Source organism: Bos javanicus, chromosome 8 (genome assembly GCF_032452875.1).
Source record: "Bos javanicus breed banteng chromosome 8, ARS-OSU_banteng_1.0, whole genome shotgun sequence".
NCBI classification, from domain to species: Eukaryota; Metazoa; Chordata; class Mammalia; order Artiodactyla; family Bovidae; genus Bos; species Bos javanicus.
The window spans coordinates 71,618,336-71,690,424 of record NC_083875.1 but is presented as its reverse complement, the minus strand read 5'-3'; the positions used below and the strand labels follow the sequence as shown (position 1 = coordinate 71,690,424).

Here is a 72,089-nt window from a genome sequence, read left to right as displayed (position 1 = left end):
GATGTCTCCCACAGTGATCTTAGAGTGCCATCATGGAGTTCCTACCATGACTGAATGAAGCTGTGTTGGAACCTCCAGCATCCTTTTTCTGTGCTGTTTTATCCAGTTCATAAATACCTGGAATTTTGATGCTCCACTCCAATTCTCTTTCCACCATTCACCAAAGTTTACACTCAAAAAAGTCCTGGTATTAATTATAGAGCCATTCATGGTGAGCAACAACAGACATTTATTACTTACAGTCTTGAAGGCTTTTTTATATCTTCTTTATACTCTGGTAAGTATACTAGTCAATATTCTCCAAGAGAATCACAACCAATGGGACAGAGATGGCTCAGAGATACTGATGATAGATAGATAAATAGATAGAGATATATTTTAAGGCATTTACTCATATCAATGCTGTGGGAGTTGGCAAGTCTAAAATCTATATGGTGAAACAGCAGCCTAGAGACCCAGAGAAGAGCTGATGTTGTAGCCCAAGTCCAAAAGCAGTCTGGGAGCAGAATTCCCTCTGGTTCAGGAGCCCTCAACCCTTTTTCAGGCTTTCAGCTGACTAGCTGAGGTCCACTAACATGGAGGGCAATCTACTTACTCAAAGTCTACTTATTTAAATATGAATCTCATCTAAAAAAAATACCTTCATGGTGACACTTAGACTGGTGTTTGACCAAATATCTGGGTACTGTGGCCTTAGTGAAGTTGACATATTAAATGAACCATTACAGTGAAAAAACTAGGGGTTATTCTGATCCCTCCAACCCTGCCTCCTCTGCTAGGTGGCTCAGCTCCCTGAGGAGTTCCCAGCCTGCTTGGAGTGGATGTTCGATCTCACTTGAAGAAGTATTTGAGAACAAGCATTCAGTCAACCTAACGTGGACTCAGATCTTCTGTCTTAGCAAGATCTGTAGAACAACCTAGCAAAACATTTGACGTGAAACTCACGCCATTTTGTTTTAGTTTGGTTCAGAGATTTCTGAATCAGACCTCAAAACTTCATTCAGCTTCTAATTCACTGTGGTGTGACATAGCTTATGTGGAAGAGAAGGATGACTTTCATTTAATATTAACCAAGCAACTTTCCACCACTTCCTGTTTTCCATTGTTTCACTTTAATAAACAATGGATTTAACAAGCTGTTTTAAATTGGTTGGTCTCGGAAACATTAAGTATTTTGCCTCACATGTGACTTGAAGATTTTACCCAATATCTGTTTAGAAACACACACACACACACCCCAAACACACAAGACCCAAACAAACTATACGTTGTTTCCAAGAAATGGTCATAAGGTATTTGATGTTTCCAGAAAGTAAAATACTAAGCAAAAAAATTGTTTTCGCTCAAATTATTCAGGCTGAACGAAACAAACAAACAGAAAAGATTGAAGTCAGAAGCACTAACCCACAGCTGGTAACTCACCTTCTTGCTGGGGAAGGATTAGCAATGAAAAACAACTCTTAGACCTTCTTGGTGAAAACAGTACCCATTTCTACCAAATTTACACTAAAACTGAGGGTACAGAGAAGAATGAAAACTTACCACACAGGCCCAGTGCCTACCACACTGCTCCCTGCTCACATCCACGCACCTTGCTCCTCTCCGACGTGGCAAAACTATCCAACCCTACAGAGACCAAAGTGAAGTGAAGTGAAGTGGCTCAGTCGTGTCCAACTCTTTGCGACCCTATGGACTGTAGCCTACCACTCTCCTCCATCCATGGGATTTTCCAGGCAAGAGTCCTGGAGTGGGTTGCCATTTCCTTCTCCAAAGGATCTTCCCAACCCAGGGATCAAACCCAGGTCTCCCACATTGTAGGCAGATGCTTTTACCATCTGAGCCGCCGGTGCATCAAGTCTCTGATTGCTGTTTTCCAAAAGCATGCTGGAAGGGATGGTAACAACAGCAAACTCTCGAAGGCCGAGTCCCTAATCTTCATGAATACAGAGCTGGGTGCCTTCACAAAGAACCCAAAGGACCGTGGTGTCCTTGACCACATGATGAAGAAATTGGACCTCAACTCTGATGGGCAGCTAGATTTCCAAGAATTTCTTAATCTTATTGGTGGCCTGGTGATAGCTTGCCATGAATCCTTTCTTAAATCTGTCTCTTGCCAGAAGTAAATTGGAGGAGCCTTTGGGCCTGGCCTCCAGACCCACTCCCTTTCTCTCCAGCCTCTCAGTTATCACCTGCTCTTCACAACCCCCACATACCCTGAGCCTGGCACACCCACCCACCCCCAGGCAGGCCACTCCTGTTAGTAATAAAACAATATAACAATAAAACAATATTGTTTTTTAAACACACACACACAGAAAATCTTACTACACCAAAATCTAAAAGACTTAGAGAGAAACAGTGTCATATCAGGCTCTATTAGTCATTTCCACTGAAGAGAGGTGGACCCAGTCAAGACTTCTCATGGCAGGCAAAACCAGGCTTCACTCTTTGAAACAAATAGAAAAAGATGTCTTACAGAAGTAAGTGGGCTGAAAGAAGGAAGGCAACAGTTCACTGACTTCCAGGAATGAGCTTAAAGCCCTGTATGTTGAAGAGAGACAAGAGAAACCCTACAAGCAGGGCATGATGGGAAATGCCATGCTTCCCATCCTCTATCAGTTCTGTGTGCGAACCTAAAATACAGTGATCCAGAAAGTTCTAAAACAAAACAACAAGCAAAGATTTTTCTAGGTAAGAAGCAATACATTTTAAGCTAAAGATAGCTATATTTATGGTAGACAAACTAGGATTTATAGTCTTAAGCATTGAACATTCCAAAGAGGATAATAATAGAGTGCTAAAGGGTAGTATTCACAATGAATATGCAAATTAATTGCTAGATGTTTGGTATTAAGCTGAACAGTGAAATATTTTAACTTTTTGCCTTTACAATAATAATAAGACCTACTAGGTGCATAAATGTCCATTTCCTTTAAAAAAAAAATTCTACCCTGATGCTGAGAAAACCTCAGTGTTTCTGCTCATTTAGTAGCAGGACACAATTCATTTTGGCAAATAGATGGGGGAAAAAATGGAAATAGTGACAGACTCTATTTTCTTCAACTCCAAAATCACTGCAAACGGTGACTGAAAACGTTTCACTGCAGCCATGAAATTAAAAGATACTTGCTCCTTGGAAGAAAAGTTATGACAAACCTAGATAGCCTGTGAAAAAATAGAGACATCAGTTTGCCAACAAAGGTCCATAGAGTCAATGCCATGGTTTTTCCAGTAGTCATATATGGACCACCAAGAAGGCTGAGCACTGAAGAAGTGATGCTTTCAATTTGTGGTGCTGGAGAAGACTCTTCAGAGTCCTTTGGACTGCAAGGAGATCAAACCAGTCAATCCTAAAGGAAGTTAACCCTGAATATTCATTGGAAGGACTGATGCTTAAGTTAAAGCTCCAATATTTGGCCACCTGATGCAGAGTTGACTCATTAGAAAAGACCCTGATGCTGGGAAAGGTTGAAGGCAGGAGAAGAAAGGGGAAATAGAGAATGAGATGGTTGAATCATATTGTCAATTCAGTGGACATGAGTCTGAGCAAATTCCAAGAGACTGTGAAGGACAGGGAAGCCTGGCATGCTGCAGTGCATGGGGTTGCAAAGAGTCGGACACAACTTAGTGACTGAAAAACAACACATACACAAATTGATAAATATGACACATCCCATTAATAGAATGAAAGGGGAAATCATATGATCTTCTCAATAAATGCAAACAAAGAATTTGAGAACATTTAACATCTGTCCATGATAAAAAGAAAAAAAACCTCTCAACATAGTAGGCATAGAATTATACCTCAGTATAATAAAGGCCATATATGATAAGCCCACAACTAACATCACATTCAATGTTAAAAGGATGAAATCTTTACCTCTAAGATTAGTAAACAAGACAAGGGTGCCCACTCTCACCACTCCGATTCAACATAATACTGGAAATCCTAGCCAGAGTAATGCAGTAAGAAAAAGAAATAAAAGACATCAAAATTTGAAAGGAAGAAGTAAAATTATCTCTATTTGAAGATGACATAATTTCACATATTGAAAATCATAAAGATTTCATTAGAAGATTTCCTTACTAAATAATAAAGCTTTTGAAATTTGGGAAAGATCATTTCATGGCACTAGTGGTAAAGAACCCACCTGCCAATGCAGGAGACAAAAGAGGATCCCTGGGTCAGAAAGATCCCCCTGAGGAGGGCATGGCAACCCACTCCAGTGCTCTTGCCTGGAGAATCTCCTGGACAGAGGAGCCTGGCAGGCTAAAATCCATGGAGTCACACAGAGCCGGACATGACTGAAGCAACTTAGCAAGCATACACAGTGTTTAAAATGCACTAGACCATAGAAAACAATGGAAAGTTACTTGATGATTCGTTTTATCAAGTTATACTTATCCCCTCTGATATCTGACCACTGAAAATCACACCTTCAAAACAATCTTTTTGACAAAATAAACAAACAAAACTCTGTAATAGAGTAGTAATAAATGAATTCACCAATTACCAGAAAAATACTTTTTTAGTAAAGCAAGTTTTTTTCCAAAAGCTCATGAATGACAATATCTGGAAATCTAGTAATAGAATTTAGACTATGAATGGAAAAAAACTGAGGGCAGAATTCCACTGGTTTTAACTTTAGTAGCTAAAAAAGTCCTACTGTTAGTGGAAAAGAGAATGCAATGAGTTAAATGACATCGTATGAAAAAGAGTGACCTTGATAAATATCTCAGAGGGGGTATAAGGAAGAAAAATACATATTAATAATGAAATCTCTAACTAGGTTAGGGTTGGAAGTCAAGCCTTTCATGCTCACATTTGCCCAAATTCATCAGTCACTACTTCCTGGTCACCACGTCCGCTGTTCCATCCATACTCAAACCAGGCTAAATTTGAAATGCCACGAGAGTGCCATGTCCTTTTCTATGGTACTCTGGATCTTCGTTTTCAGAAAGCTTCCTTTATTTGTCAAGTTGTCACTCGTTCTGGGAAACCTTCCCAACCCATTCTCCAAGAATAGCTCAGGACTTGCCTGGTGGTCCATTGGTTAAGAATCCACCAGCCAATGCAGCTGATATAAGAGACACAGTTTCGATCCCTGGGTCAGGAAGATCCCCTGGACATGGTAACCCATTCCAGGATTCTTGCCTGGAAAATTCCATGGACAGAGCAGTTTGGTGGGCTGCAGTCCATGGAGTCGCAAACAGTCAGACACAACTGAGTGACTGAGCAGGCATGCATGCACATGCAATGGAATATTATTCAGCCAAAGGTTTTCATATACACAAGCATACTCTCTCTCTCCCGCGTGCATAGGCTCTTTCTCTCTCGCTCTCTCTCTCTCTACCCACCCCCATCCCTACCACGCACACAAGCTGGCATGTTCCTCCACTCTCTTTTCTTCTTTGGGGATGGATTCTCCCGCTATCTTCTAAATAAAATAGAGCTGTAACACTGATTTGTCTAAGAGCTATGACACGGTTTGTTCAAGACCCAGGAGCTGTGATGCACCGAGGGCTTTAATGTCCATCACTCCAAATCATTGTTGTGATGAGACAAGAACCGAGAACCATACACTCACCTGACATCTCTGGTGCCCTGACTCGGATTTAACCTGGCTGAAACAACCTCTGCACAGCCCCTGCAAGGAGGAAGCCAAGCACAGCAGGAGCCCAACTCGGCGCGGAACGCAAAGAAAACCCAGTGCAAGGGAACTGACAAGAGGCTTATCGTGCTGGAGACTAGGACAGCGAAAAACGAACTCAGCAGAAAGCTCACGCAGCTCTGACCTCCAGTTAAGGTCAACAAGCTACAACATACGGTCCCAGTTCAACAAAGATACAAAACTACAGCCTACCATGGAAAATACCACTCACCCTTAGATGGACACCGCTATGAGGACTCTGAGGCCTGAGACTAGCAAGAGGGGGAGGCCCAATACCCCTCGCCATCCCAGTTCAGCAGGAAGTAGCCAGAAAGACCTCGATGCCCCTATTCCCAAAGAATCGGGCCTCCCATCTCTTGAGGAGGGAATGTTAGGTAGTTAGAATAGGGAAGAGGAGTCCAAAATGGAAGTGGCTAAAAGACAAGGATGGAGAAGGCAATGGCACCCCACTCCAGTACTCTTGCCTGGAAAATCCCATGGACGGAGGAGTCTGGTAGGCTGCAGTCCATGGGGTCACTAAGAGTTGGGCACGACTGAGCGACTTCACTTTTACTTATACACAAGCAACAAATAACTAGAAGGTGCAGTGGAAAAATAACCTATATGAAAAATATCACCAAAGACGCTTTGATGATGAAAAATATCAGCAAAGATGCACCTAGAAGTGAATTTAACAAGAAATGTGCTACTGAGGGATGCAAAAGAGTACTTGACTAAATAAAATGGCAACATGAATTCCTGAATAAAATGACATCACAAAGATAACAATTCTCTTATAAACTAAATAAATAACAATACAACTTTTTCAACAATACATGTTGATTCTAAAGTTGACATGGAAAAATAGATAAACAAGAAGAACTATTACAATTATGAAAAAGGTTAATGAAAAAATAACTTTATCATACATTAAAATGCATCATAAAGTTACAATTGCATGAGCTTATAATTAAATGGTGATGTGCTAGTTCATGAACATATCCAATGTAACAGACTGGAAAGTCAAGAATTATACTAACAGACTGGTTGCAAATAAGAAAAGGAGTACGTCAAGGCTGTATATTGTCACCCTGCTTATTTAACTTCTATGCAGAGTACATCATGAGAAACACTGGGCTGGAAGAAGCACAAGCTGGAATCAAGATTGCCAGGAGAAATATCAATAACCTCAGATATGCAGATGACACCACCCTTATGGCAGAAAGTTAAGAGGAACTCAAAAGCCTCTTGATGCGAGTGAAAGAGGACAGTGAAAAAGTTGGCTTAAAGCTCAACGTTCAGAAAACGAAGATTATGGCATCTGGTCCCATCACTTCATGGGAAATAGATGGGGAAACAGTGGAAACAGTGTCAGACTTTATTTTGGGGGGCTCCAAAATCACTGCAGATGGTGACTGCAGCCATGAAATTAAAAGACGTTTACTCCTTGGAAGGAAATTTATGACCAACCTAGATAGCATGTTGAAAAGCAGAGATATTACTTTGCCAACAAAGGTCTGTGTAGTCAAGGCTATGGTTTTTCCAGTGGTCATATATGGATGTGAGAGTTGGACTGTGAAGAAAACTGACCGCCAAAGAATTGATGCTTTTGAACTGTGGTGTTGGAGAAGACTCTTGAAAGTCCCTTGGACTGCAAGGAGATCCAACCAGTCCATCCTAAAGGAGATCAGTCCTGGGTGTTCATTGGAGGGACTGATGCGGAAGCTGAAACTCCAATATTTTGGCCACCTCATGAGAAGAGTTGACTCATTGGAAAAGACCCTGATGCTGGGAGGGATTGGGGGCAGGAGGAGAAGGGGACAAGAGAGGATGAGATGGGTGGATGGCATCACGGACTCGATGGACATGAGTTTGCGTGAACTCTGGGAGTTGGTGATGGACAGGGAGGTCTGACATGCTGCAATTCATGGGGTCGCAAAGAGTCAGACATGACTGAGAGACTGAACTGATTGAACTGAAGAATGAAAATATAATAAAGTATATGAAGCATTTCACTTAAGTGGTTAAAAGTTATGTTTTTTTAAAAAAATAAATGATTTGGGAACTACCTTCTTGAGGACAAAATTAAATTCGCTCCATATTTCATAGCATACATCATCAAAATAAGTCTTCTATCAGAGATTAAAATCTTTGAAGATTAAACCATAAGTAATACTAGAAAAAAATCTATGGGAAGAGTACTATAATCTCAGAATGGAGACAATTTTTCTAAATAGGGCATAAAACTGAGAAGTCATAAATAAGATTGGTAAAACCTTAGGTCCTGGGACTTCCATGGCAATTCAGTGGTTAAGATGCTTGTACTTCCAATGCAGAGGGCGCAGGCTCGAACCTCGGTCAGGGAACTAAGATCCCACATGTTGTGTGGCCAAAATAAATAAATAAATAACCTTTTTAAAAAATAAAAAGATGTTTCATTAACACAAGTCACAACAAAAAACAACTCACCTATACTCATGACCATAGTGGAATAATTGGGACTGCATTTGACTCTAACATAAAACAACTATAAAGCTTGATGACATATATGAAGTAATTCTTTTAAGGACTTGGAAACAGGTAGGATGAGTCTGCCATTTCTAGAAGAAGGGAAACTCTGGAGCTGAGCAGAACTTAGCAGTTCTGCTGAGATAAGGAAGCAGAAATCAGAGTTCAGAGAAGCTGAAATGATGAATCCTTCAGGGAAAGGCACAAGAGAGAGAAGAAGATAAGCAGAGCTGGCGGGGTGGCCTTCCAAAAATCTGCATTGAGTTACCTCCATGATGAAGGCTAGGCTAAATTTGCACAAGACAATTCCACTCAAGGCTTCCTAGACAGAAAATGCTCAAAATTGCGAATGGAACCAAGGTTCTGGAAGTTGAGCTGTCCTGAGTTAAAAGCTGTACCAGGAAGTTCTGACCTGCCAGAACAGAAAGTCCTCATTAATATCCAAATGTCAGGCTGAATTACCAAAAAAAAAACCTTTCCTTAGGAGTAAGGATAACGCTTTCATGTAAGACCTACTCTAGACCTTCCTAGAACCAACAATGCCTAAAACCAAGCCTTGACAAGATCTTTACGGAAGAGAGTTTGGTAGTTGAGATCTATCATCTTATAGGTGACTGCCAAGACTTAATTAATTGGCTCTTGGAAAATATCCACCCAAATAAAACATAAACCAAAATCATTCAGAAAATAGAAAGTAGCTTATTATCAATGAAATGAAAATCAAATAGGCATCAAAATTCTCCTTGCAGCAAAAAATGCTAAAATATAATGGAGAAACAGTTCCATGATCTAAGAGAAAGTTACTTTGAATGTAGTTCTCTATCTGACCAAAACTATAATTAAATGAGAAGGAGAAATAAAGATGTTCTTAACATGTAAGAACTCGGAAAATTTATCAGAGATCCCCCCCCCCGGCAATTTAAAGAAATTTTCCGTCAAAACAAACAAAATAAATGTGCCTTAGAAAGGGAAAATACAGGATATATAGTGCTTACTAGAGAACCCCATGGACTGTAGCCTGCCAGGCTCCTCTGTCCATGGAATTCACCAGGCAAGAATACTTGAGTGGGTAGTTATTCCCTTCTCCAGGGGCTCTTCCTGACCCAAGAATTGAACCTCAGTCTCCTGCATTGTATGCAGATTCTTTACCATCTGAGCCACCAGGGAAGTCCCACTAGGGAACCAAATAAAGCCTAAACGTTTGTGTGTGTGCTCAGTCATGTCCAACTCTTTGCAAGTCCATGGACTACAGCCCGCCAGACTCCTCTGTCCATGAAATTTTCCAGGCAAGAATACTGGAATAGGTTGCCATTTCCTTCTCCAGGGGAACTTCCCAACCCAGGAATCAAACCCCATGTCTCCTGCAATGAGGCGAATTCTATTCCATTGAGCTACTTGGGAAACCCAAAAAAGCCCACACACTGCAGTACAGTGTTAATCGCTCAGTTGTGTCCAACTCTTTGCGACTCAACAGATTGTCGCGCACCAGGCTCCCCTGTCCAGGGAATTCTCCAGGCAAGAATATTGGAGTGGGCAGCCATTCCCTTCTCCAGGGGATCTTCCAGGAGACTCAGAGATGAACCCCAGTCTCCTGCATTGAAGGAGTTTTTTTTAACCACCTGAGCCACCAAAGAACCCCCAATAAAGCCTATAGTTAAAGCTAAATAAGTATTGACCATAACTATGAAATATTAATATGAATCTGGATCTAAAATCATAGACAACAGCAATTGGTAACAGTGGAAAAAGCAAAAGTAGTTGCATGCCAATATTCCTGAGGAAATATAACACTTGTCATTACTAGAAAAAACATGACTCCAAATATGTTTTAAAATATTAGTGGTACCAACAGAAAACTAAAATTTATCTAAATAATTACTTATGTTTAAAGAGAACTCAATATGAAATTATAAATTATTGAGAAAAAATTATAAAATTTTTACAGCATTACCAAGTAGCTTTGAGGGAAATATGTACACTTAAAGCATTGCATAGTAAGAAATTTTTCACATAAAATCAAACTCCTTCAAGTAACTAAACTCCTACCCCAAAAAGCTTTGAAACTTAGAACAAAATAAGTAAGCAAATAATAAATTAAGTAAAAAGAATAAATTAATAAAGATAAAATAGAAATTAATAATCTAGAACAAGAAACTAAAAAAAATTTTTTAAATGATGCTTTGAGAACAATATAATGAACAAATCTTTACTAAGTCCGATTAATGAAAAAATGGAAAGAAGCTACAAACAAATATTAAAGCCAACAAACGGTCTTAATTACAGGTATAGAGAATATTTTACAAATTCAAAGTAAATACCATGAAGAAATTTATGCCAAATAATGAAAATTTTGATGAAAGATTTTTTTCTATGAAAAACATAATTTGTGAATATATACACACACACAAAAAGAGTAGAAAGTTCAAATAAAGGAAAAAAATGAAAATAAATTTAAAGTAGAGGGAAGGATTCACTTTGAAAGACATAATAGTAACCTAGCAAATAAAATCTAAATGACAATTTAATTTCACCTAATATTCTCTAACTGTTGCTATTCGGCATCGGTGAGTGTCTAGATGAAATTGTCATTCTTATGGACTATTCAAAGAAATGGTACAAAAGAAGATGCTTTTTCAACCTCTATAAAATTTTGTGTTTTTACTCTATGCCTACTAAGGGGTTGGCTATGTATTTTGCACATTTTTTCTATAGGACAATTTTAGGGACTTGCCTTGTGGTCCAGTGATCAAGACACTGAGCTTCCAATGCAGGGGATGTGGCTTCCTTTCTTGGTCAAGGAATTAAGATACCACATACTGCATGGCCAAAAAAAAAAACAGTTTTTAAAATACTGTCTATCTGTGTCTATTTAACTGAAAGTTTCTATAAAATGTTCTTAAAGGAAACAATAAATTATGGAGCAATATGTATAATGTAAGTCCATTTAAATTTTAAAACCATGATAACATTGCACCTAGGAGAATATTCATCAAGCTGTTAAGAATAACCATATTTGGAGGTCAAAGTGTGTGGAAACTATATAAAGAGACAGGTGAGAAACAAAATGGGACTTTTCAGTTTTATTTTCTGATCTTGCATACTGCAAATTTTCACAATGTGAAAATAATTATCTTACATAAAGTAACTTCACGTTTTAAAAAGAGTTGTTAAAACCTGGCTGTGATGGAGAGGTACTTGCTTTAAGTGAGTCTTAACTTGATACAGTTTTTAATTTCCATTTTCTAACAACATACAGGAAAAAGAAAGGGGAGGAAGAGGATGGGGTGGGCAGGAGGAGGAGGACAAGAAAGGAAATCCAGTGGACAAAATTTTTCACCAGAGTGATACAGAACAAAAGAGAAAACATCCAGTTCAAGACAGAAACCCAGAAATCATCTTTTGGTAATTGGTAAGTAAGCAATCATTATCTTTTGGTACTGGTAAGTAACTAATAACAGCAGTGAGAAAGATGACATCATTACAGATTCCACAGATATTAAAAGGAATAGGGAATATTGTAGACAACTTTACAGTAATAAATTAGACAATTTTAATGAAAGAGATAAACTCCTCTGAAGACACAAACAATGACTGCCTGAGGACTGGACAAGAAGAGAGGGGTATGACAGTGAGAAAGGGGAAAAATTATCACAAAGGGTCATGAGGAAACTTTCGTGGTTATGGATATCTTCTTTATCCTGATTGTGATCACAGTTTCATGGTACAGTTTTATAAATGTGAATGTTATATATGTCAATTATACCTCAATATATACATATAAAATTTTTTAAATTCCAAAATACAATCCTCACCCCTTTCTTATGTTAATATACTGGACATTGTTAATTGCCCAACCCATCCATACTCTGTCCCATCATTCCCAAAAGGACTTCGCTTTTGTGGCTCAATAGAAAATAACTCCATTCCAATTTCCTGGGATTGGCCTTGTCGGTTTATTTTTGCCTCTCTCCCCTTCCCCACCCCACCCCATAGCAGTGATATTTTCAGGAATCACATTTAACTTGTTAAATGCAAAGTATTCTTCTGGTCAGGATTTGGCACAGGATGAGCATATGACTCAGTACAGTTCAATATTAAGTCAGAAGAGTGTGCTGAAGGCTACTGTAAAATAAATTTTCTCATTCTCAATGGTAAGCAAGTTGAAAGAGACAAACTCTCACTTCTGGACACCAGGACATATTGATATGAAGCCAGAAGCAACCATAATTTATAATAGAAATCATCATCATTATCTAAAGATAAAACCAACCCAATCCAGGGTCATGAAAGCAGTGCCATTAGAATAAGGTGAAGCTGAAGCCTTGGTACTGTATCTTTTTAAAATTCCAGTTAGAAGATTTGATACATATTCTGGTTGTTAAAGTAAATTTGAATCAGATTCTCTGCTGCTTGCAGCTAAAGATGTCCTACCTTACACCCTTGATCCCTCAACAGCACTGAACAGGTAAATACTTCCTTCTTTATGAAATATCCTCTTTCCTTGCTTTTGATAACTGCACGCTCTTATCTCTTTGAACTCTCCTTTTACGTCTCCTTTGTAACCTCCTTTCCTTCTATCCAGCCATTTAATATGTGACTTCCAGAAACCTCTTTTGGGGAGAAGGGAGAAGGCTTCTTTGATTCTAACCCTACACTTTTATCTAAATAATCTCAAACACTTCCAGAGTTTCTAAACCCTAACAACCACTAACTGTGTAATTACAGCTCAGATCCCCCTCTTGACCCCCAGATCCATATATCCAGCCACCTCTCAAAATCTCCCATTAGACAACTTAGCAACTTAATTCAGTCCAAAACCAAGACATGCCTTTGCATTCACACACACAAAAAATCTCTTCCACTAGTGTCTTGCTGCTACTGCTGCTAAGTCACTTCAGTCGTGTCCGACTCTGTACGACCCCATAGACGGCAGCCCACCAGGCTCCTCCGTCCCTGGGATTCTCCAGGAAAGAACACTGGAGTGGGCTGCCATTTCCTTCTCCAATGCATAAAAGTGAAAAGTGAAAATGAAGTCACTCAGTCGTGCCTGACCCTCACCAATGCCATGGACTGCAGCCTTCCAGGCTCCTCTGTTCATGGGATTTTCCAGGCAAGAGTACTGGAGTGGGTTGTCTCACATGTTAGTAAATGTCACCCCATCCATCCAGGTCAACACAGAAACCCAGAAATTATCTTTGAATCTACCCTCTCTCTGTCCATACTGTATCCCACTCCAAAATACCAATCACCTGATCCCATTGATATAATTCCCTGAATGTCTCTTGGATCCATACATTCTTTCTCCAAGCCCACTATCACTGTAGTCTAAGCATCATTCATTATCATTCACCTCTTATTAGTGTGCCTACACTACCTTAGTTCTCAACCAATCCCTCCTTCACACTGTAGCATGAAATAAACATTTTTATTAGAGTATAATCACTTTAGAATGTTGTGTTAGTTTCTGCTGTACAACAAAGTGAATCTATTACATGTATACATGTATCATATCCCCCTACCTTGGATCTCTCTCCCACCCCAGTTCCCCATCCTACCCCTCTGGGTCATCACAAAGCACCAAGCTTAGTCCCCTGTGCTACAGAGTATGTTCCCACTAACTATCTATTTTACACCTGGAGTGTATATATGTTAATCCTGTTTTCCCAGTTCATCCCACTCCCCACCCCACCCCCATGTACACACATCCATTCTCTATGTTTGAGTCTCTATTCCTGCCCTGCAAATAGGTTAATTTGTACCACTTTTCTAGATTTCACATATATGCATCCTATGAAAGACACATTTTTAAATACAAACCTTACCAACTACACTTGCTGGCTTAAACCCCTTTAATGATCTCTCATTCCCCTGTAGGAAAGAGTTGAGAAATCTTAACATGGATTATAAAATCGTGCCTGGTCTAGCTAGATTCAAACCCTTTTGTCTCATCTAATATCACTCTTTCTCTTCCTAAATTTCACCTGCTGCACACTTTCAGTCCCCCAGATCCACCATACTGCATCTCAGGATGGCCATGCCACGCATGCTGGTCCTTCTCACTGGAAACCTCCCCCTCAGCCCCTGTTGCCACTGCATACATTTCCAGGGCTGAATAATTAGAGGTTACCATACACCTAGACTATGGTAGGTGATGGTAAGAGGTCTATGATCAGTGATCCCTAGAATTGTACAACCCAACTGCCCTGCCCCTACGGCTGCCGAACTACATCATGGTTATTGTTATTTCAGCTTAAATACCTCCTCCTCTAGGAAACTTTCTCTGACCACCTCATCTGATTATTGTCTTGAATTTTTGTATTGTAACACTCAGCACATTGATGACTGTTTGTGTTACCCTGTAACTGCCACTTAGACAAACTATTAATGAAAGATTGAATGTAAGAATGCAGTTGGACTTTGCCTCCATAACATGTCAAGTGCCTAAGTAATATTTAACAACACATATTTTCTCCCTATCCTTATTGATGTCCTTGGTTTAGAAATAGTGTGAAAGAAAAAAAAAAGGATAATCCTTGCTATTTCCACGATTTGGCTTTTACATGCATCCTTTCATATTGCTATGAAGCCTGGAAAATATATACATACACATTTCTGTCCCCTTGGTACTCACTCCCCCAAAAAGAGGCATGATTCTTGTGAATTCCTGTGCAGAAGAATGTCCTCTTCTATGATTAAAAAGATGACAGATCAGCTTCAGTTAGAAAGTAGTGACTCTCCCATAACAACAAACTTCCCTAAGATCTCAGAGAATTACAAATCTAGCAGATACTCTTTGAGAAAACACTAGCTATCAAGTCACTAAGTTTCTTCATCTTCATAGCCTGTAACATGGATTTGTCAATTACAGATTTCCAAAGAAGACTTTTGCCAACAATATTTCCCTAGGATCTGTCTTCCACCCTCTTTATAGGTAGGTCTGCTGTTAAAATTGCTACCTTGGCTTGGCCTTAGATTTTTTTTTCCCCTCAGCTCCCCGTGAAGCCTACACACATGGCAAATTGTGGGATTCTGAATTTTACTTTGTTGTTTGCATCTGCATTCTGAAATTTCTTGAGAGATCAATGATGCATTTTAAAAGTTGACATAATTTTTTATTCAACATATATTGTTGTTTTAAGTTAGAGAACAATTCACTTTTTTCAATCCTCCATCCTTCTAGACACGGAAGTCTCCACTGAATTTCTCATTTCAAGTCCAATAGACTCTTTGTCATCTTTCTTTTATTTGTCCCTTTAAATCAATACTCTAGCCTTCTCCATTAAACCTTCTGCACTGGGAGGATTATCTGTATAGGATTTCTTTGCTCTCTGGCTCTTAGTTGGGCTAGGCCCATAAGAAGCCCCGACTGGAGAGAGGATGTTTTCACTAGTATGTTCACTTTGTGAAAATTTATCAAGCTGTACTTTTTATGATTTTTGCATTTTTCTTAATGCAAGTTATACTTCAATAAAAAGTAAAAATAAGAAATATAAAATAAATAAGTGAACAAATGAATGGGCCCCTGAGTTATCTGATAACTCTTTAAATCTGAAGTTCAGAACCAACTAATCTCTTAGGCATTACAGGATGGTACCCATCATTTATAAGGCCTTTAAGGGCTTAAAGATGATGAAGAACTGGGGAAAATTTTGCTGGTTCCAAAGGAAAAAAATACAGTAAGAAAACTGTGAAAATTTGAAATAGATACTTAAGGAAATGTCTACAAAATGTAGCATCATGTCATTATGTCAACTGCTGTTCAACACATCATATATAATTGTATCAAAATGTAGTTTCCTTGAAATATACGAGGATCATAACACATTCCCTATTCAAGAATTCCATTAGAATAAAAGCCTAGAGTTTAGAAAGGCCATTGGTTATCTTCATAAGGGCCATACCTTTAAATCATGTAATGTACAAGAATGAACATGCAAAAGAAGGCACACACACACACATTCACAGAGCTGGAGAAGTTCCTACCAATTAAGAACCGAGATTATAAAAACCAAGCCCCTGGCAAGAGAGCAGCAGTCAATTCAATCACTTAATAGTGAGGTCAGTTAGGGGTTCCCCCTCCCCACCTTCCACAAGCCCGCCATACCCAAGGACTCAGCAAGGTTTCAGTTCTCAACCATGTAGCAAATCCTTTTTGGCAATAGGCACACAGGCTGCAGTGAGGCAAAGCTTTCTTCCCCCTCCCTGTGCACAACCGTTCACAGCACCTACTTTACAGCTGATGGTTTTGCATTCATTGCTTCTGAATGCAGCTCTGGGCTTTCAGTGGTTCTTTCCAATTCATGGCATAAGGCAACATTTTAAGGAGGGAGTGGGGGAAGGGCTTTGAACGGGGCTGAATGAAAATCTCACTGTTTCTAAGGTCTTAAAATTTTTCATTTTTTCGAAAAGAGACACATAAGGAAAGTTACAGATTCTCAGTCTTGTTACCATGGATGTATCCTGCTCCCTCGAGTCCTGCTCAAGGTCAGCCCCAACTGAGATAAGATGCTTGTTATGTGTGGGCAACACCTGAAGTCCTAAGAGAAATGACTCCTTATCCTCGCACCTTTCCCCTTGATCAGAAAGACAGCTGGACTCATGGAATTAGGCAAAACTATCCATCAGTGTATCTACTTCTTTGGAGAAAAAAATAGAGAAGCTATGACTTTAAAAGCTCCAAACACTGACCCACCCTTCATACCAACGAAGGTCTGTTTAATATCATGTTAGGAAATACTTTTTCTCACTTCTAATGGTTGACTTTAACAGTGTGGTTCTTTTCTCATTCTTTTCCATATTCCAAAGTCTGGTGTGAGTGATTTAAATGACAAGTGAAGGGCAAGCCCCACCAACCCCACACACACACACACACACACACACACAGAGGAAACTGCACTTCCTTTGTTAACTTTGCAAGAAAAACAGTAAAGACGATCAATCACACCTATGTAAAGAAAATATTAAAAGTACAAATATGAGGAGCACTGAAAATATAATTAAAATTTGCTATACGAAAAGAGTAATATTCCTCTGCTCCATGCTTTCTTGAGTTAAATTTCCCTGTCTTCGCACAGCGACTCCCTGATGTTTTTTGCCCTTAAGGACTTCACGGCTTCCTCCAAGGCTGTAACTTTTTTTTTCTCTCTCTCTCTCTTCCTCCCCCTTCCTATTATTGTCACTGGAGAGTGCAGGATGACATGTTCAAGAAAATGCTTGCCTTGAGGCCAGAGTGTGTTTCCTTTTGCACTTGGATTTCCATTTATTCCACTAAATTTCCTTACAATTAATTTTTTAAAGGGCTGAGAGAGTCCATTTCTCAAACAGCTGACAAAAAACGTGATCCATGAAAGCAAAGAGAATGGCACTGGTGACCGTTTTTGCTACCATTATAAAACCCTTACAGTATGAATTCTGACACTGCATTCTGCACTTTATTACTACGATATAGTAATCAGAGTATGTTGAGACTCCCATGATACCCATTCAGAACAAGGAACCGGTTTATCTTAATTGCACTTTAGCCTAAAGCATATTAAATGCAACTTGATTATAAAATGCATTTGAATTGCCCTAATAAATTTCTTGGCAAGCTTTCCCAACCTCAAGTAAAGAAATCTATAACCTCCTAGGCTGGCCCCTCTGCTGACTTGCAGGGTAACTTTGTATAAAGGCTTCTCCCTCTCCACATCCCCCTTTCTCAGCCAATAAATTCAGAATAATAGATTTGTCTAGCACCCAGGAATGGCTGCAAGACACTTCTTTATACTTGGACAGCATTTTGCAAATGCCAAGCTGGCTTTAGGCTACATATGTCAGAATGATGCTTCAGCCTGAGTTTTTTGTTTTTTGGGTTTTTTTTAATTTCTATTTCACAAACTCATTGGCATCACCCATCAGTCTTACTCATTATAGCTCACAGCTGAACCTTGTGGATTTGCTGCCTTGGATTCAGGTCCACCCCTCCGTGTCTTGCCCCACACTGCACTGTCTGCATTTTCACTGCATATATTTTCACCAACCCAGGTACAGAAAGCTTAAGGTCTATGGATGAATGGAGTTGTATTGTTGTTGTTTAGGCACTCAGTCATGTCCAATTCTTTGTGACCCCCATGAACTGTAGCCTGCCATGCTCCTCTGTCCATGGGATTTCCTAAGCAAGAATACTGGAGTGGGTTGCCATTTCCTTCTCCAAGGGATCTTCCCCACCCAGGGGCAGAAGTCGCATCTCCTGCATGGCAGGCAGGTTCTTTACCACTGAGCCACCTGGGAAGCCCGACGGATGGAGTGGTCTACTGCAAGTAGCAAGCCTTGGTCTCTAACAGGAAGGGTTTGCATGGAGCACTGGATGGAAGACTTTCTCAGTCATGGGCAGAATGACAGGCTGGCCCCACCCCTCGACTATTCCTTCCTCTACTTGGAGTACAAATGGATTTGTCACAGAGGTGTCTGAGAGATTGACCAAGAAGCAAGGGAAAACATTTAGGCTCAGATTTGCCTCCACACTGACCTCCCAACACTCCCCTGGAAGATTTCCAAGCCATAGGATAGATGCAAAAAAGTGTCACAAATTGAGTAGAAAGTTATTTAGCTTTGACCTCTGTCTGCAGACCACTGGAAGAAAGAATGCTAAGAAGAAAAAAATGGGTCAAAGAAGTTTCATTTTCTTCACTTGCAAGGTGCAATGTTCACTATCACCTTGAAATAGAATTGCTTTTTTAAACCAAGGAGCTCAAAATAACACCTGTGTTATCTGATATAGCCCTTCATCTGCCCTGAACGGTTAGGTAGGGATGTGAGCCTCCCCTTTAGCACTGGGGCAGACTAGTTAATAAATAAAGTAGTTAATAAACCCTAACAAGTTAATAAACAGAATAGTTAGTAAATAGATCCTCCGCTTAGCACTAGGGCAGAGTAGTTAATAGTTAATAAACCTACAACCCCTTGATAGTTCTCTGCTAGGTAATAATAGGATGGTAAACAGAATGGTTTTATCACAGAATTCCTAAAATATGTAGAACCATGCCAGTCATCTGCAAGCTCACTGGCTAAGTCACAGGTGTGTGACCTAGACCACAAATATAAGTCATCCCCTTAAAAAAAGCATCCTGATGACCTGAAACAATCAATGGTCAATCTGACTTAGCCAGGATTCACACTTTTTTTTTTTTTTATGTAAAAGGCATATCTCCTTGCTGGTTGGTTCGGGCGCCCTCATGTGTCTCAACAGAGTACTGTTCCTTTCTGTCTCCAAAGGGCATGATTCTGACAGATTCAATGACACACATTTCTTTGTACTTGTTTCAGTATGCTCCTGTGAAACAGAAGATTGACAGGCTGCCCGAGGACTATGAACTTGTCCTCCCTGATATAAAGTGACATTGTAACTTAGACCTGAAGGGATGAGACACTAGTGTTCACAAGAGTAGAGGCTAATTTCAACTTGCTTGTCCTGGTTTAAACGTGTTAGATTATCTTGTGTATTCTTTTTCCTCTTCCTGCCCCATCCCAAGGGGCAGTGCACTAAGGATGCGTGGTCCTCCTCAACTGCGGGGGTCACACGACTGAAGAACCCAGAACTCCTTTTAGAATAAACAAATCTCAGGTGACCTAGCTCCATCATCTACCCTATGACCATGCATAAGTCATTCCTCTCTGGTCTCAGGCTCTTTCTGTGGGAGGAGAGAGTGATGTTTTTTCTCACAGATAAGAAGCAGCAGCAGCACCATGCCCGGTATAGAGCAGATAGGCACCAGGCAAATGTTAATTGAATCTAAACCTGTAAACTCCATTCCAACCCACTGGCCATATTAGATTTCCAGAAAACAGATATTCTTCCTCATCAAATACAACCTACGTGCATTAAGAAGTAGCTTGGGAGTTCATGGCGCACAAGAAAAGGTCAAACATTTCTCCACATTTCCCACAACACTTGACTTAATACCAAGAACTCAGTAATCCTCCCTAAACCAGTGGGGGTAGGGGGAGTTTACCCTCTTAATATAGTTTCCCCTTTCTTTCTTTGGCAGAGTTTAAAGCAGTCAGAGGCAATTAACAAGGCCAAGAATTTGAGACTGTCTGCACAGTAAACGTATCTTTACAGAAGGAAGAGATGATTTCCACACACCCGCCCCCCTATCTTCCTTCTTTTCCTCTCCTTCTTTTTCTTGAGATTAGGAAGGCATGACTGAATGGTCCTACAGTGCAGTCAGGCCTCAAGATTCCCAGAGAAGAATGACAGTGACACTCCAACCTTATTTACCATGTCACACCGACCTTGATGAGTCTTGCAGTCTGTTAACCACAACAGAAACATTTACCAAGAGACCATGCTCCTGGGCTGCTCTCACCAAAAAGCCCAGAGCCATTCACCGCTCAGCTTTAAGCTAGCCAAATCCAACAAAGCCCCAGAGATCTTTGATGTAATCTTCTCACTGAACTCATGCCAGCCTCGCACGGGCACAGTCAGGGCACCATCACCCAGCCTTAGGTGTTGGCAGATTCTCCCACCCACTTCTGTGCACTTTCCCAGCTTGAGGGCATGGCAAAGGCTCCCCTCCCCTCCCACCTACTGCACCTGGGGGTGCTTCCAACTTGCACAGCCGCAGTAGGGCTTGGGAAGATTCCTCATCTCCCTTAAGCGCATCACATCTTTTTGTGAGCTAAGTTACTACCTTAACAGAATCCCAGAAAGTGCCAGTCTAACGGAGATGCTAGATAGTCTTGTCAACTAAAATCCATAACCAATGAATGGGGAAGGGAAAACCCCTGATGTACTGTCATTAAACTAGGAGAAATATTTTTTTCCAATAAAGTTCTTATACTAATTGATAATTTCCATCTTATTTCAAACATCTCTCATCATTTTCCCCCTTTCTTTCCTACTGCTATCCTGGTTGTCCAGGACCTCAACAACACAAATTGATCTTACTAACTAGCTTTACAATCTCCATTCTTTTCTTCCTCCAAGCCATCCTAAGTACAGTCAAACGACCTTCCCCCAATGCTAATTTCAACACATTTAGCAATTCCTACTCAAGAACCCTTGACTCCTCGTTGCTTGCATGATAAAATTCAAAGTCTGAAATCTGATATTCAAGCTCTTTTGTATTCTTCCTTACTCCCCCATCCCAGGAGAAGTTACAAAGAAACTGGACATCACCTCCAGGGCTCCCCAGACTCTTCTATCATTCTTATATCAAAGTCTAATGCGAGCACAAGGACTGAGTACATTCAGATGTCCTTGAACTCTGGGTAAGAGATGCTATTTACATTAGGGATTTCTAGGTAGGCTTCAGCTTCCGCCTTTGATGTTCTCAAATGCACAGATGCACTAGTTATATGCAAACCAATATGGCTGCCCACCATTGCATTGCTTCATGTTATCAGTACTGTGAGATATTTCACACACTCAGCTAGGAACCTCCAGACAGATGACAATAAGTTAATGAAATCCAGAGAAACAATGAACCAACATCAGAAGATGCAAAACACACCCTGACAATTGTGGAACAATCTGTTCTGGTGGGAACACCAGGGTATGGGGAAAAGAATGGCGATGGTGAAAAGTAAGTCACCACCCTTCAAAGCCAGTAGGTTAAAACAAGGAAAGTCTAACAAGAGAAACAGTACTGCCTTTAACAAGAAAAAAATGGCTAAGGAGGTAGAGAAGTAGAGGATGAGAAATCCAAATCTTCGGGAAGAATATGCATCTGTCTTCTGGTTCTCCTTCTAGAAGAAAACACACAACTATTAATACTGTGTTGCAGTGCCGTCACGCCAGACACCTATCACTCCTGCCTGAAGCAATAAAAACAACCTCCGAGATTTCCAGAACAAAAACATTTTTAAAAAATGAAACATCATGGCTTTTTCATAAATTCTGCAAAAGCAACAACAGCAGTTCACATCTTTCCTGCACTGACCGTTCCATGAAGCTTTGCCACATCTGTAGCCAATGCTGACCATGGCCTTCTCTTACCATACAAGTTTCTGACACCCTGAACCCTTAGGAAATATGACTGGGGTTGACCTTCTTCCCAACTTGACTATAAGCTTCTCAGTGATGAGAATCATTACTTTTCCTCCTTCTCTCTTCTCCTTTACCTTCCCCCACGCATCCCCTAAGCTCCCAGCCTAGAAGGTACTTGAGAAATACCAATACTGTCAGTTAATTTAAATTGAAAATGTTAAAAGAAATTTGAAAATTCCCTTTCTTTTCTCTAGATATTCCCTCTACCCTTAATTTTCTCTGCTCCTTCTTCTAGCAAACGTCATATTTTCCAAACAACCTTTTTTTTTTTCCCTTGCCAGGCAACCTATAATCACTCCCCACACTCATGTAGAGTTGATTCTTGGTTTGTGGTTAAGAGTCGGAGCTCTTTCTCCAATCTTTGTTTGAAGATTTGATGATTTACATGGAAGTCTTTGGCTCTGTTTTCTTACAAGATCATCTTGCCCGTCTGGACGAATCCCTGATGGCCCTTTCTCATTTACCTCCTTCAAATGTTTAAAGGTTGTCTTGCTTAATCCTTTCACTCCAACCCAGCCCTTAATGACCACCTTCAATCCTAACCATCAATCCTAAATCCTCTCCAAGATCATTAGCCTCCTTCACAAGTTAGGGACAAGCCTCAGTATTGCCTACAGCCCACTTATAAGAAAATATGAACTTCTATCCTAGGCATGATTGTGATGCCACAGTAATTTTCTTATTACATATCAAGCTTATTAGCCCTTTCTCCAACACATGCTGGTCTCTTACCCCTTCTTCCCTGTCTTGCCCACCCCCTAATCCCTCTCCCCCCACTCAACAAGAAATGAACTGGTTTACCCAACAGGTTTATTCTTGCTTTGGCCAGCTTATTGTTTCAATGTGATTATGAAGTTGCTGGGCTTGAATACACAGTTTATTAATTTCCAGGCATTCACGATGTCTCCCTGTTGAGCAGAATATATGTAGGTATTCATGTGTCTAGCTGTGGTAACTAACACTCTTGGAGTCTGCAGTCTTGCTGGTAACAAAAAAGATGGGAGTCAAGGTTAATTTATGTTACTAGACATTGTTTTAGAGATATCAGGAATGCTAGACTCCAACTTTGGCATTTGACAGGTTGGAAAACAGGTAGAACAGGGTAAAAGGATTTGACCAGGGTCATAGAGCTGATCAATAGAGGAACTGGGGTGACAGCTCAGAGCTCTCATTTTCCAGTCCACCAGGGCCCTTATCCTCCTACATGTCCCTTTACAAAAGCTCATATATGTGAAAACTCAGGATGGATGTCCACATACAGCCAAAATGCCTTGCAGACCTGTGAACACACTTACACTGAGAAGATGGGGAGGTACTATCTACGTAACTTACAACACTGAGACAGTGCTATGAAAATTATAGTAAAACTGCTGTAATGAGTTTAAATTCGAATCCAAAGAGACCCCACTACTCATCCTGCCTGGATTGCATTCCTTCCCATAGCACACAGTTTTAAAAGATGGTTAGATTTCCCAAAGCACCTGGTTGAGTTCATCATACGATTTCCCTTTAATTCGACCAACACAAAATCATCCCTGAATTCTGTGAAAATAGCTTTTTCATACATCTCTGCACACACAGTCACACACACGTATAAAACATTGGCAGCAGGTACTTTTAATTTGCTGGAAAATATTTCTAAGAAGTCAAACAGCTCTAGCCCAATGAGCACGCCCTCCGATTGGCTGGCCAGACCAGCTGAGGGACCTGATTGGTCCCTGATCCTGAGGACCGATAAGAACGGCTATAAAATCCCTGGGTGCAGCTCTGGGCCCCCAGTTTGCAAAAGCCAGAGGTGCAAGAAGCAGCGACTGCAGCAGCAACAACAGCAGCAGCAAAAAGCGCCAGCGGAAGCAACATCAGCAGCAGCAACAACAGAAAAATCCTCATCAAATCCTCACCTAGGTTCTCAGTGTATCCAGATCCACATCTTCACTCAAGCCGGGAGAGGGAAAGAGGAAAGGGGGGGAGGAAAAAAAAAAAAAAAAAAACCCAGCAACTTAGCGGAAACTTCTCAGAGAATGCTCCAAAACTCAGCAGTGCTTCTGGTGCTGGTGATCAGTGCTTCTGCAACCCATGAGGCGGAGCAGAATGATTCTGTGAGCCTCAGGAAATCCCGGGTGGCAGCTCAGAACTCAGGTAAGCGGCAAACCCAGGACCGGTTTCTCCCGCAAGGAGCTGTCCTCATTTGCCTCTCGCTTTTGCAACTGTGTCTGTGACGGCTGATCTTGATAATAAATGTGCTGCATGCCTGAAGGCAATAAACTGCCAGTGTAATCCAATAGCCTTAGGAAGTGGAGCTCCTTTGTTTAATAAATTGCATGCAACTAACGAAGAAGCTGGGCGCTCTGCTGAGGGTATTTCATTGCATAAGCCTAGCCTGATTGCCTGAAATCTGGCACGTACCCTCTTGGTGGGGGGGGAGGGGGGTGCGGGGGGAGGGGGCGGGGGAGAGGCTTGAATGTTGGCATGCTTCAAAGCGCTCTCTATACTTTCCAGAAGCCGAAGCTGATCTTGAGGTGAGACGTGACTTGTCTGATGCTGCTCCTCTTCCTTCACCCTAAAGACCCCATAACTTGACTTCCTCGGCCCTTCAGGGAACACACAGAAAGCTCCCTCTGCAGAGCGATTTACCGAGCCATAGCCCTCCAGTCTGACAAATTCAGGGCAGATTTATAGAAAACCCTATACATCCCACCCCCACCCACCCCGCACCCCGCGACACTGCTCCTTCCGTCTGTCTCTGCTCTCTCAGGGCTCCATTCAATCCCCACGCAGCCCCTTGGCCAGGGAGCCCCCTCGTAAAAAAGTATCTGTGAAAGGTAGCAGCTATTTCTCCAAGGGGGCGGGGGTCTCTCTCTAGTCCTGACTCCCGGAGCAGTCAATTGTGTATTATCTTAGCCTCTAAAGGAAAAGAGTCCTCAGGAAGCCGGCATTGACACTTCTGCCTTTGGACTTGGCTTGTCCATCTTGCTTGCCTTCCATGCCGGCTCGCTCTCTCTCTCTCTGCCCCCACCCCGCCCCGCCCCGACTGTCAGTAAAGATGGGCTCGCAGGTGTTGGACGCCGCTCCCCTCGAAAGAGCACAGGTCCCTGCCGAGAGGAGGGCTTTGGTTCACTTCCTTTTGTACTTAGTTGCTATAGAGATGCCGTGATTCACAATTCCAGCTTGCCTAAAACAATAGCAACCCTAATGCATATTAAAACTGCTTTAAGCAAAGTTATAATTTGAACCCGTGGAAATATATAATTAGGGAAATGACTTGTAACATCCCAGAGGCTGCGGGGGGAGGGGGGGCCGGAGGGGGGGGCCGGGGGGGAGGGGCCGCCTAACCGAATCGTGCTTTTGATCTCAGAGGAGACTCCTATGGTATGAAGGCTGCAGATCATTTCTCGCTGAGCTGCCTGCCAGAACACCCCCCCCCCTTCTGTAGGAGAGAAATTACTTTTATGGGAGATCTTATCCACAATGTAGAAAGCCTCATGCAAGTTCTTTGCGGTTTTCTTTCCGTCTTGCACAAGGGGGTGCCTTGGCCTTGTTATTCTACACCTGTGTTTCTCTCTTTTTTAAAAAAATGGCTTTTAATATGAGAGATTATACATACCTCTAAGCACTGTCCTATGGAGGGGGGGGGGGGTGGGATGAAACATGAAAGGATCAGATTTCTTTCCGCCAATAGGAAGGTAAGTTAAACGCCCTAAATCAGAAGGGTCTCCAAGTGGACTCCTAGCAAGTTCTTCTCTGCCATTTAGGCCAAATGTCCATGCTTATTGGGGTTTCCCTGGTGGCACAGATGGTAAAGAATCTGCCTGCCAATGCAGGAAACACGGGTTCAGTCCCTGATTTGGGAAGATCCCCTGGAGAAGGAAATGACAATCCACTCCAGTATTCTTGCCTGGAAAATCCCATGGACAGAGCAGCCTGACAGGCTACAATCAGAGTGTCACAAAGAGTCAGACCCGATTGAGCACGCACATGCACACACGCATGTCCATCCTTATTACCCTGGAGTGTATTTTTTTGGAAGCCAGATAGACTCCCTGGCCCTTCCTCCGCCTAAACTTGTCCACCCATCACTGCCTTCCCAGGCTTTCAGCCTTTAGGACATGACCTTGGATTCTGCAGAGTTCCTTCAAGAACTGTGCATGCCTGATCTTCCAATCTTACTTCTCCGACCACCAAAACTGTATGGGATGGTGAGACCAAGAGTATGCCTCCAAGGGAAAACTCATTCCCACTCCTTCATGTGCTCTGGTTCTTATAAGCAAAAGGAGTCTGCTTGTCCCCTCTCTTCTTCATCCCCCACACCACTCTGAATGGGTCTTTTTGGTAGCCCCATCACAGACTCCCAGGAGAAGTTCTTCTCACCCCTTTGTCTTTGAATTTTGCCACCACATCACCATGATCTGTCCAGAGCATCCTCACCGTTTGACCCAGATTGGATGGATTTGTATCTTTCAGCTGAAGTGATTCGCTGCCTCAACAGCGCGCTGCAGGTTGGCTGTGGAGCTTTTGCATGCCTGGAAAACTCCACCTGTGACACAGATGGGATGTACGACATCTGTAAATCCTTCTTGTACAGCGCTGCTAAATTTGACACTCAGGTAATAAGACCTTGACCCCTGCTCCCACTGGCTATGTGTCATTAACGGTGTATGAAACTATTGTTCTTCGGACCCAGTCTTGTAGGGAACCAGCTCTGCTTCCCAGCCTCCCTACTCTAAATTCTCATCTCTAACGTGTGTATACACACACACACACACACACACACACACACTGTGGGCTAAGAAATAGGTTCTATATAAACCACTCTCCACCCACTCTAATGCACAATTGTAACACGCTGACAGAGGCTGTCTTATAAGGGAGGGGTGATGAGCGGAAAATCTTTGCTTCTTCAAGAGGAAATAAAAATGTTCTTCTAACAAAGAAGCTCTTCTCACTATATAAGCCAGCATACTAGCTTGCTTGTTTGTTTGTTTACTAGCTTGTGGTTTGAGTTATCAAATCTCAATCCAGAGAATACAATCTATTCTCTAAGAATACTGTCTATTTTTAGGCTGCAGAGTGGTTGGTTATGGTTCATCTCTTTTTGTCATCTCATTTCATTTCTATGGAGCTCAATTCTCAAGGTAGTCTAAGGGAATAGGGATTTAAAAAAAAAAATCTTGACTGCAGCCTACAATTCTCTTATTACAAGGACATTTAGAGGGCTGGCTTCCCTGGTGGCTCAGTGGTAAAGAATCTGCCTGCGATGCAGAAGATGCAGGAGATGCAGGTTCAATCCCTGGGTCAGGAAGATCCCCAGGAGGAGGGCATGGCAACCCACTCCAGTATTCTTACCTGGAGAATGTCATGGACAGAGGAACCTGGCCGGCTACAGTCCATGGGGTCATAAGAGTTGGGGGTTAGAGTTATGGGTTAAGGGTTAGGGTTAGAGACAGTGCCAAGGCATGCCCCCTTAAGTTCCACATACTGTAGGCACTGTCCTCTCTGTTCAGCTCAAGCTAAAGTTTGTCCTCTTGCCCCCCTCCTTCCTCGGCAGGGAAAAGCATTTGTCAAAGAGAGCTTAAAGTGCATCGCCAATGGGGTCACCTCCAAGGTCTTCCTGGCCATTCGGAGGTGCTCTACTTTCCAGAGGATGATCGCCGAAGTCCAGGAGGAGTGCTACACCAAGCTGAACGTGTGCAGTGTCGCCAAGCGGAACCCGGAAGCCATCACGGAAGTCGTCCAGCTCCCTAATCATTTCTCCAACAGGTACAGATGAATCCACTTTTTGGCAATTGTGGGGGAGGAGGGAGTGGTTGACTGGCAGAGCCAGATACAGAAGGGGTTAAATTGCCACAATCGTGCTCTTATTTTAGCTTGCAGTCTTCCCAGCTTTTGCAGGAAAAAATATGTTTGTGATTGTCTGTGACAGCTTAGGCAGCCTGGATTTTTTTTCACTGTTGTAGGAAAGTCTTTCCATGCATCTAATAGAAAACTTCATCCACAGCATCCCTGGGTGCGTTGCCTTGAAGGGAATTATGAAGTTTATGGAAACAAGCTTTTGAGACATCCAGTTGGGCTGAAATCGTGACTAGGCAAAGTACAGTGGGTCATCATGAAAACCTTGGTCAAATGTCATCAACAGACTTCTAAAACTGCATGTATTTTGAGTCAGTCCGAAGTCCCCCTAGATATTTCACTGGGTATCCCAGAGCAAGCCACCTCCCTTTGGCGGGACTCAAATTTCCTTTGGGAAAAGTGAAATGGCTGGACTAGATGATTCCCATGTTCCCTTCCAGGTCTGTCATCCCATTCCTCTAGTCCAGGGTTTCCCGGAATGGTTTTCTGCTGATTCCCTGGATCCCTGAGCCCAAGCCACTGAGCTAGTAATATCTGAGCATCACGCCCTTCTGCATCCTTGACTCACTGTCCTTACCAGACAGGAGTGAGCACCTAAGACATGAGATGGCAGGCATGCTCATTTCATGGCCTAGAAAGCTTTCTGGTAAGACCTGGGCTTCATCATCCGTGATCAAGTTCAGAGAGGTTCTAATGGGGCCAGCATGGAAGTATGGCAGGGACAATGCAGACCAGTCAAGTTTGGCCTCCTGTGATGCCGCACAGCCTAAAACTTGACTCCTAGTCCTGAAGGACTATTTTTCTCTGATTCTCCAGTCAAATTTGCACATATTCACAAAGATCAGACCCTATGGGTTGCTCTGACCACAAGACAGCTAACACAGCCTTACCAGATTGATTTCCTAGCCAGTGGCTGCCTCCCTTCTTCAGAGAGTCCTTAATAACCTAGTCCTTCTGGGGCTAACCATTAAGTTAGTCATTTATACATGGTAGCCCTAGTGGTAAAGAACCTGCCTGCCAGTGCAGGAGATGTAAGAGACACAGGTTCAATCCCTGGGTCAGGAAGATCCCCTGGAGGAGGGCACGACAATCCACTGCAGTATTTTTGCCCAGAGAATCCCATGGACAGAAGAGCCTGGTGGGCTACTGTCCATAGGGTCGCACAGATCAGACATGACTGAAGCGATTTAGCATGCACACACGGAAAATGGAAAAGTAGCTCCTCTTTAGAGAAAGGCTGAGGCCTCTGACATTAAACTTTGTAAATTTCTGATTCACCCTGACTACAGATCACTGAACTTCAGAACCTCATGTCAGTTTATAAAAGTCATGTGTTCAGTCTTTGGACGTGACCCTGTCATGGTCCTAACTGATATTCTGAGAACAGGAAAGTCAAATTCATCATTTATCTCAAGTGGCCTGTCTCTTTATATTGACCTTAGTCTTAATATTCTTAGGAAGATTTTTATTACATCTGGAGAGGGGGCGGGGGGAAAAGCAGTCTGTTACTTGAAGATTCTTCACCCTAAGGAAAAGAAGTAAAGATTGCTAGGTTTGACAGGCGCTAGGGACCAGGGGGCTAATGGACATGAACTTGAGCAAATTCCAGGAGATAGTGGAGGACACGGAAGTCTGGCATGCTGCAGTCCATGGGGTCATAAAGAGTCAAGCACAACTTAGTGACTCAATAACAATATCAAGGACCAAGTATGTGTTTGTGTGGTAACTGGGCAGGAATATGTTAGTACAGCCATTATCAGTTTTAATCTTTAAGGGTCCAAAGACAGTTCATAACCTATAATATGGCATATGGCCAATTTTGAGACACTACTCATGTCTCTGATTCAACTGAGGTAGCGTCTTTCATTATGAAGCCAGAGCTCTTAGAGAAAGGAGAATACAGATTGTGGACTGGTGATACTAAGAATCTAAAAAGAGACTAGAAATAGGAGTTTTTTATTTAGTTTCTTTTCTTTCTTTTTTTTTTTGGCCACACTGTGCAGTATGTGGGATTTTAGTTCCCTGACCAGGGATGGAATCCACGACCCCTGCAGTGGAAGCTGAGTCTTAACCACAAGACCGCCAGGGAAGTCCAGTAATAGGAATGTTTAAGCAGGCCATTATTCTTTTCAACAGATGTCTTGTTCTCACCTTTAGAAAGTGGTCACACAGAATCTGGTTATCATCCTCTGTCATCTTAGAAGAATCACCTTTATTAGGGAAAACAGTCAGTCTCTTGAAGACTAGAATCTTCCATGCAACTGTACCTTTCCCCAATTATTTGACTTCAACTGGCTAGTATTATTCCTGCTCAGAACTAGAGATTTCCGGTTCCATGTTGGGCTCTGGTTTGCTCTATTTAAGCTTCTCACTCTCCTGCCACATCCTGCTTTCCCAGCCTCTGTCCCACCATAGATACACAGTAAGTTGTGCCAACTGGCACAGAATTGTGAAAGGAAGTAGTTACAGGTTCATTCCACCTTCCTGTGACTTATCTAGCATGAGATTTGGGCCTGGGAGAATCCAAAAGCCTGTGACTGGACCAGGAGCCAGAACAGGGAACTTTTCCATGAGAGAAATGCGCTTAGAAGAGGAAGAATAGCTGGAGTGTCCCCCTGCCTGGATTTGCACACTATATTTTCAATAAGGAGGGAAGATGGCAAAATTGATCAGGCAGGTTGGGCAGCTGTGAGACTTGAGAAGAAATTGGACCATTCCAGATCCAGAGTGGGAAAACTGACAAAGCTTCCAACTCTCTAGGGCATGGATAGGGAACAGGAAACAGAAGAATAATATTGATCAAGGGAAACAAAGGACTATTTATAAACCTTCACACAGAATGTTCCTAGGCAGTATGTGTGTATTTGGGTAAGCATGGCTGAAACAGTAGCTATGGAGAATATCTGATCTTATTCTTTACCGAGAAAATAAAGTCACTGATGGAATTTTCAAAGGGGAAGCAAGAAACATGCTTTAAAGGGTACTTCCAGGCTGAGGGGAGAGGAGGAGGTCTTCCCCGGTAGCTTAGTGGTAAAGAATCCCCCAGACAATGTAGGAGCCACAGGAGACGCAGGTTCAATCCCTGAATGAGAGAGATCCCCTGGAGGAGGAAATGGAAGCTCACTCCAGTATTCTTGCCTGGAGAATCCCATGGACAGAGAAGCCTGGCAAGCTATAGTCCATGGCATCGCAAAACATTGGATACAACTGAGTGACTGAGCACACACCCATCAGGCTGGGTAATCAGAATTTTACCCACCAAATCTTGGGAGTACCTCCCACCGCCTCACCCGATAAAGATGACAAAAGGAATCGTCTTAAATTGTTTTAACTCTTCCTACAAAGGATGGTCCTTAAGCAAATTTGCACTTTTTTTTTGTTGCTATTGTTAAATTGAGAAGGAACGTATATATCAAACCCCAGAAACATGTTATAGCTAGAAATGACCATAAAGATTATCTAGGCTAACTGTCTCATTTTGGTAATTAAAGAACAGACCAAGAGAGGGGGTGACTTGCTGAAGGTCACACAGCTAGTGAATGACAGTGTTGAGCCTAAAATTCACACAGCCCTGATCCAAGCTCTTTGATTTCCACTTCAAAAATGGCAGCAGGTAAAACCTCTAGGAGATAGCCACAGTCTAAAAATGGAATACCAAACAGAATACAATAAATGTAGCCCCTGGTGATCAACAATTGAAGTTGTGTGCATTCTCTCCTCAAAGAGAAGGCACATCTCCCCAATAGCTATAGTAACATCAAGATTTGATACAAGATGGTGATCCAGAAATACGTGACAAGGGCTAAATCAACTTTTTCTGGAGACACGATTTCTTCAGTAACCTCACTGAGGTGGCTTAGAGATAGGGAAGATCTGTCTCAATCACTAGAGGTCAATGCCATATTCCAGCCCTTAATGAAGAGGTGTAGGGTTAACCTTTTGCTTGCTCAGGCAAATGGTGTAGACATAAAGGCAGTCTCGTAGGTTTCCCACACTTGCAGGAGCTGCTGCTGGAGCCATGGACATTTTCTATTCGAAGGCGCTCTCTTAGCCTACCCTTGTTTAGTTAACAAGCTCCATGGGAGAGGCTAAGGGTAGATTTGGGGGGAGTTGCTAAGAGCAGTCAGGCTGGCCAGGATCATCCTCAAGAAACATCAAGAACAGGTGGCCTATTGGGGTTAGCAGAGAAAGCAACAGTAAAAGTAGGTGTTTTCAGAGTTGGAGAGCAGGTGTCTGGACAAAACGGGACCAGAGGAACACATAAATGGCCTTAAAGAGGTAAGGCTAGTTGCAGAAGCTTAGTTCCTTTACTGGTGTTGGACTTTTCATCCAGACTAGAGTCTTCAGTGTTGCCCTAAGGGAAGATCCTCTTTTCCAGCCCATTTGGAAGACCATTAAGTGTGAACAGTTCTTTCTAGAAATGGAAAGATTAACTTCTAAGTTATACAGTCCATGTTGCAGGGAGCGGGGGTGAGGGAGGGAGTGGTGGGCAGGAAGGTGAGGGGTCACAAACCTTCTTCTCTAGGATCTAAAACACCCTGTGAAATAGACAAAGAGATGCAGGGAACCACATCCCAGCAGAGCACAAGAGATGCCTGGGGATCTATGTGGGTGTGTAGATGTCTACTTTGTTCATACAAAGTAGTCTATTCTCACTTTTTCCAAAACCACTTCTCTCCCCATTTCCCCATCCAAGCGAGATCTGCTTTGACTCATGTGCTTTATAATTCCGAAGGGTTGGAAAATGTGTCTCTGTGCCAGGGAGTCCCAATTTTAACAACAGCTGGATATAATCCTCCTTCACGGAAGAGGTCGAGCCAGGACTGTATCCAAGACCCAGACACTTTACTCCCTATGTCCCCAGCTTCGTTCTGCTCCCTCACAGAAGGGTGATGGCTTTGCTTCAGTGCCCACATTCCACTCTATTTACTGTACATCCTTGAAAGGACCTCTGGAGGTGGGAGGAGGGTTAAGTTATTCTGGAAAGATGTTTGATCCTGTGTTCTATGAGGTGAGTTAAAAATAAACAGGTTTCTTTTCATGGAAGATCGTGGCCCAGCAGTCTTAGGGCTCCTCTGAGAAAAGGGTCTCTCTACGTAAATACTGCAGACCACCATCATCAGGGGGCTTCCCAGGCGGTGCTAGTGGTAAAGAACCCGCATGCAAATGCAGGAGACACAAGAGATATGGGTTCGACATCTGGGTTGGGAAGATCCCCTGGAGGAAGAAACAGCAACCCACTCCAGTATTCTTGACTGGGAAATCCCAAGGACAGAGGAACCTGGTGGACTACAGTCCATAGGGTGGCAAAGAGCTGGACACAACTAAAGCAACTTAGCACGGGCCATCATCAGGAGAGTCCTTTTAGTGAGCACAGAACTGATGGGTTTGACAACTGCCTCCTCAAAATGGAGCAGATGCATCCCAATTCAAACTGGAAAATACCAAAACTATCTTCCCAACAAATAGGACCAGTAATTTATATGTGTTAAATATTAGACAGTTTACTGACAAAAGGTCAATGACAAGGTTCAAGTGTGTTCTTGATGTCATAAAAGACTCCTTTTTTGGTAATTTCCATGCTGTCTAACTCACAGGTACTGATTTTTCAAAAACCTGCATCAAAGGGAATATTACCTAAGAATATTTGCTGTGTAACATTTACACAATTGTTTTCACATCTTCTGCACTGCCATCTTATTCATGGAAAAATGTCCTATGACTAAAATGATGAAACCATATTCTTCATGGAAAAAAAAAATATATGTATATATATATGTTAGTTTAATCCTTTCTGAGCCACAATGATTAGCCACAGTATTTCAGATGCTTCAAGAATTCAGATCAAAGATGAAGGAAATTTATAACAAACACCAATTTTTTTGTGTGAAACTTACCAGAAGACATACAGATAATTTTTTCTTTAGGGAACCATGACTTTGGAAATAACTCTATTTTGAAAGCTTCATTTCCTCAATGGCCACAAAATAAATCAACAGATAGACAGTGAGCAGGCAATATGGCCCTAGGACTTGGGCACATGAGGAGCACAGAGAATAAGGACACATATCCTGCCTTCAGCAAAGCTTACAGTCTAGTCAGGAAAACAAAACCATCAGCAAACAAGTGATGGTCACCAAATATCTATAAAAACATCCCCCCACCACTCAGCAAAAGTTTGAGTGGTGTGAGAAACTTCTTGAAATGATAGAAGCAAGAAGCATTAAGGGCCTCCAGCCTTTCTATGTAAATATCCTCATTGCCTGGCATTTGGTCCTCTCACTGCACTATCCCTTTGCAGGAAGACTGAAAATGACTGCGAGGCTAGCCAAGGGATGACAGGGAACTCAGACTGAGTAGAAAAATGCATTAGATAACTGAAGACAGGGATCCCCTTTAAAAATTGAAATTTAGGGATTTCCTTGGCAATCCAGTGGTTAGGGCCCCATGTTTCCACTGAGGAACATGGGTTCCATTCCTGATTGGGGAACTAAAATCCCACAAGCCACTCAATGTGACCAGAAAAAAAAAAAAAAAAATAGAAATTTAGTCAGAATATGCACACATACCATCAAGAAAAAGAAAAATTGCAGAGTCACCAAAATAACCGTAAATGCTTTCACGGTGTGCAGTGACTATTGACATATAAGTGTGAGTGCTGGGTTACATCATCCATTTGATCAAGTCTTTGCTTCTACGTCTAGCCCACTGGAGGGCTTCTCTGGTAGTTCAGTGGTAAAGAATCCGCCTGCCAATACAAGAGATGCAGGTTTGATCCCAGGGTCACGAAGATCCTCTGGAGGAGGAAATGGCAACCCACTCCAGTATTCTTGCCTAGAAAATTCCATGGACAGAGAAGCCTGGCGGGCTACAGTCTGTGGGGTCACAAAGAGTTGGACATGACCGAGCAACTAATCACACACTAGCCCATTGGATGACCCGGGACAGTCACTTCAGCTCTCCTACCTTAATTTCTTCTCTGTAAAAAGAGATGATGAAATAATCGTTAAATTACCTTCACAATCCCCATCTAGCTCCATGATTCTGTTTCTAAAGATTTTATAACTCGCCATGAGCCCACTATTCAAAGTACAATCTCAATCTCCTAAGCACTAAACATGAATACAGAACCATCTTTACTCTGGGTGGTAACTCAAGGCAGCGCATACACTCACACTAAGAAGATGCTGCATGAAAGTTAGAGGCAAAAGCCACCTTCAACTGATGCTACCCATGGGTGTTTGGTCTGGCCATTTGGGCTGGGTGTTGGCTGCAGCCCAGATGAAAGCCAGGGTCTTGCCTTGCTCTCACCGAATGACCCCTCTTTCCCAATGCAGATACTATAACAGACTTGTCCGAAGCCTACTGGACTGTGACGAAGACACAGTCAGCACCATTAGAGACAGCCTGATGGAGAAAATCGGCCCCAACATGGCCAGCCTCTTTCACATCCTGCAGACGGATCACTGTGCCCATACACAGCAGCGAGCTGACTTCAACAGGAGGCGTGCCAATGAGCCACAGAAGCTGAAAGTCCTCCTCAGGAACCTCCGAGGTGAGGTGGCCTCTCCCTCCCACATCAAACGCACCTCCCAGGAGAGTGCCTAGCCGGGGAGAGGCAATCACAGCCTCAGCAAACTACGATCGTTTTAAGGGTGTTTACGCACCAACTTTGAGTGTACTGTGCCTGGTTTGATTTTTTTTTTTTTTAAGTAGTTCCTATTTTCTATCCCTCTTCCCTTAAAGAAAAATTGCATGAAACTAGGCTTCTGTAATCAATTTCTCAACATTTTGCAATGGCGGCATTCCCACCAATAGAACATATGTGATCTCTATGCCTCTCCTCGGGAGAAAGTGGCCTCTTTTATCACTTCCCTCCACTCGGTCTTTTCCCAGCTCCCCTCCAACAACTCTCAAACACAAAACATTCACATAACTCCCCAGACATTGTCATTTGAAGATGCGGAGCCCTTTAGAATGGTTGCCCCAGTAGAGTTAGCTGATAAGAAGCAACTTAATTTAAATGCATGTCTTAAACCAACGCTCATAAAGATGCTCAGTGGAATTCGTGTTATGAATCTGTGCTGGCCATGGACGAATATGAATGTCATATTTGAGTTCTTGATCTCTCATGAGCTAGTGTCTTATGGTCTTGATCCTCAATGTCTAATTTCCTTCCCAACACATTTACCAAATTGCTCGAGCCTGGCTCTCCAACCAGACTTGGAGCCTGCATCTTCTTGCATCGAATGAAAAACAAAAAGCTAACATCTCTAAGTACTGTAACTGCTCAGAGCTTTAAAAGTATCTTTAACAATTGTCTTAAAACCAGAGAATCTTAAGGTCTAACTGTGGAATATAAATAGGTGAAAACTAATGTACTGTACATAAATTCCAGAGGACTCTGCTTAAACAAAGCAGTATATAATAACTTTATTGCATATAGATTTAGTTTTGTAACTTAGCTTTATTTTTCTTTTCCTGGGAATGGAATAACTATCTCACTTCCAGATATCCACATAAATGCTCCTTGTGGCCTTTTTTATAACTAAGGGGGTAGAAGTAGTTTTACTCAACATCAAAACTTAAGATGGGCCTGTATGAGATAGAAAAAAAAAAAAAACAACAGGTTTATCTGAAGGACCCCAGGCAAGATGTTAATCTCCCAGCCCACCTCAACCCAGAGGCTACTCTTGACTTAGACCTATCCTGAAACAGCTCTGTCACATCCAACTGAGAATTACAGGAGCCAGAAAGAGCGACCCTTTGAGCTTGGGCCACTTAAGAGTGTGATCCGGCCTGCTATGCCTTGGGAAGTGGCAGTTCTTGACTTGTCACCGTTCATCAGTGCCTGGTTCTCTGGCAACATGATGATGGGGTAGGAGGCTTTCCATGAACTCAATCAGGAATGAGTCAATCAGCCTTTGGGTCTTTAGTTCGGGGGACTTGGGGCTGAGGGGGTATAAGTAACCCTGGGTTGTCCAGCCTTAATAAACTCCTCTTATTACATTTTTGTCCTGTAGCACGCTGCCTTGCTGAAGTAGTCCTGGCAGCCGGGCCATCTCTGTATAGGATTGCAAAAAAAAAAGAAAAAAACAAAAAAAAAAGAAAAAAAAAAAGAGGGAAAAACAGAGCTGGCGGTTTGATCCTTTCTGCCATGATGTTTACAAGATGGCGACCACCAAAGCCAAATGATTAACCTAGCTATGAACAACAGTAGTTTCTCAGGGTCACTGTCCTTGAACCCAACAGTCCCTTAGGAGCGTCACTGCCCACCAAAGGTCAACGTCGAGAGAGGAAGAGGGAGGAGGGGTAGGACTGTAAGGGCCACTCCAAACTCGCTTAGGTAGAAACCACTGGTGCTTGACTCTCACTCAGATGAACTTCCTATCTGTCCGAATCAGAGTGGTAGGGATCCTGGTGGGAGGAGGGAGGGCACATCTCCAGAAAAACGAAAAGCAATACAACTTTACCACAAAGCCTTTAAAACCAGTAACGTGCTGCTCAAGGACCAAGAGTGGATGCACAGACCTAGCAGCTGCACAAGCGGCTGCTTTTGTCCCCACACAGCCTCTCAGCGTGTTGACATCAGATTGTTAAGAGCATTTTTATACCCAGAACTGCCCCATCCCCAGGTCCCCAAACATATGGACACTGCCTTAGCCTCTTGGAAATCAGGTAGATCATATTCTAAGTTGATTCTCCCTCACCCTCCCTCCACCATCCCTCCCCGCCCCAAACCTGCCCCCAGGCAAGGCTGGCTTCTCCAAACCAGAAAAGCTATTCAAGTTTTGTGTGTTATGTCCATTTCGCACTAAGCCAGGATCCCAATGCAACAAATAGTTTATGAGTATTCCTAGCGAAATTCTCTCTTAACTTCAGTCCAGTGGATTCTCTTTGATTTGCTGTGACCTCTTCAAACCGTGGTACCCCCTCCTTTTCTCCCCACAATAATATTTATATATGTATCTATAATACATATATCTACACATACGGAAAGAAGCAGTTCTCACAATATTGCTAGTTTTTTGCATCTCTTTTCCCTCCATCCTACTCCCTCCAATTCCCCCTTCAACTTCCAAAGCTTTGTCTTGTGTTTGCTGCACAGAGTGATTTGGGGGGCTGACCTAGACCAGTTTGCATGATTCTTCTCTTGTGATTTGGTTGCACTTTAGACATTTTTGTGCCATTATATTTGCATTATGTATTTATAATTTAAATGATATTTAGGTTTTTGGCTGAGTACTGGAATAAACAGTGAGCATATCTGGTATATGTCATTATTTATTGTTAAATTACATTTTTAAGCTCCATGTGCATATAAAGGTTATGAAACATATCATGGTAATGACAGATGCAAGTTATTTTATTTGCTTATTTTTATAATTAAAGATACCATAGCATAATATGAAGCCTTTGGTGAATTCCTTCTAAGATAAAAAATAATAATAATAAAGTGTTACGTTTTATTGTTTTTTTTCCCCTATGTCTTTCATTGTTATTCTTAAAAAATTTCTTGAATGAGACTTTCTGAACATGAGGTGAATGGCTGATTAGTTTCTTTACAGTTGCTGATGAAGTGCCAATATGTGGATGAACATAGTTTAAAGTCAACATTTTCCAAATCCCCTTAAAAACATTTAGTGGCTCCCATTACCTGCACAGTAAAATTGCAACCCAAACTCCTCACCACCCTAGAGGAAGCTTTATAGTCTGGTGCTGCTTCGCTCTCCAGCCTCAAGATATACCTTCTGTTCAATGGAGTCTATTCTCCCTCCATGACCCAGTTTGGGAACGGGCTGTGCTCTCTCTCCTTTCCATGCCTTTATTTATGCTGTTCTCACTTTCTAGATGTTTCCCTCCATCCTTTGCCTAGACAGGCAGCACCTTTGCTTCTCCAGTGTGTTCCCAGCACTGGAAAAGCATCCAGTTCATAGGATACCCTCAACACTTTCAATGAATGATTTAGAACAAATCAGAAGAGGGGAAAAGACACTTGAATCAGTGGGGCAAGGGAGGCAGATAGCTCGAGGGTGATAAGAATCCAGCTCCAAGACCAGACTTCTGAAATCTGAATTCTGGCTCTGCCATTTGTTAACTGCGTGGCATCAGATAGGGCTTCCTTGGTAGCTCAGTGGTAAAGAATCTGCCTGCTAACACTAGAGACTACGAGTTCAATCCCTGGGTCAGGAAGATTCCTTGGAGATGAAAATGGCAACCCACTCCAGTACTCTTGCCTGGGAAATCCTGTGGACCGAGGATCCCGGTGGGCTATCCATGGGGTCGAGAAAGAGTCAGACATGACTTAGTGGCTGAGTACAACGTCAGGTAAACTATTTAATCTCAAAACATATCAGTTTCTTCCTCCATAATATGAGGATAGTGATAATTTTCCAAAGAGCTGTTACAAGATAAGTAAAGTGTTTCCATGTTCAATGCACTGTGATGTCATGCTGCTAAGTCGCTTCAATCATGTTCGACTCTGTGCGACCCCATAGACGGCAGCCCACCAGGCTCCCCCGTCCCTGGGATTCTCCAGGCAAGAACACTGGAGTGGGTTGCGATTGTCTTCTCCAATGCATGAAAGTGAAAAGTGAAAGTGAAGTTGCTCAGTCGTGTCCGACCCTCAGCGACCCCATGGACTGCAGCCTTCCAAGCTCTTCTGTCCATGGGATTTGCCAGGCAAGAGTACTGGAGTGGGGTGCCATTGCCTTCTCCGCTGTAATGTCATAAGGGTCAGCTATTACCATTACAAGTAGAGGAGATGTGAACAAAAGGAGGAGGCTGCTGCTGCTGCTGCTAAGTCGTGTCCGACTCTGTGCGACCCCATAGACGGCAGCCCACCAGGCTCCCCCGTCCCTGGGATTCTCCAGGCAAGAACACTGGAGTGGGTTGCCATTTCCTTCTCCAATGCAGGAAAGTGAAAAGTGAAAGTGAAGTCGCTCAGTCGTGTCCGACTCTTCGCGACCCCATGGACTGCAGCCTACCAAGCTCCTCCGTCCATGGGATTTTCCAGGCAAGAGTACTGGAGTGGGGTGCCATTGCCTTCTCCGAAAGGAGGAGGCACCCCATCTCAAAAAAAACAGAGAAATGATTCCCAGCAGAATGACATTTACCTGAGTCTTGAAGGGCAGTTACAACCTGTCATAGAATTCAGTCACAGAAACTCGGGACTTGTGCAGTATAGTTGTTTCAAGGAGTGGTCTTATATAGTTAACTTTTTTAATTAGTGGATTTTCTCCATATCTTAAATTCAAATGGGATGTTTCTCAATATCATTCATTTCCACCTCCAAACTGCATTTTCCCAAGATTGGATATACAAAAGACAGCTAACATATACCACAAGAACTGTCTCTCCAAAGCCAAAATATGTTTTGCATTTGCTTTTCTCTGGCCTGACGAAAGAAAAACAGTACGTATATTCATTATGACCCTTTACATACTGTCCTGTGGTGTAGTGATTTAAGAACTTGGACCTGGGATTTCCAGGAACTGAGTTCAAATTCTTGTTTGTGGCCAAATATCTAACATCTTAACACCTTCTTTTATTTGACCTATGACAATATCCCTGTGAGAACCCTTCTACACTGTTAGTGGGAATGTAAATCGGTGCAGCTATTGTGGAAAGCAGTCTGGAGGATATTTTCCTGGAGTTTTTCCTCAAAAAACTAAAAATAGAGTTGCTATATGATCCAGCAACCCCACTCCTAGGCATATATCCAGACAAAGCTATAATTCAAAAAGATACGTGCACCCCTATGTTCATAGCAGCACTTTTTACAATAGCCAAGACATGGAAACAATCTAAATGTCCATTGACAGATGAATGGATAAAGAAGATGTGGTGCACATATACAATGGAATGCGACTAGGCCATAAAAAGGAATGAAATGATACCATTTGCAGCAACATGGATGGACCTAGAGATTATCATACTAAGTGAAGTAAGTCAGAGAAAGGCAAATATCATATAGTACCACTTCTCAGTTCAGTTCAGTCACTCAGTAGTGTCCAACTCTATGCAGCCACATGGACTGCAGCACGCCAGGCTTCCTGTCCATCACCAACTCCCAGAGCTTGCTTAAACTCATGTCCATCAAGTCAGTGATGCCATCCAATCATCTTATCCTCTGTTGCCCCCTTCTCCTCCTGCCTCCAATCTTTCCCAGCATCAGGGTCTTTTCAAATGAGTCAGTTCTTCATTTCAGGTGGCCAAAGTATTACCACTTGTATGTGGAATCTAAAATATAACATAAATGAACTTATCTACAAAACAAACATAAAGACATAGAGAATAAACATGAGTTGCCAGGGGGAATGGGGGCTCAGGGAGGGATGGACTGGGAGTTTTGGATCAAACAGTGCAAACTATCATATACAGAATGGATAAATAACAAGGTTCTACTATATAGCACGGGGAACTATATTCAATATCCTATGATAAACCACAGTGAAAAAGAACTTGAAAAAGAATATATACATAGGTACAACTGAATCACTTTGCTGTGCAGACAAAATTAACACAACATTGTAAGTCAACTGCCGCTGCTGCTGCTGCTAAGTCACTTCAGTCGTGTCTGACTCTGTGCGACCCCAGAGATGGCAGCCACCAGGCTCCCTCGTCCCTGGGATTCTCCAGGCAAGAACATTGGAGTGGGTTGCCATTTCCTTCTCCAATGCACAAAAGTGAAACGTGAAAGTGAAGTCGCTCAGTCGTGTCCGACTCTTAGCGACCCCATGGACTGCAGCCTACCAGGCTCCTCTGCCCATGGAATTTTCCAGGCAAGAGTACTGGAGTCAGTCAACTAGGTATCAATAAACTTTTTTAACTCCCTATGAAATCAAAACAAATAATAGGTCCTACCATTTAGAGTGGTATGACACTCAATGAGTTATACATAAAATACTTAATGTCTAGCACATAACGAGTATCCCCAAAATAGTACCTATTAAGAACTGGACAAATGTAACTATTACCATTTACATGAATATTATTAATATCATTTATGTTCTCCCACCTCAAACATGAGTCTTGGGGTACCATTTTGGATGAAGTTTCTTGCTCTTTTTCCCTTTGTAGATCACTAAACATTATTGTTTAATCAAGATTTTATGAATCTGAATGCTAAAATATTGCAACTTAGCCAAAATGGCAAATTGTAATATATGAATACCTGCATTCCATCACCAAGCTTAAGAAATTAAAATAGCACAGATATAATAGTTTTTTTGCATGACTCCCTGAACCCACTCATACATTAACAGCCTGTGACAAAAATGTTTCAAAAACCCAAATCTTAAAAAATTGAATTTCTCAGATTATTGAAATATACTTTTTAAAAGTTGAAATATACTTCATTTACAATATGTTACCAATCTCTGCTATACAGAAAAGTGACTCAGTTATATACATATATACATTCTTTGTTATATTCGTTTCAATTGTGGTTTATCACAGGATAGCAAAGATAGTTCCCATGCTATACAGTAGGACCTTGATGTTTATCCATTCTAAATGGTAATAGTTTGCATCTACCAACCCCAAACTCCCAGTCCACCCCTCTCCCTCCCCAGCTTTCCCTTGGCAACCACAAGTCTGATGTCTATGTCTGTGAGTCTATTTTGTAGATTGGTTCATTTGTGTTACATTTTAGATTTCCTTATTACCTATAAGTGATATCATATGGCATTTTTCTTTCTCTTTCTGACTTACTTCATTTAGTATGATAATCTCTACTTGCACCCATGTTGCTGAAAATGGCATTATTTTGTTCTTTGAAATATATTCTTAAAATTTCTATCAGTCTTTTAAAAATGGAGATAAAAAACCATGGAATGGTTTGTGAATCTGTGGTATAAGGGAAGGAAAAAGTTCGGGTCATCTCTCCCAGGGGTCATACATGAATGCTATAAGAGCTATCTATCAACATAGCATCCAATTTACTGTACACACATATTACCTTGGAATCTTGTTAAAATGACTCAGTACCTCTGGGTGAGGCCCAAGAACCTGCATCTCTAGTGTGCTCCCAGGTGATGCTGACAGGGAAGCTGATACTCCACAGAGCATAATTCGAGTGGCAAGATCCCAGCTGCTCTGACCTAACTGAACCAGTTCCTCAATCCTAGAGACCTCCACAGAAACAGCCACTACAAGGACCTTGCTAAAGAGCAAGGACAATCATTTCACTTCCTTGCTCTAGTAGCTCCCCACTGCTTAAAGGACAAAAATCAAGCATCTTGACTTCAAATTTAAGTTCCTCGTAATCTGGGCCCTTCTTGCCAGTATGCATCTTAGATTTTGTTCATGCTAAGTTTCTCATTCTTGTCCCAAAGACACCACGACCTTTTCTGCCTCATTACTTTCACAGAGTACCTTCACACCTATTATTCCTGCTAATGAATATTCTTCTCTCCAACTCTTTTTCATTCTCCAAAGCCCTTATCACCTGGGAAACATTCCCAGCATACCCAAACTTGAAACAAATCACACTCAAGCCTGCTTACAAGGAGAGAAGATTTCGTCATCTTTGTATTCCCGGTGCTTAACACAAAGCTGGCATGCATGAAGCATTTGTGAGTGGAGAAAGGAAGGAAGGAAGGAAGTCTTTTGACCACCATCAACTAATCCATGACTCTTTCTCCACTAGGATGTGGGGGACCTTAGCAGCAATAGCAGAGTACGCTGGGAGTGGAGAGTGTGTTGCCATGGTGAAAAACTAATTCCAGGTGCCAGTTGGGTATTCTTAAGTCTGCCAGCTTGAAACAACAGCACATAGCTGTATTTCTTTACAGCACTGATCTTGATATAAGTATACATTTGCTGTTACTTTCTCCTAGCAACAAAAGATTCATCAGCAAGCATGTTTAGATATTCACTAAGTCTATGGAAGTCATCATACTGGAGAGCTGTAACACAGAAGGAATAAGACCATCTGCTAGTGAAGCTACATTATGTTTTCTTGTATCCTTATTTTGTCATGTACTTATTTTTAAAATACCCTTTGCTGGCTTTAGAAAAGGCAGAGGAACCAGAGATCAAATTGCCAACATCTATTGGATGTTGAAAGAGCATCTCTTGAAAAAGCAAGAGAGTTCCAGAAAAACATCTACTTCTACTTTACTGACTATGCCAAAGCGTTTGACTGTGTGGATCACAACAAACTGTGGAAAATTCTGAAAGAGATGGGAATACCAGAGAAATCTGTATGCAGGTCAAGAAGCAACAGTTAGAACTGGACATGGAACAACAGACTGGTTCCAAATCGGGAAAGGAGTAGTTCAAGGCTGTAAGTATATTGTCACCCTACTTATTTAACTTCTATGCAGAGTACATCATGTGAAATGCCAGGGTGGATGAAGCACAAGCTGGAATCAAGATTGCCAGGAGGAATATCACTAACATCAGATATGCAGATGACACCACCCTTATGGCAGAAAGCAAAGAAGAACTAAAGAGCCTCTTGATGAAAGTGAAAGAGGAGAGTGAAACAGTTGGCTTAAAACTCAACATTCAGAAAACTAAGATTATGGCATTTGGTCCCATCACTTCATAGCAAATAGATGGGGAAACAGTGACAGACTTTATTTTGGGGGGCTCCAAAATCACTGCAGGGAGGCCTGGCGTGCTGCGATTCATGGGGTCGCAAAGAGTTGGACATGACTGAGCAACTGATCTGATCTGATCTGAAAATCACTGCAGATGGTGACTGCAGCCATGAAATTAAAAGACACTTACTCCTTGGAAGAAAAGCTATGACCAACCTAGACAGCACATTAAAAAGCAGAGACATTACTTCGCCAGCAAAGATCTGAGCTATGGTTTTTCCAGTGGTCATGTATGGATGTGAGAGTTGGACTATAAAGAAAGCTGAGCACTGAAGAATTGATACTTTTGGACTGTGGTGTTGGAGAAGACTCTTGAGAGTCCCTTGGACTGCAAGGAGATCCAACCAGTCAGTCCTAAAGGAAATCAGTCCTAAATAGTCATTGGAAGGACTGATGCTAAAGCTGAAACTCCAGTACTTTGGCCACCTGATGCGAAGAACTGACTCCTTGGAAAAGACCCTGATGCTGGGAAAGATTGAAGGCAGGAGAAGAAGGGGATGACAGAGGATGAGATGGTTAGATGGCATCACTGATTCAATGGACATGAGTTTGAGTAAACTCTGGGAGTTGGTGATGGACAAGGAAGTCCGGCATGCTTCCATGGGGCCGTAAAGAATCAGACACGACTGAGCGACTGAACTGAACTGAACTTGGTTCACTAATTCTTCTCTATCCTCAAGCTCTGCCATAAACTGTATCCCCCCTGGTCCTTTGATTTTTTTTACCCCAAGGAAGAACTTGAGGACTAGAGTGCAATGTTGACTAAGCCCACCCCACCACTCTACTATAAAATCTGCAGAGCAATGCACACCACTCCATTTTGCAAATAGTTAATTGAAGCCAAATTCTTGAATAAGTACCATCTGAGGACCTATATGCTATTTGATACTGTACCTGGAGGCAGCATGCAGCAGGCTAAGCTGAGTCCTCACTAATTCAGATCCTTCCTTGCCAATTAAATGCATCTCTGCTCCCCTTTCTGCACTTGGGGATTTGTGGCTTCCAGTTGAGGACAGAATGCTATTCTCAACTCTAGCACAATTAAGTCACACTGCAGGTGTACTCTGCTGTAGGAAAACCAGATACAGTATAATTCCCACAAGAGACTGTCAGTGTTTCCAACATTTGGTCAAAATCTTGGAACCAATTCCAGTGACAGCCTGTTCACCTGTCTTGGGACTTCTTGGAAGCACAGTCATTCAAGGCCAGGACTCACTCTTTCCACAGTGACCTGAGCTCCTATCCTCCCAGTCTCCATCTATCAGGAGACGGCTACGACTAATTATGTGGAAATCTTGCAGCTTGCTAATCACTTCGTGCCTCATATCCTGGTCATTCAAAGACTGTACTCAAGATCTAAGCCTCTCTGACATCTAGCATCCTTCTATCTTCACAGCATCATATTATTTTATGTCTTTCTTTCCTCAGTCCACTTCCGTGGCTCGCCTCCTTCCAAACTCTGCCTGTTCCAGGGTAAACAAAGTCTACTCTTATTCACCCTCTCTTTTATCCCCTCCAATTTCTTGGGGGTTCCCCGGTGACTCAGACAGTAAAGAATCTGCCTGCAATATGAAAGACTTGGGTTTGATCCCTGGGTTGGAAAGACCCCCTGGAGAAGGGAATGGCTACCCATAACAGTATTCTTGCCTGGAGAATGCCATGGACAGGGGAACCTGGTGGGCTAAGGTCCATGGGGTCGCAAAGAGTCAGACATGACTGAGTGACTAACACTTTCACACTTTCCTGTTTCTCGTCATACTGAAAGCTGGTTCCCCAAAGAACACTGTTCCCTGCATTCTTCCCAAATGGTTGCTTATTCTTCCAAATCCCCAAAGTGAGAGAGTGAGGTCCATATCCCTTTATTCCAATACTGCTTCAAGAAATAACTCTGTCACTGTCCTCTAAAACTTCTGACCAACAGATGATTGGGCAGCCATGGCCTAAACGTTTATGTCACCCACTCACCCTTGCAAAAAAAAAAAAAAAAAATTTCATGTACTGAAATGCTAACCCCTAAGGTAACGGTATTAGGAGGTGCTTTGAGAGACACTTAGGTCATGAGGGTGGAGCCTTCATGAATGGAATTAGTGTAGTACCCTTAAAGAGACCTCAAAGAGCTTCTTTCCCCCTCCAACAAGTGAGAACATACTGAGAAGATGCTTATCTATGAACTATGAAGCAACTCTCACCAGATATCAGATCTTCCAATGCCTTGATCTTGGATTTCCAGCTTCCAAAACTGTGAGATGTAAATTTCTGTTGTTTGTGTTCATTGTTCAATTGCTAAGCTGTGTCCAACTCTGTGACCCTATGGACTGCAGCTCACCAGGCCTCCCTGTCCTTCACCATCCCCTGGAGTTTGCTCAAACTCATGTCCATTGAGTCATTGATGCCATCCAACCATCGTCTGTCATTCCCTTCTCCTCTTGCTTTCAATCTTTCCCACCATCAGGGTATTTTTCAAAGAGTTGGCTCTTTGCATCAGGTGGCCAAAGTTAATTGGAGTTTCAGCTTCAGCATCAGTCCCTCCAGTGAATATTCAGGGTTAATTTCCTTTAAGACTGGCATGTTTGGTCTCCTCGCTGTCCAAGGGACTCTCAAGAGCCTTCTCTTGTTTTCTTCTCTGTTGTTTCTAAGTGTATGGTATTCTGTTACAACAGCCCCACCTGACTCTATCACTTTCCTCCTCTCTTTATCATGGTTATCCAGCCCAAAATTACCTTGGCATAATACTGACAAGAATTGCCTGCTTCATTTTTCGATAATATTGGTAACAAAGTCATGATTTTCCTTTCCATCCTCAAGTCACTTCGTCAGTCTGGAAAAATTCAATATTCATGGGAATTCTTCATCCAGAGCTCACACTCTTCAACATCCTTCCTCAACTCCATCCCATACCCACACTCTGGAACCCAAAAGTACACACCACTATGACTGTATGGTTTACTCTGATTGGTCATTGTCCATGTAAGAACACTAACCTAACCTAAATGTCCATCAGCAGATGAATGGCAAAGAAGATGTGGTACATATGCACAATGGAATATTACTCAGCCATAAGAAGGAACAAAATTAGTTCATTTGTAGTGATGTGGATGAACCTAGAGTCTGTCATACAGAGTAAAGTAAGTCAGAAAGAGAAAAACAAATATATATTAATGTGTGTGTGTGTGTGTGTGTGTGTGTGTGTATAGTGAATCTAGAAAAATGGTACAGATGAACCTACTTAGGGGCAGGAATACAAATGCATACAAAGAAAACAGATTTGTGGACACAGTACAGGAAGGAGAGTGTGGAACAAATTGAGAGAATACCATTGACATATATATACTACCATGTGTAAAATAGATAGCTAGTGGGAAGCTGCTGTATATGACAGGGAGCTCAGCTCTGTGCTGCAATGACCTAGAGGAGAGGGATATAGGGTGGGGTGGGAGGGAGGCTCAAGAGAGACAGGATGTATGTACACATATAGCTAATTCACTTTGTTGTATGGCAGAAATTAACACAATATTGTAAAGCATTTATTCTCCAATTAAAAATATGTTGAATACTACCCTGTTTTGAATATGGCACAATTTTGAAAACTTAACTCCAAAATCTCCCCTTCTGACTGCAACAGTACCCTTACAGCTCTCCACTCATTTATTTGTACTATACCAGTTCTTTAACTTTACCCCAAACTCCAGGACCTTGATCCATCTACATTCTCCTGTTCTTTCAACCTTCCTCCTATCAAGGTCCTCTTTCTGCCCAGCCTTAAACCCATGGTTAATTTCACTTCAACCATGCAATTGCATTGCCCTCAAATAGCTTGCCTCATCAATCTTCTGTCACACTCAACTGGAAAAAATCCTAACCTTGAAATCTGCCTTCTCAGCAAAACAGAAAAAAATTATAAAGCCGTACACTGATACGATGTCACTTAAAATTGTCAGTTTCAAGCTCAACAGGACCCTCAGCACTGCCTGGGCATCTTCTTATCCATTCCTGTTCAGCATCCCTTTCATAACAATGATTAAAACATCCAATCTATTCAAACCTCCCACCCAGCCACAACTCTTCTAACACCTAGTACCTCCTACTGCACAGACAAAAGAGAGACCATCACGTGGAAAACCCCTCAATTTCCCACCACCAGACTCTTCCATTGTTGTTGTTATCATTCAGTCCCTCAGTCATGTCCGACTCTTTTCGATCCCATGAATGGCAGCACGCCAGGCTTCCCTGTCCCTCACCATCTCCCAGAGTTTGCTCAAACTCATATCCGTTGAGTCAGTGATGCCATCCAACCATCTTGTCCTCTGTCAGGAGGGTGGCTGCCATCCAACCTCTCCCCCTTCTTCTCCTGACCCTTCTATACCTATCTTTATTTACTTTTCCTATCACAAAAGGTGCAGAATCTCTCTTCCTGTCTCAGGAAAAGGACTTCTCTTGAGTTCTAGATCCCAACCATTATCCCTTCGTTCCAAATGTCCCTCTCTTTTACAACAGCAGCTTCCCCCTCTCTGCTTCCTCTCAGAGCCATCTCATCTGTCAGCTCTCTCATCCCTTTACAATCAATCTTTTAAAAAGAGATATCTTCATTTATTTTCCTCATTTTCTCATCTCCTATTTACCCTTTTGTAAAATTGGGGTATGCTGCTGCTAAGTCGCTTCTGTTGTGTCCGACTCTGTGTGACCCCAGAGATGGCAGCCCACCAGGCTCCCCGTCCCTGGGATTCTCCAGGCAAGAACACTGGAGTGGGTTGCCATTTCCTTCTCCAAATTGGGGTATAGTTGCTTTATAATGTTGTGTTAGCTTCTGCTGTATGACTAAATGAATCAGCTATATGTATACATGTATCCCCTCCCTCTTGGAACTCCCTTCCATCCCAGGCCAATCCCATTCCTTTAGGTCACCACAGAGCAACGAGCTGAGCTCCCTTTGCTATACAGCAGCTTCCCACTGGCCTTCTATTTTATACACAGTAGTGTATATATATCAGCACCAATTTCCCAATTCATCCCACCCGCCTACCCCCTCTCTCCAGCTCTATCCACACATCCAAACCAAAACACAAACAATCCAACCAAAAAATGGCCAGAAGACCTAAATAGACATTACTCCAAAAAAGACATACAGATGGCCAAGACACATGAAAAAAAGTTCAACATCACTAATTATTAGAGAAACACAGATGAAGACTACAATGAAGTATCACCTCACAAGGTCAGAATGGCCATCATCAAAAAATCTACAAACAATAAATGCTGGACAGAGTGTGGAGGAAAGGGAACTATCCCAATTACTCTTAAACTCTTTGGAATCTGGTATCTACTACTCTCATTGAAATGATTCTAAACTAGGTCAAAATACCTCTTACTGCTAAGTCCAAAAGTTTAATGTGATTAATCAACATCATTTGGCACTGATAAACGTTCCATCCTCCTTAAATGTCTTCCATGACACTTTTTCTTTCTCTGAGTGCTCCATCTCTTCTTTTCATTCCTTAAATATTGGAATTCCTCAGCTTTCTGTCCTGACCCCACTTGTCTTCTCTTTTTACATGCTTTTATTTTTTGGAAACTTCCGTCTACTCCCATATTCAGTTCCTGTTTATGTGTTGATAACTCCAAAACTCTATATTTCCCTTGAAAACTTTATTGAGCTTAAAATCCATATATCCAAAGATACTTCTACTTGGATGTATGATAGCCACCAACAAGATAACAGATCCAAAATTGCACTCTCCAAACGCCTTCATCCTCAAAGAGACTTGTGCCGCTTCTGTGTCCCCAAACTCATTGAATGGCATCTCCAGTCACCCAAAATATAGACACCATCTTTGACTCCTCTATCCTCATTCTTCTCAGCAAATATTAACCACTGATTTTTCTCCCCAATTATCTCTCTAATTGGGCCACTTAACCATGTTCACATTGCTACCATCTTAATTTAAGCCTCCTAAATTCTCTCAGAGACCCCAGTAATGCCCTGCCTTTACCCCCAAATCCACTTCTTATTTTAGAGCCAGAAGACTCTCTCCAGAGAGTAAACCTGACTCCATGACTCCATGGCTTGAAAACTGTCAATGGTAACTCTAAAATATCAGAAAAAGTTGCATGCTGTTTCGCACAGAGTAAAATGCTGTATAACCTGGACATGTCTTGCTTTTCAACCTCATCTCTTGCTAACTAATTCAACCCCTCTACTTCTTCTCTCACTGTGAGCTCCAACCAAGTATACTGTATATGAAATTCCATACATTTACCTTGATCTCCTTGACCTTTGTTAATACTATGATCAGTCAGGTCAGTTCAGTTGCTCAGCCATGTCCGACTCTTTGCGACCCCATGGACTGCAGCATGCCAGGCTCCCTGTCCATCACCAACTCCGGGAGCTTGCTCAAACTTATGTCCATCCAGTATGGTATGAACAATATAATAATACTTTGTTAGTATTATTCTCTGTCTCTCTCTCTCTCTGTGTCTCTCTCTCTCTGTCTCTCTCTCTCTCTCTCTCTCTCTCTCTCTCACACACACACACACACACATCTGCACACAATGCAGGATAAATGGGTTTGATCCCTGGGTTAGGAAGATCCCTTGAAGGGAGGCATGGCACCCTACTCCAGTATTCTTGCCTGGAGAATCCCATGGACAGAAGAGCCTGGTGGGCTACACTCCATAGGGTCTCAAAGAGTTAGACACAACTGAAGCAACTGAGCAAGCAAGTAGTAAACAACGTAACGATACTTCGTTAGCATTATTCTCTCTCACACACACACACACAAACACATACATTTCTGTGTCTGGCTAATTGCTATTCATCCTTTATGACTCAGTGAAACTATCCCTTCCTCCAAAAAGCCTTCTATGACTTTCTACTGCTTCCAAAGCTTCTAGTGCTTATTTCTCTATTGTTGTTGTTGCTGATTTACTCGGTTGTATCCGACTCTTTGTGACCCCATTAACTGTAGCCTGCCAGGCTCCTCTGTCCATGGGATTCTCCAGGCCAGAATACTGGAATGGGTTGCCATTTTCTTCTCTAGGGGATCTTCCCAGCCGAGGGACTGAACCTGCATCTCCAGCACTGGAAGGCGGATTCTTTACTGCTGTGCCACCAGGGAAGCCCTGTTTCTCTACTGAAGAATTTAAATTGCCTATAGACTTGTTTTTCTTCCCTTTCTAGATTATACGTTGTTTGAGAACCAGGTCAGTGTCATTTTTCAAAATTGTGTGATTATGGTCAAGCAGAGTGCTTGGCACATTATAGCTACTCAATAAAGGTTTCTTGACTTTAACTGAATAAGAACGTGGCAGAGTTAAATTAATTAAAAGGTGGTCATTCTTTTTCTAGGAGGTTTTGCTCTGGGGCAACAGCCAGACAAATGTGAGACACAAATTGCTCTTAGCATCTGTAAGCATAAACACTCTGGGAGAAAAAGTGGTAAAGGAAATGAATGCAGATTCCAAAAGAACAAATATAATTGGCCATTTCAGGTGAAACAGGTTCAAGATATGTATGTCTGCACCTATCTAAACTATAAAGATTTTGTAAATAATAATTCCCAATGTTTATCAGTGTTCAAAGAAAGTGAAACTCTCAAACACCACTGATAATAATGCAAGATAGAATGACTTTTTGGTGACTATTCTACCACTGTCCAGGATCTTAAAGTTTTACAAAAGCTTTAAACTAGAAATTCCACATATGGAAATGTACTATAAGAAAATATCCACATACAACATTTTACTATGTAGATATTTATCACAAATCTTTTCTGTTACCAAATAAACAAAGATAACTTATGTATACAATAATAAGCTGATTAAAGAAATTGTGATGAAACAATAGTGTCATTAAAAAGGATACAAAGCATATTTATAGACATAGGAAAAGGCTCAAAATATATGAGAAAAAAACTTAGAAAAATTCATGTACAATATGATCTTATTTTTATAAAAATATGTACAGATGTGTGTGTACCCATAAATATGCATATATCAGACTAGAAGTTTACATAATAAGATATTAACTGTGATTATTTTTGTTTCTTAGAGTACTGCCATTTTGACTCTGTTTTTTGTAGGTTTTTCTATATTTTCAGTATTTTTTCAATGGGCACAATGGCAAAAAATGTGCCTGCCAATGAAGGAGACACAAGAGACACATGTTTGATCCCTGGGTCTGGGAAGATCCCCTGGAGAAGGAAATGGCAACCCACTCTGGTATCCTTGCCTGGAAAATTCCATGTACAGAGGAGCCTGGCTGATTACAGTCCAGGGGGCTCATAAAGAGTCAGACATGACTGAGTGACTGAGCACACACATCTTTAATGTAGGATAAGAATAACTTTTCAGGAGCCAGAATAAAAAATTAGGCTTATACAATCACTTATTACTGTGAAATTTAAAAGGCCTAATATGTTGAAGCAGAGACATTACTTTGCCAGCAAAGGTTCGTCTAGTCAAGGCTATGGTTTTTCCTGTGGTCATGTATGGATGTGAGAGTTGGACTGTGAAGAAAGATGAGTGCCGAAGAATTGATGCTTTTGAACTGTGGTGTTGGAGAAGACTCTTGAGAGTCCCTTGGACTGGAAGGAGATCCAACCAGTCCATTCTGAAGGAGATCAGCCCTGGGTGTTCTTTGGAAGGAATGATGCTAAAGCTGAAACTCCAGTACTTTGGCCACCTCATGCGAAGAGTTGACTCATTGGAAAGAGTCTGATGCTGGGAGGGATTGGGGGCAGGAGGAGAAGGGGACAGAGGATGAGATGACTGGATGGCATCACTGACTCGATGGACATGAGTCTGGGTGAACTCCGGGAGTTGGTGATGGACAGGGAGGCCTGGCATGCTGTGATTCATGGGATTGCAAAGAGTTGGACACGACTGAGCGACTGAACTGAACTGAATATGTTGATACCACATTCTCACCATAGATATTTCACCATATTTATACAATATCTCACCATAGATATTTATACAGAAGTCCTCTTTTAAATAGAAACTCCCTTGTCACATGTGATTACTAGCTCCCCATAAATACATCTAATAATTTTAACTTAAGAGATAGGTCTTTCCCAAGAAAACTGCTGAATCATGCAATTCAAAGTCAAGGCAATTCATACATCACACAACATCATCATCCAGCTCCTACTAAGTGCCAGGCTCTGTATTCATCACAGTCCAGGACTTACAACACCTTTCACCTCTACAAAATGATAACAGTTAGTAGGTTGTTGTTGTTGTTGTTGTTTTCCTTATGTTTTAAATGAATGAAAAACACTTCCTGCTGGGGTACAAATTTGCTGTCCCTTTCATCCAATGATGAAGCCATCAGGATGGCACATACTTTAAACTGTTTTCCCAAATGGGAAAATGGATTCACACTTGATCTTGGTCCCCTCCTAACCCTCTGGTTCAGTGACCAGAGGTGAACTATTTGCAGCTTGCTTAGGGGAGTTCTATGCTCAGAAAGTGAAAGTGAAAGTCACTCAGTCATGTCCGACTCTTTGGGACCCCATGGACTTCTCCAGGCCAGAATACTGGAGTGGGTAGCCCTTCTCTTCTCCAGGGGATCTTCCCAAACCAGGGATCGAACCCAGGTCTCCTGCATTGCAGGCAGATTCTTTACCAGCTGAGCCACAAGGGAAGCCCAAGAATACTGGAGGCCAGAATACTGGAATGGGTAGCCTTTCCCTTCTCCAGGGTATCTTCCCAACCCAGGAATAGAATCAGGGTCTCCTGCATGGAAGGTAGATTCTTTACCAACTGAGCTATCAGCAAACAAAACTCGTCTGTGCTCAGAAATCAGAGCAAAAACACCTGTTGCACTTTCCATCAAACCCATTCTTTAAGTCCTCATTATTCAACAGAAGAACAAGCTATTCTAACCTTCTAGTGAACTAAAACCACTTGTCTCATTAGACTCCAGAGGCCACAAAGCAGACCTGGAAGTGAAGTTTTACAGAAACCCAAAGCCCCTCTGGGTTTCTATCAGAGAAGTAAAGCATGAGGGTCTTCTACCCCTCACATCAGGACACATGGTTTGACAAGCGGGTTATGAAGTCAGGGAAGGACACTAGGAATCTGCATATCTTATAAAATCTGGGCTGTAAGTTTATCACCATCCTATCTTCTCCCCCACACCAACCATCCTTCAGGAACATTCAACCTGTAACAACAAGAAATAAGATGATAAGCCCAGTAGTGAATGAGTGTTAGTCGTTCAGTCATGTCCAACTCTTTGAAACCCCATGGACTATAACCCACCAGGCTCCTCTGTCTATGGGATTTCCCAGGCAAAACTACTGGAATGGGTCACCATTTCCTTCTCCATGGGATCTTCCCAACCCAGGGATCAAGCCTTGGTCTCCCACATTGCAGGCAGATTCTTTACTGTCTGAGCCACTAAGGAAGTAGTATTTGATAAACCCAGGACTCAGTGCAAAGAAATGAAATTAGTGACAGTGTTTGCCCTAAGCCTTCTGCCAACTGCTGTAAGACCCACCTTTCCCCAATCTGCTTCACCTTGCCTTTCCTGCAAGAACTGGGCTCTGCCAGCACACACCCTTGGCCTCAGGTTCAGTGGCCTTCAGTGTGTCTAATCCTCAGTCCAACTTCTCTTGAATCCTCTGAACCTTCTCCACAAGTCCTGTTGGGCTCCAACAGCCACTCCTGATCATCTTTACTATCTATTCCCTTCACTAACTTGCTATGCCCCTCCCTTGTTCTCCTGGAAGATCAACACATTATATAACTTAACTGAACTTCTGAATCTTGTCTGAACAACAGCAGACTCAGTACACTCAGATAGTGGAAATGATCTCCCTGCAAAATAAATTCATGGGGTCATTTAACAGAGTAGCTGAAGGGGCCTGGCTGAGAGCCTGCATCAATCTCTGCCAAAACCCAGTCTCCCTTTATCTTCCCTTTTGTTCTATTTCTTTTCATTTAAGGTTAATGTTCTGGACCTTTCGAAACAGGTGACTCTGTTAATGTTAATAAGCAAGGTGTGATAGTATCTTCCATGACTTCAGATGTCAAACTTGGAGAAGAAGAAGGGAAAGTACTTTTAAATGGCCATATCCTCTTAATAACATTCCAAGAGAAAGACTGCTTATCTTGATTTTAATTTTTCAGTCTCCTTTCATCTCTTCTGCTAAAAATATGGCTTAGAGAAAGATCACCCATGAAGCACTTATTGGAAAGATATTACTAACGTTTACTGGGAGCTGGCAGGAGATTGGGGCAGATTAAGGGCAAGGATTGGAGGGGGTGGGGAAAGTGGACAATGGTACCTGATGAGAATACACTTTATACTTTGTAAGCTCAGGCATAGTTCATAAACACAGCCCTGAACAAATTCAAATTTTAAAGTTATTTTACAAAGCATGGCCTGAAATTCACCTCTGAGTCTCCACTGAAGAAATATGCTTACGATAGACAAACTTACGGGAAGAAAGTTTAGCTTACTTAGGAAATTAAACTGTTTTCAGTCCCCCAAAGAATCTCTGATTTAAAACAAGTCCTTCTTACCTGTGGTTTAAAGCTCTGTTAGCCAACATGACAACATTCCCCTTTATATGAAAATCAGATGTCTTCAATGTTAGTCAGTGTTTCTCAGAATAAATGATCCATGAACTAACCATCTGTATCAGAAGCACCTGGAATTTTCAGCAGGTCTAGGCTTCACTTCGGAGAAGGCAATGGCACCCCACTCCAGTACTCTTGCCTGGAAAATCCCATGGACGGAGGAGCCTGGTAGGCTGCAATCCATGGGGTCGCTAAAGAGTCAGACACGACTGAGCGACTTCACTTTCACTTTTCACTTTCATGCATTGGAGAAGGAAATGGCAAGCCACTCCAGTGTTCCTGCCTGGAGAATCCCAGGGACACGGGAGCCTGGTGAGCTGCCATCTGTGGGGTCGCACAGAGTAGGACACGACTAAAGCGACTGAGCAGCAGCAGCAGCAACAGGCTTCACTTCCCCTTAGCTCTCCATCAGCCCAGCCCCTTCTTGCTCACTCAGTCATGTCTGTTTGTGATCCCATGGACTGCAGCATGTCAGGTTTCCCTGTCCTTCACTATCTCCCAAAGTTTGCTCAAACTCATGTCCATGAAGTCAGTGATGCCATCCAACTATCTCCATGCTCTGTCGCTCCCTCCTCCTCTTGCCCTCAATCCTTCCCAGTATCAGGGTCTTTTCTAATGAATAGACTCTTCACATCACATGGCCAAAGTATCAGAGCTTCCCCTTCAGCATCAGTCCTTCCAATGAATATTCAGGGTTGATTTCCTTTAGGATTGACTGGTTTGATCTCCTTGCTGTGCAAGAGACTCTTGAGTCTTCTCCAGCATCACAGTTCTCTAGCCAACCTTCTATATCAAAGTCTCTGCTGAGTCAGAATTAGAGTTTGGAGTCTAGAGATACTTCCAGCCCCAGGCATTTGTGGCAAGTGATTAGGTAGATTTTGACCTATAAAAGGCCTAGATCCAGGGACTCAGCTAAAGACAGAATTGAAGAATCCTGGCCATCCAATATAAAGGATCACAGGATTGGTACCTGGACAATGATCAACAGCACTTTGAGTTACTAAAGAAAAATGATGGCACCTGATGAAGCATCTACATCAAACATAAGGGGGAAAATAGGAATCAAAGACCAGGGACAATGATTGCATCTTGTTAGCAGAGGTTCAAGTCCTAAGATGGAAATCCTAAAACAAAGATCTTTGGACAGGAACCATGGTTCTTGAGCTAGAACAAGATATAGCCTCATAAGCACACAAGCATATCTGATTAACAAGAGTGAATGAGTACTACTTACGAGCTCAAATTACACCCAACATCAGGTCTCCTTATCAGATCAGATCAGATCAGTCGCTCAGTCGTGTCCGACTCTTTGCGACCCCATGAATCGCAGCACACCAGGCCTCCCTGTCCATCACCATCTCCCGGAGTTCAGTCAAACTCACATCCATCAAGTCGGTGATGCCATTCAGCCATCTCATCCTCTGTCGTCCCCTTCTCCTCCTGCCCCCAATCCCTCCCAGCATCAGACTCTTTTCCAATGAGTCAACTCTTCGCATCAGGTGGCCAAAGTACTGGAGTTTCAGCTTTAGCATCATTCCTTCCAAAGAACACCCAGGGCTGATCTCCTTCAGAATGGACTGGTTGGATCTCCTTCCAGTCCAAGGGACTCTCAAGAGTCTTCTGCAACACCACAGTTCAAAAGCATCAATTCTTCGGCACTCAGCTTTCTTCACAGTCCAACTCTCACATCCATACATGACCACTGGAAAAACCATAGCCTTGACTACACAGACCTTTGCTGGCAAAGTAATGTCTCTGCTTTAGAATATGCTATCTAGGTTGGTCATAACTTTTCTTCCAAGGAGTAAGGGTATTTTAATTTCATGGCTGCAGTCACCATCTGCAGTGATTTTGGAGCCCCAAAAAATAAAGTCTGACACTGTTTTCACTGTTTCCCCATCTATTTCCCATGAAGTGATGGGACCAGATGCCATGATCTTTGTTTTCTGAATGTTGAGCTTGAAGCCAATTTTTTCACTCTCCTCTTTCACTTTCATCAAGAGGCTTTTGAGTTCCTCTTCACTTTCTGCCATAAGGGTGGTGTCATCTGCATATCTGAGGTTATTGATATTTCTCCCAGCAATCTTGATTCCAGCTTGTGCTTCTTCCAGTCCAGTGTTTCTCATGCTGTACTCTGCATATAAGTTAAATAAGCAGGGTGACAATATACAAGGTCTCCTTATACTCAGTATAAATCAAGAGTTTCCATAACAATGCTTCATGTTAAATGCACAAGACCACCAGTGACTGGAATTCATCATCACAAGGCAAAAAGAGGAGGGACACAGGGTGCTTGGAGGGGAAGGGGCTGACATCATTTTACATCCCCAGGCTGTTTTATCAGGGGCAAGAAAACTCATCATTAGCCTGGTGTGCAAGTTCTAGCACTTGAGACACTCAAGCCTGAGCCCAGGGGGGACAGGCACATATAAGTAGAGGAAGCATCCTCAGAGCTCAGCTTTGTGCAATTGACCAGGGAAGAGGTTGGAGCAGAAATGGAAGCTTTTCTCTCTGGCTTTCTCCAACCTACCTAAGTAAACCCACATTTCAGGCAGCATGATGACATAAAAGGCATGGAATGACAGAAAAACGCACACTTTTGAGAACCTACAGCAGGAGCTGTACTGGTTGCTCTCAAACATACTGTTTCCTAGTGGCTCAGATGGTGAAAAGTCTGCCTGCAATGCAGGAGATCCAGGTTTGAACCCTGGGTCAGGAAGACCCCATGGAGAAGCAAATGGCAACCTACTCCAGTATTCTTGCCTAGAGAATTCCATGGACAGAGGAGCCAGGCAAGCTACAGTCCACAGGGTCACAAAGAGTCGGACATGACTGAGCAACTCTCACTTTCGCTTTCATTTATTAACAGTACCAACAACACTGATAAGTAAGTCACGTTATCCCCATGTTACAGATAAGAAAGCGAGGTTCAGAGAATTCAAGGGATCTGCCCAAGAAACTTTCTGACAATTTCTCACTCTCAGAGCAATAGTCATACATTTTTCAGAAGTTGCCTCTTTTATATTAAAAAACAACTTCTATGGAGACTTTGCCATGTTTATGATTAAAAAGAGGGCTTTCGAAACTAAATATGTGCACACGTATAACATGCATATACAACCACACCGTCAATTTTGTATGTAGTTTGAGGGAAGAGAAAAGAGTTTCCTGTTAATTTTTTTTGTTTGTTAATTTTAATTTATTTTTGGCTGTGCAGCATGTGAGATATTAGATCCCACACTAGGGATCAAACTTGTACCCCTTGCACTGGTAGGGCAGAGTACTAACCACTGGACCCCGAGGGAAGTCCCATCCTGTGGATTCTTTGTGTGTGTGTGTATATGTGCACCTCTCTTGTTTGACCCAAACTCTGCAACATGTGTATGTGTGTGAGTTCTCAGTCATGTCCAACTCTTCACAACCCCATGGACTGTCACCCTCCAGACTCCTCTGTCCATGGAATTTTCCAGGCAAGAATACTGGAGTGAGTTTCCATTTCCTGCTCCAGGGGATCTTCCCAACCCAGGGATTGAACTCGTGTTTCCTTTGTCTCCCGCACTGGCAGACAGAGTCTTTACTACTGTACCACTTGGGAAGCCCTAAAACTCTGCAATAAAATCACTGTAATGAAACCATACATAAAGCCCACATAGACATTCCATAAGTACCAGAACCCACTAACACTTTGAACCCAGTTCTGTCCAACACCAAGCCATGCTTTCTTGTACAACACATGCTGCACTGCTTCACTCCTGCTCCTCCTGCTTGAGGCCCCCTCCCTAGCTCTCTCTACTTCTCAGGATGTCACCCAAACTGAGCCCATGTGCCCTAGAGCCTGTGATCCACAATAAGAGAAGCCACTGCCATGAGAAGCCAGTGAACCATAATGAAAAGTAGCCCTCACTGGCTGCAACCAGAGAAAGCCCCTGTACAGGAACGAAGACCGAGTACGGCCAAAAATTATTCAATAAATAAATAAAAATTTTTTAAATTAAAAAAATCTAAACAGTCAACACCAAGGGAAATGTTTAAGCCCCAAATCAGAGCTGGTGCAAGGCTAGGCTGCCAAGAATCTAGAAGAAGGAAACCAAAACATAGTGAAAGCTGCCAAAAGAGATTTAGGATTGTTCCCAGGTCCTCAGTTAGCAGGCATGGCAACAAAAGACAGGAAATCTTTGCAGAAAACATTGAGGAGGAAGAGTTCATGAGCCAACCCCAGGGTCTGAGATGGCCAGCATGATCAGGGAGACCAAACATGGGAGCAGGTGGTCACGTGGTCATTCAAGAGTTAATGTCAAGGCTGCCTAAGAAGACCAGACCTCTTCTGCCACAGTGGGAGCTTATGTCCAGCTGAGCAAGGCAACTGGAGCCTAAATCTGACAGCCTAATTTCAATCAGCACTCCTCACCCAGAGGTGGAAAGGTCCCCACCTTTATAACTTGATTTTAGAAACACAGGGAATGGCACACTGGCCCCAGAATATGTACCACATCATATCAATGCTGAAATGCCTTTGGTTATTTAATAGAACTTGATGTCTTTTGTTCCGAATGAGATTTAAGGTGCTATAACAAAGAGGAAGGAATAGAGAACACCTTTCTTAGAAACCAAGTGTAAAAGGAAGAAAAGAACTTGGCTCCAGAAGGGTTAAAAAAAGAAAAAAAAAAAAAAGACATCATGAAAGGCAAAAAGGGCATGGAAAGTGGAAGCCAAGAAAGCTGGGTATTTCACAGATACCATTTACCTTCGGCAGTGCTCCTCCAGGAGGTCCCTTCCTTCTCACCTAGTTGGAAGTGGCATGGGGGAGGGGTGGTGGGAATGGTCAGTGGTCCACGTCTGGTAGGGCCTCCCTATGCTTCCTTCATACTCCATGTGTACCACAGAGGACCTACAATACACACAACACAAGCAGAGGAGAAAAGCCGTGAACACAGAGCATGCCGTCAGCTGAGAGCAAGATGGTGCTGAGTTTCCAGCATGGACATGGCCACACTATTTCTGGCTGTCAGGGTTTTTTCTGTGATGTTGGACCAGTGCCGAAACCTCTCTGTACTTTCATTAATGCATGAACAATATGTCTAATCCCTGTCTCATAAGAATGCTGTGAAAACTAATGAGCTTATAAAAAAAAATACTAAACTGATGTAAAAGTCCTCTGTATACCCTAGAGAGGCTATAAACACCAGGTGATCTAATTTAAAATACAGATGTGTATTTCCATATATGTCAGCCAATATGAACATTCAACTTTACAAAGCAATGGCTATTTGGTTATTTATTTTAAAAGCGGTGGAGGGGAATGGATAGGGAGGTTTCACTTTGAAAACAGAATATCCTACAAGTGAAAGAAAACTAATGCTGAGTATTGTTCAAATTAAGATTTAAATATCAATAACATTTATTGGATTTCTAGGTGGCTCAGTAGTAAAGAACCCGCCTTCCAATGCAGGAGACGCAGGTTTGATCCCTGGGTTGGGAAGATCTCCTGGAGAAGGAAATGGCAACCCACTCCAGTATTCTTGCCTGACAAATCCCATGGACAGAGGAGCTTGTCCATTTGCAGGTTACAGTCCATAGGGTTGCAAAGAGTCAGACAGACTAAGCATAAACACACACTCACACAAAACCTTAACTGAGAACTTGCTAGGCACTAGATGCCAGGCTAAGCATGTATTATATGTATTATCCAGTTTAATCCTCATAGTAACCCATGAAAACTGTCCTTCCTATCTCTCATTTCACAGATAGGAAACAGAAATTCTGAGAAATTAAGTAACCAGCCAGAGGTTATCTGTTTAATCAGTAGTGGAGACAAGATTTGAAGCCCAGGACTGCTCAGTTCCTCATCCTTTTCTCTTTCTATTAAACTACCTGCCTCCCCAATAAATACGTAGATCCCATAGAATATGCAATGTGTGTAGAGTAATAAACACCAAAAACCAAAACCTGGCAGAGAAGCTAAGGGAGAGGGGCTTAGAGATCCACATGCTTATTACTGTGAAGGATGTTTTAAATAAGATAGATTATCTCTAAATAACAAATCCATAGGAAAATAACTTGTGAAGTGTGAAATTCTTATTTACAGATGCTTGCTCCTTGGAAGAAAAGCTATGACAACCTAGACAGCATACTAAAAAGCAGAGACGTTACTTTGCCGACAAACGTTCGTCTAGTCAAAGCTATGGTTTTTCCAATGGTCATGTATGGATGCGAGAGTTAGACCATAAAGAAAGATGAGCACCAAAGAATTGATGCTTGTGAACTGTGGTGCTGGAGAAGACTCTTGAAAGTCCCTTGGACAGCAAGGAGATCAAACCTCTCAATCCCAAAGGAAATCAGTCCTGAATATTCATTGGAAGGACTGATGCTAAAGCTGAAGCTCCAATACTTTGGCCACCTGATGTGAAGAATTGACTCATTGGGAAAGACCCTGATGGTGGGTAAGACTGAAGGCAGGAGGAGAAGGGGACAACAGAGGATGAGATGGTTGGATGGCATCACCAACTCAGTGGACATGAGTTTGAGCAAAGTCCAGGAGATGGTGATGGACAAGGAAGCCTGGCATGCTGCAGTCCACTGCTGAGAGACTGAACTGAACTGACTGATCCACTTGACTCATTCTGGCAATCATATTTATGACAGATTCAGATTTACAGGCAGATGCAGAATTCAACATTCCTTCATAGGGAAGACATCCTTGCTTAGGACCCACTCCTCCAGTACTAATATACAGCACAAGCTCGGGCAGGTGACTGCCCTCCGCTATACAATCCTTCTCCAGGGGATCTTCCTGACCCAGGGATTGAACTCACATCTCCTGTGTCTCCTGCATTGTAAGCGGATACTTTACCACTGAGCCATTCAGGACTCTGCCCATAAAATCCAGTGAGATTCAATAAACATTGACAGAGAGCCCCTTCAGCACCAGACAAGAGACCAGGTGGTCTTTTCCAGCTATCCAGTAACATGGCTCTAGAAAAGCACTACCAAGACAGAGAGGGCAGTGTAATCTGCCTGGTGTCAATTACAGTGTTCAATTACAATGCTTTTCTTCCAACATCTAACTTATCACTGAGAACTGAAAAGTGACCCTGACTGGTGTTAAATTGGTTCCTCGTCACAAACCTAGCTATCCCCGGTCTAACTTTCCTCTCTGCAGCCTGACATTTCAGTGATCTTGATGATTTAACACACCATTCTCCAAAGGGAGCAATTGCCTCCAGGGCCTCAGAGGGAGTTGGTGACCCTGCGCTTCCTCCAGCCCACATGGTGTCCACCTGTTTCCTCTCTTGCAGCCACATGGTTCTCAAGACACTGCCTAAAGCCCAGAAGCAGAGAACAACGCAACCCTGAGCCCTACAAGCAGAGCTGAGATTTGTTAGCCATTCAGGGCAGAGCCGGAATCCTCCCGTTCCAGCTTCGAGAGCCAAGTTCAAGACCACTGGGGCTCCTCCAAGCCATCTGTGGACTCCATTTCACATCTCAGCCAGGAAGTACATGATGGGGGGAGAGGGAGAAGGAAGAGGCATATCCTTCTCCTGAGAAAGGAACTGCAGAGGAAGTCAGAAAACCTAAATATGAGCATCCATGGGGCTAACATCACCTGCACAATTTTATCTGAGGCCAGCCTCAAGCTTATGCAAACTAGACAGCTGCCAACCAGGGTAGGTTGCTCACAATAGTAAAAAGGACTCCTTGAATGAAAAAGATGCCTTTTCTGCAAACCTGCTAATGCCTAATTAAAATCCCAGGCTGTCACCTCTGTTCATAGGCTTACGGTCTTTGATTCCACTTTGCCTGCTATACAGGCTGGGGTGAGCCCTGTGGTCAGCCCTGTGCTGACCAAGGCTGGCGAGTTGTCCTGGGGTCTGGAGCCAAGTCAGGTGTGAAGTGGTCATTATCAGCAGAACAGATCCAGGAGTGAGAGTCAAAGCATGACTGGGAAGACCCACCCCAATCTGCAGCCTCCCTCATCAGACCACTCTCCATCAACCATGGGACCCAAATTCAAAATATAAGAAGCATCAGGCTTTCCAGCTTCACTCGTGATTGTCTTACTCTCTAGTTCTATCCTTGCCCTTGCTGAGTTCTTTCGTAGCTGCTTCATTCCACTGACTGCTCAACATCTAAAGCTTTTACTTTTCTCTTTCATTTCCAGTCCCTTCCTGTCACCCCAAACCAGACAACAGACAGGATTCTGCCTCCATGGTATTAGGGCAGGGGAAATACCACAGATAGGCTTTGCAATCAAAACAGTTTGAGGCAGGAGGCAGATGGGCATGACCATACTACAGCAATTGGAAGTTCATTCTCTATTGACCGAAACTCCGAGATGAGAACAGCAGGACAATTAAGGCGATGAGGCTGGGCCCCACCCAGACCCCATATTTCTCATTATCAAAGTCAGGAGACCTCCCTGACCACACGTGTATAGAAAGGTTCCTTGGAGGCCAAAGGAGAGTTATGACAAGGGATGTTCTACCAGACAGCTTTTCAGTAACATCCATCTTGACTAAGAGATGCATGCACACACATGAAAGGATCCTGAGATATACTAAATGCAGACTGTGAACCAGGCAAATCAGAATGATTGGCCGAAGGAAAACCAGGAGAAATGCCCCATATAAGTAATTTACACTGCCATGTGGGTGCCACTCAGGGACTCCCCCTGTGAATCTTCCTGTGCATTTATCCACAAGTACTGCACTTTTTTCCTCCTAATAAATACTTTACTTACCTTACTACTTTCCATCTTGGTGGAAATTCTTTTCTGCAAAACTGAAGGCCAGGACCCTTCACTGACCACGGGTCTAGTACCTCGGATAGAGTGCTTTCACAGCCACAACCTAGCCTCAGTCTCTGGCTGGGAACCCAAGCCCCGCTCCAACCTGTTGCAGGTTGAGGCCACCTGAGAATCACGTCGAGTCCCAGCTCTGCCATTCATTAGCTGTTTGAACTTGAACAAGGTATTTTAAACTCTTTAATCTTCAGTTTCCCCATCTCTAAGATGAATTCACTAACATCAACCTCATAGAGAAAAGTCCACACAGCAATGAAGATCCAGCATAGCCAGAAATAAATAAAATTATTTTAAAAAAAACAAAGCGCATGATATTAAGACACAACGTTGGGGCTCTCTTGTATCATTTTCTCCTAAAATCTTTAGGTTTGGAGGTCGACAAAGGGGGCTTCTTTGACTAATATACAAATGATCACTTCATGACCCCTAATTGCTGTATTTTTTCTTAGTATCAGGGTCAGTAGAAAATTTCCAATGCAAGAAGCCAGTTTATTCCATCCTTAGCTCAAAGCAGTTGATGAGAACGCCTTGTTAGTAGGGATAGTTTCAGGTATGGCTTAGTCACAGGTTTTTGGCACAAGTGATATGAACTGGAAAAGAGTAAAACATATTACTGGATGGATCTGTGTCTTCTGTATTGCAATGTGTTCCTTACTTCAATTCCGATAGTTCTAGATTGGAAAGAGAAAGGTGGGGGTAGAAGGCAAAGGGAGAAAGGGGTGGGGGAGAGAGCAAAAAGCAGAACAAGAGAGAAAGAAATGGAAAACAGATTAGTTAAAGTGTTAAATAAACATTTGCTGGCAGCTTAAGAGGTAAATGATCTTTCGAGGCCCTATGTTCGTGGGTTAAGTCAACACTTACAGTCAGTCACCATGAGGGTTCCTGCCAGAGCTACGGACTGTGTCATAGCACTCTAGGATGAAAAGTAAATATAGAACAGCACAGCACACTTCTCAGAAACAACCAACAGACGGGTTTTCTGAAGATCTCTAGCTAATTGACTACTGCCAAAGCACCACCTCACAACTCAAGATTCCTACCCACCTTCTCCCTCCAAAAGCCCCACCCTGGCTAAAATGTCAACTCATCAAGTCAACAGCAGGCTGGGATCTCAGAAACCTGGAGTTCAGTCAAGATGGCAGGTCCAGGAAGTAATAGAGGGTATTGTTGTTTAATCACTAAGGCATGTCCGACTCTTGGCAACCTCATGAATTGCTGCACACCAGACTTCCCTGTCCTTCAGTCCTACCAGACTCTTGGAGTCTGGTCCAACTCATGTCCATTGAATCAGTGATGCCATCCAACCATCTTATCCTCTATCACCTCCTCCTCCTTATGCCCTCAATCTTTCCTATCATCAGGGTGTTTTAGTCAGCTCTTCATATCAGGTGGCCAAAGTATTGGAGCTTCAACTTCAGCATCAGTCTTTCCAATGAATATTGAGTTGATTTCCTTTAGGACTGACTGGTTTGATTTCCATGCAGTCCAAGGGACTCAAGAATTTTCTTCAGCACCACAATTTGAAAGCATCAATTCTTTGGCTCTCAGCCTTCTTTATGGTCCAACTCTCACATCCACACAAGACTACTGGAAAAATCATAGCTTTGACTATATGGACTTTTGTCAGCAAAGTGATGTCTCTGCTTTTGTGAAAATGCTGTCTAGGTTTGTCATAGCTTTTCTTCCAAAGAGTGTCTTTTAATTCCATGGCTGCAGTAGGTGAGAGCAAGTCAAATTGTATCTTAAGGATGAAAGCAATGAAACCCAAGAACCTGAAATTTGTCTCTGTGGATCCAGATATGGGAGATAACTCCAAACGCTAAGAGGCAAAGAGAGGCAGTAACAGAAGGAGAAGCAAGAACAAAAGACAAATGAGTATGACCCAAAGAGCTGCCTTCACCTGAGCTCTGATGGCCAGCACTGATTTTGATTAAATTTCAGCTATGAAATGGGGAATGGGAAGAGTTGCTTGGCTTAAACGCACAGAATTAGGAACCTGTTAAGCAGATTAACCCTCTTCCTCCCTTGCTAGGAATGGCACACAGTCACAACTATTTGTCCATGTATACACACACACACACACACACACACACACAGTCTGAATCTTGGCACCTCTACTTTAAGACTGTCAACTCCTTTACAAGCATAAAAAAAAAAGATCATAGGTCTTGATTTAATACTAACTCATTTGGGGACTTCAGAAAAGTCTCTGTTCTCTTGTTGTTGCTCAGTTGTTCAGTCATGAATCTCTGCGATCCCACGGACTGCACCACACCAGGCTTCCCTGTCCTTCACTGTCTCCTGGAGTTTGCTCAAACTCATGTCCATTGTGTCTTTTCTCTAGCCCTTGGGTTTTCTGGTTGCAAACTACGGATAGTATGAGTTGAACTTCTGGTGGTTTGGAGGATAAAGTGAGAGAATGCACTGTGAGAGTACTTTGGAAAAGTATATGTGTTATATAAATGTAAGGGATCGTATTATTAAGAGAGCTTTGTGGGCTACTTAGTTTTCAGTTCTTTCTTTCAAAACCAGACTAATCCCAAGACCTAAGCCAATGACAACCCATTTATGATTATAGTCACAGCAGGATTTTTGATTCCTAACTCAGCTCACCCTGACTTATTTTGGGTTCTTCTCCCAATTTCACTGAGTAGTTTTATCTAGAGTTGGCAGGAAAAATGCAGGGCATACAGTCAAATTTAAATTTAAGATAAACACTTAATAATTTTTTAGTTTATGTTCCAAATTACACATAGGACATACTTAGTAAAGATCTATCTCTTGTTACTTTAAATTCAAATTTAAACATGCTCTGTATTTTCTGAACTCTCAATTTCATTTTTTATTTTTTAAACTTTGTATTTTATATTGCAGTATAGCCAATTAACAATATTGTGACAGTTTCAGGTGCATAGCTAATTGACTCAGCCATACATTCACATGTATCCCTTCTCCTCCAAACTTCCCTCTCATCCAGGCTGCAACACAATATTGAACAGAGTTACCTGCTATACAATAGGTCCTCGTTGCTTATCAACTTTAAATATAGCAGTGTGTCAGGTCCATCTTAAATTCCTTAACTATCCCTTCCCTCCTGGTAACAATAACTTTGTTCTTCTAAGTCTGCAAGTCTGTTTTGTTTTGTAAATAAGTTCCTTTGTATCATTTCTTTTTAGATTGTATATATAAGAGACACCATACGATATTTATCTTTCTGTCTGACTTCATTCAGTATGACAATCTATAGGTCCACCATGTTGCTGCAAATGGCATTATTTCATTCTTTTAAATGGTTGAGTAATATTCCATTGTGTATATACCACATCTTCTTTATCCATCCCTCTACTGATGGACATTTAGATTGCTTCCATGTCTTGGCTATTTTAAACAATGCTGAATGAACACTGGGGCGCATGTATTCTTTTGGAACATGTTTTTCTCCAGATACATGCCCATCAGGAGTGGGGTTGCAGTTATATGGTAGCTCTGTTTTTAGTTTTTTTAAGGAATCTCCATACTGTTCTCCATAGATAGACATGCTCTGTATTTCTATTTGCTGAACCTGGCAACCTTATTTTATACACATACAACCTCTGCTGCTGCTGCTGCTAAGTCATTTCAGTCATGTCCAACTCTTCGCGACCCCATGGACTGCAGCCTACCAGGCTCTCCGTCCATGGGATTTTCCAAGAGTACTAGAGTAGGTTGCCATTGCCTTCGGTCTCCGTCTAAACAGAACAATTTTTAATGCCGTAATAATCTTGGCCAACCCTACAATATAGAGGGAGACATCAACCACCAATTCCATTCTTCTTGAAAACATAGAATATCTTTTTATTCTCAGCTAAACCAGCTCATACTGACTTGCTTCATGTGAAGGAAGTTTCTCATTTTTCTTATAATGAGATTTTGGCCTGTCCATGTGATCTTCTCCCTCAGAGATCATGAACTGATGACCTAAGGGCTAAGACCTGAAGGCTTAGATGTTCTCTTTTGCTTGCAGCATGTCTTTTTGAGTTCTCTGTTATGTGCAAATACTTAACAAATAAGAAAATTATATTCAAGTTCTATCAAAGATAAAGTAACAAAGATTTAACATCCTGCCCGAAACACTCAAACCAAACAAAACAAAAAGACAAAGAACATGAAAAAAAAAAAGAAAAAAAGAAAAACCCTTTCAAGAAACTGAACATCATGTAATAAAGGACAATGATCCTGAAAGATGGAGGGAAATGAAGTGAACCCTACCATTGCCCCAGTATATTATCCTCAGTTTCCAGGTCATGACATGGAGGGAGAAAAGCCTAAGCAGAGCCCAAAAGACTCCTAGAATTTAGGAAACTGATCTAAGTTGGTTATACTTCACAGGACAGAATATAAAAAAACAGAGAGTTGCACAAGGAAAGAACCTCAGATACCTACAGAGGGTCCCCACTAAGCCTTCAACAGAATACTGATCCTTGTGACAAGACTACCTGAGGCTAAGGAAAGAACTTAAAAAATTGAGGGAAAATGTGCCCAGGACCCACTTAAGGCCAGGAATACTGCCAATTTCCAACAGCCAACTGGGAAACCTCATAATTCACAGGGTTCTGGGTAGAATACTCAAAAGGACCTTACCTCAGTAGTGTGAAATAATTAGCCTTAAACCAAACTTTGTTTTTATGCCGCTTAGCAAATCCTAAAAGCAGGACACAAGTGAATCAAAATATGTTCAAGTATCTCAACTGTGTCCTGGAACAAAGGTTAAAAAAATATATATATATATATAAATATTTGTAAGATGCCCAATACCCAACAAGGTAAAATTCATAATGTCTTAAATCCAATAAAAAAATCACCAGGCATGCAAAGAACCCAAAATGTGATGCCTTACGAGAAGAAAAACCAATTAACAAAAACTAACACAGATGTTAGAATGAGTAGACAAGGACCCATGAAGGTAGTAATAGTATTCCATACATTCAAAAAGTTAAGTGGCGATATGGAAACTACAAGAAGTACGTAAGTGTAATGCTTAGAGATTAAAGGTACAATGTCAGAGATTATAAAATATGTTGTATGTAATTAATGGGAGATTAGATATGGCAGCATAAAAGATTATAGAACTTAAAGACATAGCAACGAAAACTATACTAAAAGGAACACAGAGAGTAGAAAAATAGGGGGAAAGAGTAACAGCTGGACAAATTTAACTGGACTAATAAGCATGTTAGGCTTCCCCGGTGGCTCAGACAGTAAAGGATCTGCCTGCAATGCAGGAGACCCAGGTTCTATCCTTGGGTCAGGAAGATTCCTTGGAGAAGAAAATGGCACCCCACTCCAGTACTCTTGCCTGGAAAATCCCATGGACGGAGGAGCCTGGTAGGCTACAGTCCATGGGGTCGAAAAGAGTCAGACATGACTGAGTGACTTCACTTTCACTTTCAATAAGCATATTGTTCCCTCAATGGAAGAAAAGGGAGAAAAAATATTTGAAAAAATAATGGTTGGTTTTTGGGAAAAAATACCAAAAATTTTGAAAAAATACCAAAACTGTTTTTCTGCTATTTTGAGCAACAAAATAAAGTAACACTGAGTTATAATCCAAAGTATAATATATCCATGGGGCCACATGGATGGCAATCAGTCAATTGATTAATCAATAAATGGGAGATAATGGTGGCTCAGATGGTAAAAAATCTGCCTGCAATGCAGGAGACCTGGGTTTGGGAAGATCCCACTGGAGAAGGAAATGGCAACCCATTCCCATATTCTTGCCTGGAGAATTCCATGGACAGAGGAGCCTGGCAAGCTACAGTCCACGGGGTCGCAAACAGCCAGACAGGACTGAGCAACACACACACACACAATAGACAAATCACAGAAGAATTCTAAATAATTGATGGAAACACTCTGCTCCCAATGGGATGGAACGTAACTGTCCACTCTGAAAATGTATACTGTACATAATGACTTTCTTTCAAAGCACACATTATTAAAAGGAGTTCCTTCGCTTTCCAGTGGAGAACCTGACAGATACTACCTCAATCAGATAATCAAAGTTAACATGAACAATAAGAAACCCTGGCAAGAATTTCCAGTACAATGTTGAATAACAACAGGGAAAGCAAGCACATTCATCTGTGTTAGATTTGGGTTACTCATAAATACTGTTTATAGACATACCGTAGAGCACAGGGAACTCTACTCAATATACTGTAATAACCTATATGAGAAAAACCTGAAAAGAAACGAATATATGTATAACTGTACACTTTGCTGTACACCTGAAACTAACACAAAATTTGTTTTTTTAAACGCAAATACTTCAATAAACTTTTTTAATACTGTTTATTGTGTTGAGAAATTTTTCTTCTATTCTTACTTTCTTGAGAGCTTTTATCATTAAAGGTATGTTGCATTTTGCCAAATGTTTTTTCTACATCAGTTGAGATAATCATGTGGACTTTTTGCTTTATTCTATTAACTGTGTTTTCTTAATTATATTGAGTTAACACTTGCATTCCTGGGATAAATTCCATTTGCTCATGGTGTTTAATCATTTTGATGTGCTCTTGGATTCAATTTGCTAATATTTTTTTCAGGATTTTTACCTCAATATTCATAAAGAATATGGAACTGTAACTTTCTTTTCTTGTGATGTCTTCTGGCTTTGCAATCAGAGTTATGCTAGTCTCATAGAATGAGTTGGGAAATGTTCTCTCCTCCTCAATTTTTTTTGGAAGAGTCAGAGAAAGATTGGTATTAATCCTTTAAATGTTTGTTAGAATGCAGTAGTGAAGCCATCCAGTACAGGATTTTTCTTTCTTGGAAGGTTTATGGATACTGATTCAATCTTTTTAGCATTTTATATATATGATAAGATTTGTTATTTCTTCTTGAGTCAACTTAGTTAATTTGTGTGTCTTAAGGAATTGCCCATTTCTTCTAGACTATCTAATTTGCTGGCATATAGTTATTCATAGCATACTCTTACAATCTTTTTATCTCTGTCAGGTCAGTAGTAATGTTAGTTTCAGTTCTTATTTTGGTTATTTGTGTCTTCTATATTTCAAAAG

General features: G+C 42.0%; 1 protein-coding gene across 1 annotated transcript; it reads left to right on the top strand.

Moving 5' to 3' along the window:
* Nucleotides 1-23,955: 23,955 nt before the first annotated feature.
* STC1 (stanniocalcin 1) lies at nt 23,956-38,306 on the top strand. The gene is made up of 4 exons (XM_061425858.1): nt 23,956-24,327; nt 26,650-26,792; nt 27,734-27,945; nt 35,373-38,306. The coding sequence occupies exons 1-4, from the start codon at nt 24,210-24,212 to the stop codon at nt 35,641-35,643; spliced, it is 744 nt and encodes a 247-aa protein (XP_061281842.1). The 5' UTR covers nt 23,956-24,209; the 3' UTR covers nt 35,644-38,306.
* Nucleotides 38,307-72,089: the final 33,783 nt, after the last annotated feature.

Coding starts and splice junctions, on each gene's coding strand:
- STC1 (XM_061425858.1), top strand. CDS start 24,210: ATGCTCCAAAACTCAGCAGTGCTTCTGGTGCTGGTGATCAGTGCTTCT. Junction 24,328..26,649: donor GGTGGCAGCTCAGAACTCAG/GTAAGCGGCAAA, acceptor TGTATCTTTCAG/CTGAAGTGATTCGCTGCCTC. Junction 26,793..27,733: donor CTGCTAAATTTGACACTCAG/GTAATAAGACCT, acceptor CTTCCTCGGCAG/GGAAAAGCATTTGTCAAAGA.